Below are 72,089 nucleotides of genomic sequence, written 5' to 3'. Positions count from 1 at the left end.
GATGACACACCTACACTGCTCAGCACCAGGTCCTGCTGGAATTCTCTCCTAATGCCACCTAATGTCCTGTGTATCAGGCTCCACTGCTAGTTTCCAGGACACACTGAACACTATGCCATTCCTAACCTGCAGTGACATGTAGATGCTGTGTATCAGGTTCACTTGAACACCACTCTTCCAGCCCACACGACATGCTAGGTGTTGTACAAGCTTGACAACCACTTGCCCCAATATACACTACTGGCCAACAACACTGCTGTTGGGAGCCATGACTCCAGCGGCCTGCTTTCATATTTAAATCTCGGCAGAGAGATGGCTTTTAGCAGGCCTTTACTAATGGCAGAGAAGAACTTGCAAGTCCATCTCCTTTTGTTTGTGACAGCAGGTGGGATAGCTTGTGAGGGTCACATCTCTTCCTCAGGCTCCTTGTGAAAATTAACCCATTGTTCTGAGATGTTTTACTGGCTAAAAAAAAACTCCTCACAAATAAAGAGGTCAGAGGGCTGGAGGCAGAGGAGGAGGCAGAGACTTGAGACTTGCTGCTCTCTCTGCTTGCTGTGGCAGCCTGCCTTTTGCTGTGGCTGTCGAGTCTGGACCTTTAAAATGTTTCCTGTATGGTGTGTGTTTAAACCGTTCAACTCTGCTGGCTGGCTCCGGCAAACTGCAATATTTAAGGCTCTGCTAGATACCCCTGTCCCTGACACATGCAAGCTCCTAGGTATCAGGCCCTGACTGCCACTCTGTGCACATTGAACTCATGCACACAATACTAGGCTTCAAGCCTTAACACCACCATTTTGCTGCTGTAGAAAGTAACAGGGGGTGTTAGCATGGCTGAAAATTGGCACTCCTTCTGGACAGCAATACAGGTATAGGAAGACAAGCTTGTTAGACAAGGCCTGTTGTCAGTAATTGTGTAAAATTTAGAACTGGGAGTCCTGAAGGAGCTGATACATAGTAGTGCATAAGGGCTCAGGCATTTGTCCAGCAAGGCCTGAAACCAAACAGTGCATTTCAGGCTATGGTGGCAGGGGAAGGAGTGTCCAGGGGACCTCATGATTAGCAGTGCAGGGGACTGTTGGCAGCATGGTGGGGTTAAAGAGAAAGGCCTCTAGGGGGCGCAGCTCCTCACACTGAGATGACTGTGTGGGAGCAGCTAGGAAATGCCCTGGAGTGTCATGAACACAGCAGGTTATGATGGCTGGCTGCAGTCAGGAGCTGCCTAGGTCGAGAAGACACAACACACATGAAGTTTCTGTAGGGTACCAGAGGGGTGTCCAGCAGTGCCTGATATATAGCCACATGTGAAGCAGTGGTGTTGCTGTTTTAAAGAGCACTGTGTGTTTGTGTGTGTGGACATGTGTATGTCTATGTATGTGTGTGTGCACGTGTGTATGTAGTGAAGGCTTAGAGAGTGTGCTTCACTCTTGTTACCTAGCAATGAATGTGAGGAAGAGGTGGTGTGCACTTGGATAGAAATGTAGTTTGAATGCAGCAGTCAATGTGGGGTTGTTGGTTAAGGTGTCTTTAGGGTCTGACATCAGCAGTAAATCTAGGTTTCAGATCCAGGGAAAGGAATGCAGCAAGCCTTTATATAGAGCAGAGTGTTGCTAAAATATGGGCCCACAGGGTATGATACCATGAGGTTCATGAGTGCTGTCTGCTCCTTCAAAAGCCCCACGTAGAACTCTAGGTTTGTCTCAGGTGATTGCAGCCCCTCCCCTGCAATGCCACATACACTAGTAAGTCTCTGCTGTACAGCACCCTGCTACCCACCACACAGTGCTCAGTCCAAGTGCACAATTCCCACCCCTGGCACCAGTGTGAACACACTGCTGGGAATCAGGCCCTGCTGGACACATGGCCTAAACATCACTGCAGCTCTGTTTATATTAAGACTCCGGTGTTTCTCCCATTCAGTGCTGGGTGAAAGAAAGGTGGACACTACTGGTTGGAACACTAGGCCCCTTCCAAGATTTCTTGATGACAGTTCCTGCTAGTGTCCCCTCCCCTATAGCCACAGCCCCACAATCACATATACAGTGAGGTGTCAGGTGCCCCACTACACAGCCAAAGACTCAGCACACAGGTATCAGGTACTGTTAGGTTTCCAGCCCATTTTCAGCCAAAGTTTCAAGTCAGGTCCTCCTAGGTATAACCCCACAGCCAATGCCTCACATACACAGCCAAGTGTCAGGTCCTTCCCCTACCTACAATCAAACACACATACACACATACACACACACACACATACAGTCAGGGCCTGCTAGTTATAACACCCTAGTCAAAGCCCCACATTCAATGCTGTGGTTCATTGAAGGTTACTCCTGCTAAGTAACCTTCTCCACAGACAGCCCCACATAATACATATATCCTAGGTGTCATATCCTGCTAGTCGTTTCCTCTCCCATAGCCAATCCACCATACACATATCTACATAACCACAAGTGCTCCTGCACACTTCCTAACACTATCTAGCAGTTGTCATGCCTGCCAGATAGCTAATTTGCTAGAACAAAAGCCCAACATACCATCGTGTCAGGTTTGCTAGGTAATCCTTAGCCCACATCAAAAGCCCCACATACACAGCATAGATGACTAAGTGTTATATCTTATTTTTTTCTCACAGCCAACGCTCCAAACATGGCTAGGTGTTAGGTCCAGTTGGTGGCTACTATTTAGCCACAACTACCGCAAACTCACACATATACAGTGACAAGCATGCATGCTCACAAACCCAAAGTGACAAGCATGCAAGCTCACACACAGGAGTGGGTGGTATGTCTAGCTAGCTATTGAAGTGGAAATTTCTGTTTTCTTTGAAGACTGAATTTTGTCAGGTGATGTTTTGCCACAAGCTGAGCATGTGATGTTTTGCCCAGGTTGGCTTGTGAGATGGCATGTAATATTTTGCTATGACCCCTCACATGCAAGGGGGTGACTTTAGCCAGCTGAGAACATCCGTGGTTGGACTTTGAGGAGAGGACATATATAGAAGTGGTTCTCGAAATCTTAGGTAGAGCAGTAAGACAACTGCTGAAGGTCAAATTGGAAAGAAAAAGTCAGAGTCATAGTATACATAAGCTACCTCAAAAATCCAACTGGAAACTTCTATAGCTAATAAACACTTGCAGCAGAGCTGCTGAATACAACTTAACTCACAAAGATTGGTAGCTCTCTTCTATAAAATTAAACAAATAGTGAAAAAGAAATCTGGAAAACCATACCATTCACTATAGCCTCAAAAATATCTTGAAGGTAACTCTAAACAAGCAAGTGAAAGACATGTATACTAAAAACTTCAAGACATTGAAGAAAGAAATTGAAGATATCAAAACAAAAAAGATCACCCATGCTCATGTAGATTAATATATAAAAATGGCCATCCTACCTAAAGAAAACAGATTAGGAAATCCCCATTAAAATGCCAATACAATTCTCCACAGACTGTGAAAGGACAATTTTCACCTTCTTATGGACACACACACACAGTATAACTAAAAATAATCCTGAATAATAAAAGAACAGTATGACATGAAATCACTAATCACTAAACCTGATTTCAACTGTACAATGAGATATAGTAATAAAAACAGCAGGGTATGGAAAAAATAGATACATTGATCAATAGGATCTAATTGAAGACTCAGACATGAATAAACACACCTATGCACACCTGATTGTTTTATGTAAAAGTCAGAGGTGCACACTAAAACGACAGCATCTTCAACATATGGTACTGGTCAGTCTGGATGTCTACCACGTAAAAGAATGCAAATAGATCCATACTTAGCTGCCCCGACCCTTGGGACCTAGTTATTCGTGGGGGCGAAGGGGGTCAATCCTGAAAAAGATGGGCGAGAGAGAGAAAGGACACAAGCAGACGGTTGCCGGTCAAGTGTCAGCTTTATTGAGCTTTGGTATTTCTTTTAAAGCACAGCTCTGGCAGGGCGGGGGAGAGGGGCGAGAAAAGGAGAGTAGTAGTGGAAAAATACCAAGGCCCTTGGTGGGGAGGTGGGAAGTTCCCAAGACTAAGAAGGTGGGTTAAAGAGTTACAAGGCCCAAAGATAACATCTGTGGTCACGGATGTGTCCCAAAGCAAACAGTTTTGGGAACAATGGGTCATAAGAAACTATGGCCTGCTGACCTCAGGTGCTTATCTGGCGGGCCAGGCTCTTAGGAAGGGTCCCAGGGCTTAGTTCCCAACACTTAGCACCCTGTACAAAATTCAGCTTTACATGGATCAAAGACCTCAACATAAAACCAAACACACTGAACCTCATAGAAGAGAAAATGGAAAATAACTTAGAAATCATTGGCACAAGAGAAGACTTTCTGAACAGAACTCCATTAGCACAGGCACTACAAAAAAAATTAATATATGGGACCCGCATGAAACTCAGCAGCTAGTGCATGGTAAAGGACACCATCATTCAAAGAGGCAGACTAGGACGAGACTTTTCATTAACTCCATATCCAATAGAGGACTATATATCTATAATATATAAAGAAATCAAAACTAAATATCAACAAAACAAAAGACCCAATTTAAAAATGGGGTGCAGATATAAACAGAGACTTCTCAATAGAAAAATCTCAAATGGCTGAGAAACACTTAAAGCAATGCTCACAATCCTTGGCCATCAAAATGCAGATCAAAACGACTTTGAGATTCCATCTAACACCTGTCAGAATGGCTAAGATCAGTAACACACGTGACAGCTCATGCTGACAAGGAACACTCCCTGCATTGCTGTTAGGAGTGCAAATTTGCACAGCCACTATGAAAATCAATACAGTGGTTCTCCAGAAAATTGGGACTCCATCTACCTCAACATCTAGCTAATCCTCTCTTTGGGCATATAGTGAAAGGATGCTCCATCCTATCACAAATGACACTTGCTAGACTATTTTTGTTTTGGCTTTATTTGTAATAACTAGAAACTGGAAATAACCTAGATGTCCCTCAAATGAAGAATGGATGAGGAAAATGTAGTACATTTACACAATGGAGTATTAGCTCAGCTGTTCAAAAGAAATAACATCATGATATTTGCAGGCAAATTGGTGGAACTAGAAAAAAATTGTCCTGAGTGAGGTAACCAAGCCCCAGAAAGATAACTATGGTATGCAATAATCAAGCTACAATCCACAGACCCAGTGAGTTTAGTTAAGGGGGAGGGCCCTAGGGGGAGTGCATGGCTCTTCCTGGGATGGGAAAATAAAATAGATTTTGTGGTGGACAGAGGGTCACTATCTGATAACTTCCAGTGAGGCACCATTGCTGAGGACAACAACCACACAGCTCATTGTATGTGGAGAGGACTAGCTGGTGACTGCAGCAAGCCTTTGTGCTGATGTTCTGTCCTCTTAGGTGTGAGAAAGTACTCTGAAGGATATGGAAAGAGAAACCTGGACACCAATCCAGCCACAAAACCCTCAATCTACTAACTGTCCTCACTACAAGTGCTTGAGCAGCAGTAGAGCAGAACTTGTGGGTGTGGCCAACCAGTGCCCGGTTCAGCTATAGGCCTAAACCACAAGAGGGCGCCCATGGAACACACTCAGGGAATGGAAGCTTGGGTAACCCAGAGATGTAGGGTAGAACTAAACAATACCCATCGAAAAAAAAAAAAAAGAGGGTTGAGCATTTTACCCAGAGTCCTGCTTCTTGATTAGCTTCTTTTGGTGTACAGATTATAGTATGTTTATCCTATATTATATGTGTAATATCCACTTATAAATAAGTACAAACCTTGTGTGTCTTTCTGCTTCTGGGATACCTCACTCAGAATGATCTTTTCTAGTTCCCACCATTTACCTGCAAATTTCATGATTTCCTTGTTTTTAATTGCTGAGTACTATTACATTGTGTAAATGTACCATAATTTCTGTATCCATTCCTCAATTGAGGGGCATCTGGGTTGTTTCCAGCTTCTGGCTATTACAAATAAAGCTGCTACGAACATGGTTGAGCAAATGTCCTTGTTGTATACTTGAGCATCTTTTGGATATATGCCTAAAGGTGGTATAGCTGGATCTTGAGGTAGCACTATTTTTAATTGTCTGAGAAAGCTCCAGATTGATTTCCAAAGTGGTTATAGAAGTTTGTATTTCCACCAGGAATGGAGGAGAAAACAGGGAACAAGACAGGAGCCTACCAAGAGGGCTTCTGAAAGACTCTACTCTGCAGGGTATCAAAGCAGAGGTAACACTCATAGCAGAGTGTAGGGACTCTTATGAAAGAAGGGGGTGATAGAAAGACCTGGAGGGGAAAAGAGCTCACAAGGAAAAAAAAAATCTGTGCACAAGGATCATTTCTGAGACTGATGCTCCAACCAAGGACTATTCATAGAGATAACCTAGAACCCCTGCTCAGATGTAGCCCATGGCAGCTCATTGTCCAAGTGGGTACCCTAGCAATGGGAACGGAGACTGTCTCTGACATGAACTCAGTGGGCTGCTCTTTGATCACCTCCCCCTGAGGGTGTGCAGCCTTGCCAGGCCACGGAGGAAGACAATGCAGCCACTCCTGATGAGACCTGATAGACTAGGATCAGATGGAAGGGGAGGAGGACTTCACCTATCAGTGGACTCGGGAGGGCCATGGGTGGAGAAGAGGGAGGGGACAAGGCAGGGCACTACAGTTGGATACAAAGTGAATAAATTGTAATTAATAAAAATAAATAAATTTAAAATATAAAAAAAGAAAAAAATCAATGAAGTGATTACTAATGATATAATGATATTCGGCTATGTTTATGGATCAGTGTCTTGTCCACTCATCATCAGGGGCTTCCTCAAGCAGCAGGCATAGGACCCACATCCAAATGTTATGCAGAGAGACAGTCTAAATGCAAGGTCTCCATCAGGTCCTGCCCCTTGGAGCTGGTGAACCCCATAGGATTCAGCGGGGATGGAGGACACCAGGAGAACACGGCCTGCTGAATCAACTAAGCAGGGCTTATATGGGCTCACAAAAATGGAAGCAGCAAGCATGGGCCTGCAAGAGTGTACCCCAGTGCCACAGACCGGCCCAGTCGGGCTCCCGGCGTCCACGGGAGAACAAGGCTTTGGACAGGAAGACACAGTTTTGGCGAAGAATTGACAGACAGAGACACCTTGATGGTTTTGACTCTGCTGCAACTTTACTAAAATCAAGCTAGTATTTTTATACAAAAGGCACCTTAAAATTGGCATACTTCCCAGAACACTCAGACTTTTTACCAAGAATACAAAGTTTACATTTTAACTTAAAATGCAGTCAAACATAAAGCAGTGCCCATAAGTAATCTTTGCCTAAAAACTTTTTGATCAGAGCAAACAAAGAAACCTCAAATATAATTTCATTATTGCTAACCAGTGACGAGGAAAGTCAGGAGTTAAGTCAGATGCCTGCCAATGTCCCTCTCTATATCAAAATCTAATTACACCTTTGTTAACCATCCTCCCATATGTCCTGCTTAAGATTTACGATCTTCCTTAGGAACAAGGTACTGAAGGGAGGAGGAAACTCCCGCCAGCTGCAACTCTCATGCTATTATTTCTTAAGAAGGAGCCTATTATTTTTCACTATTCTTAATGCCTATTAATACTAAATCTAATTCATCACTTTCCTTAAACTTATTATTTTTATTAAAGCCTTTAACAATCTACTAATAATAAATTTCTTTATAAAATTAGTTGTGTTGTTTCAGGAGTCACAGAGAAAGATCAAAGAATTCATTATTCCAGCCCCAGAGCCACAACTGAAAAAGTGTAGAAATCTCAGAACACGTCTCTTTTCCAAGTGGGATGAGTCTACCAGGGACCTTCCAGGGGGCAAATTTCCAGAGAAAGCGTATCCCCCACTCTGTAGCTTATGCTACTATGGCGACACTGGTGTGGGTGTTGGCACCCCAGGTCCCTTACATATACAATATGGCTGTTAGCTTGGCATTTTTATGGGACTCCTAATAATGGGAGCCAGTTTGCCTCTCAATCTTTTCCTGTTCTTGGGGTTTTTTCCTCATATTGGGTTACCTTGTCCAGTCCCAATATGAGGGTTTTTGCCTTCTCTAATTATATCATTTTTGCTATGTTTGGTTGCTGTTTCTTAGAGGCCTTATTTCTTTTTGAAAAGAAACACAGAGGAAATACATATGAGGGAGAGGGGAGATGGGGAAAACAGTGGTCAGGATGTATTATATCATTTTCTTCAACCAAGGACTGTGCATGTATATAACCTAGATCCCCTGCTCAGACGTAGCCCATGGCAGCTCAGCATCCAAGTGTGTTTCCCTAGTAAGGGGAACAGGGACTATCTCTGACATGAACTCAGTGGCTGGCTCTTTGACAACTACTCGCCCCCGCCGACCCAAGGGAGGAGCAGCCTTGCTAGGCCACAGAGGAGGACACTGCAGCCAGTCCTGATAAGACCTGATAAATGAGGGTCAGATGGAAGGGGTGGAGGACCTCCCCTATCAGTGGACTTCCACCAGGAAGACATCACAATCCTGAACATCTATGCCCCAAATACAAGAGCACCCATATTTGTAAAAGAAACATTGATAAAACTTAAGATCCCCACACAATAATAGTGGGAGACTTCCACACCCCACTCTCAATAAAGGACAGGTCAAATAAACAGAAATTAAACAAAGAAACAATGTCTCTGACAAGGTCATGAATCAAATGGACCTAACAGACATTTACAGAAATTTACACCCAAACACAAAAGAATTTACCTTCTTCTCAGCACCTCATGGAACCTTCTCCAAAATAGACCATATAATTGGTCACAAAGCAAGCCTCAACAGATACAAGAAGATTGAAATAATCCCTTGTATCTTATCTGATCACCATGGAATAAAGCTGGACCTCAACAACAACAGAAATAGCAAAGAGCCTACATACACATGGAAACTGAACAACTTGTTACTAAATGACAGCTGGGTCAGGGAAGAAATAATGAAAGAAATTAAAGTCTTCCTAGAATTCAATGAAAACGAAGACACAACATACCCAAACTTGTGGGATAAAATGAAAGCAGTGCTAAGAGGAAAGTTCATAGCACTAAGTGCCTTCAAGAAGAAATTCGAGACAGCTCATTCAAGCAACTTAATGGCTCACTTAAAAACCCTAAAAAAAGAAGAAGCAGACACACCAAAAAGGAGTAGATGGCTGGAAATAATCAAACTCAGGGATGAAATCAATTACAAACAAATAAAACAATTCAAAGAATCAATGAAACCAAGAGCTGGTTCTTTGAGAAAATCAACAAGATCAACAAACCCTTAGCCAAGCCAAATAAAAGGCAGAGAGACACCACCCAAATCAACAAAATCAGAAATGAAAAGGGGGACAAAACTACAGACACTGAGGAAATCCAAACAATCATTAGGACTTACTTCAAAAGTAAAATTTGAAAATCAAAATGAAATGGACAATTTTCTTGATCAATTCCACTTACCAAAGCTGAATCAGGACCAGGTAAATCAATTAAATAGTCCTATATCCCTCAAGGAAATAGAAGCGGTCATCAAAAGTCTCCCATCCAAAAAAAGCCCAGGACCAGATGGTTTCAGTGCAGAATTCTACCAGACCTTCAAAGAAGAGCTAACTCCAATTCTCTTCAAACTGTTCCACAAAATAGAAACAGAAGGAACATTACCAAACAGATTCTATGAAGCCACAGTCACCTTGGTACCCAAACGTCACAAAGACTCAACAAAGAAAGAGAATTTCAGGCCAATCTCCCTTATGAACATTGATGCAAAAATACTCAACAAAATACTTGCAAACTGAATACAAGAACACATCAAAGATATTATCCACTATGACCAAGTAGGCTTCATCCCAGGTATGCAGGGGTGGTTCAATAACAGAAATCCATCAATGTGATCCACCATATTAACAAACTGAAAGAAAAAAAACACATGATAATCTCCCTAGATGCTGAAAAAGCATTTGACAAAATCCAATATCCATTCATGTTTAAAGTATTGGAGAGATCAGGGATACAAGGCACATATCTAAAGACGATATACAGCAAACCTATAGCCAATATCAAACTGAATGGAGAGAAACTTAAAGCAATCCCACTGAAATCAGGGACAAAACAAGGCTGCCCACTGTCTCCATATCTCTTCAACATAGTGCTGGAAGTCCTTGCTAGAGCAATAGGACAGTTGAAGGAAATCAAGGGGATACAGATTGGAAAGGAAGAAGTCAAATTATCACTATTTGCAGATGATATGATAGTATATGTGAGCGACACCAAAAACTCTACCAGGGAACTCCTACAGCTGATAAATACCTTCAGCAAAGTGGCTAGAAACAAAATTAACTCAAAAAAATCAGTAGCACTCCTGTATACAAAAGACAAAAGGGCTAAGAAAGAAATTAAGGAAACAACACCCTTCACAATAGCCACAAATGACATAAGATACCTCGGAGTAACCCTAACCAAGGAAGTCAAAGACTTGTATGAAAAAAATTTCAAGTCTCTGAAGAAAGAATTAGAAGAAGATATGAGAAGATGGAAAGATCTCCCATGTTCATGGCTTGGCAGGATTAACATAGTAAAAATGGCCATCTTACCAAAAGCAATCTACAGATTTAATGCAATTCCTATCAAATTGCCAACACAAATCTTTACAGACCTTGAAAGAAAAATTCTTAACTTCATATGAAATGACAAGAAACCCAAAATTGCTAAAACAATCCTCTACAATAAAAGATCTTCTGGAGGTATCTCCATCCCTGATCTTAACTGCACTATAGAGCAACAGTTATAAAAACTGCATGGTACTGGCATAGAAACAGAATGGTGGATCAATGGAACCGAACAGAAGACCCAGAAATAAACCCACACACTTATGGACACCTGATTTTTTACAAAGATGCCAAAACCATACAATGGAAAAAAGATAGCATCTTCAACAAATGGTGCTGGTCCAACTGGATGTCTTCATGTAGTAAAATGAAAATAGATCCATACTTATCACTCTGCACAAAACTGAAGTCCAAGTGGATCAAAGACCTCAACATAAAACCAGACACATTAAATCGGCTAGAAAAAAAAGTGGGGAATACCCTAGAACTCATTGGCACAGGGGACAACTTCCTGAACAGAACACCAACAGCACAGGCTCTAAGAGCAACAATCAATAAATGGGACCTCATGAAACTGAAAAGCTTCTGTAAAGCAAAGGACACCATCATCAAAACAAAACGACTGCCTACAGATTGGGAAAGAATCTTCACTAACCCTTTATCTGACAGAGGGCTAATATCCAGCATATATAAAGAACTAAAGAAACGGAAAAGCAGCAAACCAAGTAATCCAATTAAAAAATGGGGAACTGAGCTAAACAGAGAATTCTCTGTAGAGGAATATCGAATGGCAGAGAAACACTTGAAGAAAGGCTCAACCTCATTAGCCATTAGGGAAATGCAAATCAAAACAAACCTGAGATTTCACCTAATTGTATCATTTTTGCTATGTTTGGCCATCAGAATGAAGATGAAAAACTCAAGTGACAATACATGTTGGAGAGGTTGTGGAGAAAGGGGAACCCTTCTCCACTGCTGGTGGAAATGTAAACTTGTACAACCACTCTGGAACAATTTGGCGCTTTCTCAGACAACTAGGAATAGCGCTTCCTCAAGATCCAGCCATACCACTCCTAGGCATATATCCAAAAGAGGCTCAAGTACACAATAAGGACATTTTCTCAACCATGTTTGTGTCAGCCTTATTTGTAATAGCCAGAAGCTGGAAACAGCCCAGATGCCCCTCAACCGAAGAGTGGATGCAGAAATTGTGGTACATCTACACAATGGAGTATTACGCTGCAATGAAAAATAAAGAAATCATGAAATTTGCAGGTAAATGGTGGGACCTGGAAAGGATCATCCTGAGTGAGGTATCCCAGAAGCAGAAAGACACACGGTATATACTCACTCATATAGACTTTTATAGGATAAACCTAAAATCTGTCCATCTAAAGAAACCAATCAAGAGAGAGGACCCTGACTAAAACGCTCAATCCCCATCCCAAAAGGCAAAGAGGATGGACATCAGAAGAAGAAGAAAGCAGGACACAACCTAGGAACCTGCCACAGCCTTTCAGGGCCTCTGAAAGGCTCTGCCCTGCAGACTATCAAAGCCAACGCTGAGACTTTATGGCAGAGTGCATGGAATCTTATGTAAGAAGTGGGATATAATAGGTTATGAAGAGGACAGGAACCCCACAAGGGGAGCAACAGAACTACAAGATTTCAACACAGGGGTCTTCCCAGAGATCCATACTCCAATCAAGCACCAGGCATGGGGATAACCTAGAACCCCTGCACAGATGTAGCCCATGGCAGTTCAGTGTCTAAGTGGGTTACATAGTAATGGGAAGAGGGACTGCCTCGGACACAATCTGATAGGCCTGCTCTTTGATCACCTCCCCCTGACGGGGGAGCAGCCTTACCAGGCCACAGAAGATGACAATGCAGCCACTCCGGATGTGATCTGATAGACTAAGATCAGATGGAAGGAGAGGAGGACCTCCTCTACCAGTGGACTTGGGGAGGGACATTCATGAAGAAGGGGGAGGGAAGGTGGGATCAGAAGGGGAGGAGGGAGGGGCTTATGGGGGGATACAAAGTGAATAAAATGTAAAAATAATAATAATAATAATAAAAAGGTCAAAAAAAAAACCTTTTCTCACCGACTTACTTCCCCATCCTCCACTGCTCTCCATGTTTTACCCATTCTGTCCTAGTCTCTCTCTTTTTACGTTTCAGTGTATTTCACTATCTCCTTTCTCTTAATGGGTGTGCTCCCAACAGCATGTTTCTAACTACTTGACTTTCACATGTACTCCAAGTTAAACACATGAAACAAAAGACTCAAAAGTAGGAGACACATAGGAGAGAGAACATATATACACTGTCTTTCTGAACCTTACTGTAATGCAGTTGTTCTCAATCTTCCAAATACTTCCCCTTAGTTCAGTTCCTCATGTTGTAGTGACCCATGGTCATAAAATCCCTTTCGTTGCTACCTCATAACTGTAATTTTGGTACTGTTATGAGTCATTTTGTAAATATCGGATAGGCAGATGATCTTATAAGATCTCTGTTAAAAGGTCAGTTGACCTGGAAAAGAGTCACAACCCACAGATTGAGAACCACAATTCTAGCCTTTTTTTTTTTCAGTTTCATCTACTTATATGCAAATTTCAGGACTTTTTCTTCACAGCTGAGTAACATTCCACTATGTATATGTACCACATTTCCTTATCCAAAAGTTGATGGAAATCTAGGTTAATATTATTTCCTAGCTATTGTGAAAAAAGTAGTAAACAACAAGGATATTCAATTATCTCTGCATAGGAGTAAATCCCTCTAATTATTTCCCCATGAGTGATATTGTTGAGTTACATTCTGGTAGTTCTATTTATAACTTATTGAGAAGCCTCCACACTGATTTCATAATGGTTGTACTAGTTTATGGCCCCCAACAGTGCAGAAGATTGCCCCTTCCTGCCCATCCATAGCAATATGTCACTTGTATTCCTGATCATAGCCTTTCTGCCTGGAGTGAGATAGAACCTTGAAGTAGCTTTAATCTGTTTCCTTAATGCCCAAGGACATTGAAAACTTTTAAAGATGTTTACAAACTAGGCTTATGGGTACAAACCTGTAATCCCAGCACTTAGAAACCAGAGGCAGGTAGATCTCTGTGAGCTCAAGGCCAAACCTGGTCTACATGGTGAGAGCCAAAAGTCTAAGCTACATAGTGAGACCCTGTCTGAGAAAGAAAAGGTTTACTAGCCATTTGTATTTGTTTTGTGATTTATTTTTGAGATTATAATTGTGGGAGCTATGTAAAAAAATCTGAATTATTGTGAACTATGGATGGAGTGCAGAATATTCTTTCCACAAGGTGGCCTTCTAGACAGAATTGTATAAACTCTGACTTGTGAATGCAAGGACATGAAGGGACATGTGAGCATGTGCACATTAACTCTGTAGGAAAGGCAGAGGCCTGGGAGGAATATTTATCGCTCCTCTTACATGACCAAAGGTGATAAGCCATGACACCAGATGTATTCCTCAATGTACTTGTATTTGCTTAAGTTAAATGTAAATGTCACCTCATGTCTTGCTTCCTGTAAGAATAAATATGAGAAGTGCTTTGTTTGCACTACTCATAAGCCTGGAGCCCCGTGGTTATTCCATATACATCTTTTCACATAACCTCCAATGTGCAGAGACTTAGCCTCCCTGGCCAGGGCAGGTCGGCAATTATTACAGCTTTTCTCCCTTCCCTTTCCTCCCTCAAATCCCTTCTAATATAACCTTCTCTGTTCTTCATCAAATTCTTTTTTCATTAATTGTTATTACATGCATACATGAGTATATACATATTCCTAAATATAACCTCTTCAGTCCATGTTACTTGTAAGTATGTTTTCAGGGATATTTGGTATTGGACAGCCGCTGGTGTGCTCTTCCCTGGGAAGAACCACCTCTCCTGTTCCCAGCCCTCCTCAGTTACCTGTAGTTCTTTATGTGGAGTGGAAGCCTCATGGCCTCTTCTCACTTTGGCATGTCCATTTAATGTCATTCTGTTCACGCTTAGGCAGTCATGTTGGTGAGACTTTATGGACATAGAATCTGATGTTACCAGAAGACACAATTTCACAGCAACCTTCCTGATCCTCTGATTCTTACAATCATTTCACCTCCCCTTCCTCAATGTTCCCTGAGCCTTAGGTGTGGGAGTGTTTTGTAGATGTATTCCTTGGGAGTGAGTTCTGCTGATGTTATAGAAGAATGAAAATCCCAACTATTCCATGTTACCAGTAAAAACTAAGGAGCCAGATGCAGGGGTGAAAACCTGCTAACTTGAAGAGGTAGAGAAAGCATGCAGCTGACCTTCCTTCTCAGCTCACACCATGATGAAAAAAGCCCAAAGGCTTACTAGCTCAGCCCAGGAGGAAAAAAAAAAAAAAAAAAAACCAAAAAAACAAAAACCCAAGGCTTGCTAGCTCAAAGCCCCAAAAGCCAGAGAGCTAAACTTAAGAGCTAGAGAGCTAAAACTCCTTCTATTTCTACACACTGTCTTAAATACTCCTCAACTCAAAGTCCTTCCTACTGTTTAATCTCTGTCACCTGGTTTCTTGCTCTGACTCTTGATCTAGGGTTAACTTTATTAAATTATATGTACAGAAAGCTCTAGGATTACAGGTGTGTGATAGGGATGACTGAACTACACCATAATAACCTGTTTACAATAAACAGAAAGTTCTTGGATTAAAGATGTGTGGTAGGGCTCAACCATACCAAATAAGAAAGAGGGTTTACAGTTCACAATTTTGGGCTTACAACGGAATCAAATGCCCTACCACACTACACAACTCTGAATATTGATGAATTATGGTATTCTCAAGTGGTTCCACCTGTTGCAAAGATACGTTTCCTTGATGAGAGGTGAAGACTACACTTATCAGAGGGTACAAGGACAAATGTTTATAGATTGTTGTTGGTGTCATGCTGGTTTAGTAAATTAGTGGTTATACTTTCTCCTCCAATAACCATGACCTCACTAGCACCGAGTACCTAGGTTGGTTTCCAGTACCTGGCATGGCTTGTCTCTTGTTGAGCAGGTCTTAAGTCAAAGTAGTCTAATTAAGTCCAAGGCATATGTGCTACTACTGAAACCCTGATTATTATGCCATTATGGTTGATGTGGTTCATAGGTGTCATAGCTGGGAAGGACTATTGGTTGCCTCCCTACGCTGGAAGCTTGCATGGTATCTTCTGGAAAGAAAGCTAGTCCTCAGGGAGCAGATATTCAGGTCAGTTCTACATCAGGGTACTGTAGCCATTTTTATATCATGGGTTAAACAACAGTGCCACTTTTGGAAATAGCTTACTTTTCAGCTATTTTCAAGAACCCGGTGCTTTTTACCTTGGACTGTTTTGCTGTTCTCCTTTCTCCCTGCTACAGAGTAGGGAGACCAGAGTTGATACAAGACAGGGATTTTGGGAGGACACTTTTAGACCAATAAAATTGGGTGTAAGGAGAAGTCTCACCTCTAGAGTCAGCTTCTCATTTGAGTTTTAAAAGCTCGTGACAATTGACTAACAGGAGGTACTATTAGTCACTGTTCCACTATAAAACTGAAGAAAAAAATTTTCTGAAGAATCAGAGAAGCAAGAAAGAAGGAATCAAGTCACTTGCTGTTCTGTGTAGTGAGGATGAGGATTGAGAGGAGGTAATGATTTTTCTCTCAGGGGAGCAAACTTGATTTTGAATGCTAATTTTCTGATATCTTTGTATTTTGCAAGGTCATGGCCAAATGGTGTCTAGAACCTATGATCAAAACCAACTAAATACTTGCCTCTACCCATGTGTAACCTAAAATACTCTATGGCTATCCTTGGGATGAGCACCCAACTGCTTGAAAGTCTATACCTGCCATTGGTGTGTACCTACACCTGGAAATAAATGTTCCTGATGAATAAATGTTCTCTCACCTACAAAAGAAACAACACTATAACTAATATTCCCCACTAATGGACACTTGCTCCATCATGGTTTACATTTAGGCCAAGCTTAACTATAGAAAAACATCAGGCATTTTAAGGCCTAAGTCAGTCTAGGGGTGTCCTGTAACCATTACCCTTGACTCTGGACCTTGTCCTCTCTCATTAGTGAGCACAGGGAAGGCACCTATCAGACACTAGTCATTCTTACTAATCATTCTCACTACAACCTTGATGAATTCTTAGCAGGTGTTCAATCTGCTTTCTCCTTTGTATTGAGAGACCAAAGAATTAAAAATTATTTTTTTTTTTTTGAGTATTGGTTTGAAGTTTAAAGCACAAGCCTGAACAAAGGCCAGACAGGTGGAGACATGTCCAACCACCTGTAGGGAGGAACCAGCCTTAATGCATTCTTTTCCTGCCCACTAGAAATACAGTTGCTAGGAAACTGACCCCTCTTCCCTAGGACAGCTAAAGAAAGGAAGCCAGACCATAAATAGTTTGGGGGCCTTCCCATAGCCAATTAGTTCAAAATGCAACATCCCCTTTTGTGTTTCAACCAACAGATGCTTGCCAGGCAGGAACTTCCCTGCTTTGGGTGTGCTAGGAGGGACTGGAATCTTTAAATCAACCACCTAACCTGAACACAAGGCTCTTTGCTGTCAACCACTCTGGTGGTGAGGGTATGAGCCCAAGCTAGCTTGTAGTAAAATGATTCTCATGTGTGTTCAACAGACTCAATTCCTGGTGGTCTTTTGGGGTCTTGAGAATCTGGCACAGCAGTATGCAGCCATGGACTCCAATTCATAGGATGCTGCCATCCACATTTACTGTGGCTCTCCCTCTCTCAGTTATGCTAATCTAGACAAATCTCTCACACGCAGGCCTAGAGGCTTGTTTCCTAGATGATTCTAGATCCTTTAGAACTGATACTAACAATCACAAGAAGCAACTCAGCAAATAAATCTGTTTTTAGAAGTACACAGTTAAATTAATGATAAATTAATGGATCTTGGTATTCTCAATTCACAAAGCAATAAATTTTGAACATCTGACAGAATTAAGTCACTTATAAACTATTTTGTTTCACATATGTGTGCTAGTTCGGATACTTTAATTTATAAAACACACCTTAAAAAATTAGGAAACAGCAGGGCGCGGCATGCATTTAATCCCAGCACTCAGGCAGACAGAAGCAGGCAGATCATTACGAGTTCGAGGCCTTACTGCAAGTCCTGGAGAGCCAAGGCTACACAGAGAAACTCTGTCTCAAATACTCACGGGGAAAAAAAAATTAGGAAACAAGGCGATAACCAAACTTGTGGGTTCAGGCCTAACTTTGGGCCCAAGCCTGTGCTTTAAAGTTCTTTGGTCTTTGAGCTCGGGCCAGGGAACCTGCGCACAGGGCGCTTCCTCCCGAATGCCAAGGAGGAAGCGGAAGTGCCGCTCCTCGTAGCCTTGGAGACGCGGGGGAGGCGGAGCCGCCTGTAGCCCGACCTTTGACCCGCGGCGTCAGAGGCGGAGGTGCGGGGACTCCTGGAGAGAGGTTCCTTTGATCGCAGTGGCGATGGAGGTAACGGTGGGCGTCTGGCCGTCCTGCTGGCCTTCGGCGCCGCTCGAGGAGTGGGAGGGCACGGCTAGGAGCCTGTTCCCGCCTCCGCGGCCCGACCCCCGCCGCTGTGCTCAGCGTAGAGCCGGGTGCTGGCGCTTGCCGTGGCGGTAGCCCCCTCTCCCCTACCTCTCTCTCACCTCAAGGCTTTTGGCATTGCTCCTGGAATTGGGATGAGCTCTTGTGACGATTTTGTTTTGCAGGATCCTGTTCAAGGTGGGATGGCTGCAGCACCCTCTGCAACCGGGAAATCCAAGGTAAGGAGAGCACTCTACCGCCAGGGACCCTGTAGCGCGGAAGGGTAGTGAATTGGAAAACTTCCGTGGGGAAGAAAGGGTTTCTTATTTTAAAGAAGTAACCTTTCCTCAGGGAGTTCCATTTTAATTTACAACCACTTATTGATTTCCTGTTCTTTTTTTTTTTAATATCCTGATGTGCAAGCAGTTTACTTCCTGCTCCTGTTAGCACTATGCTGAGATCCTAGCTAGTCTGTTTTATGAAAGTTTACACAGTGATACAGTGAAGAAGGGATAAAGAATCAAGGAGCCATATCCTGTTTGTTCTAGACCACAGTTAAACGTGGAGGGTTGAATAAGGTCTTCCTTACAGCCCTGACAATGTTTAAATATTCAATGATTCGGAAAGGTGGTGGTTTATTATGAAAATGTATTGTTTGCATACTGAGTTCCAGGCATTCGCTTAAGCACCAGATTCCTTCATTTTAACTTAATGAAGCAAGTACCTTCATTATTCTCATTCTGCAGATGAGAGAACTGAGTGCACAAAGATGAAGTACTTCTCAGTAAACCCTAATATTTTAGTTAAAGCCTAAATGTTACCCGATTAACGAATCTGTAGTTATGTTTATATTTAATGTGCATATATATGACTTTTCAGCTTACAACAGAATGAATTTTACAGCACTAAAGTTTTAGTTCCAGCCCTTACTAACTGTACAGTTAGAGAACGTAATGGTATCTGTAAGAGTTTTATGCAAGGGTTTTGGTCCGATTTTTTTATTCATCTAATTACTCACAGTTGTTGAAGTTATACTTGTTAATTTTAAAATTACAATTGGCTTGACTAGGGTCTTTTTGGTTTTATACATGCTTTATGTTTCTTTTGGGGGACATACTAGAAGCAAGGGTTGTAAATAATGTGACTCCATCTTTCAGCTGGAAACTTTGCCCAGAGAAGATCTCATCAAGTTTGCCAAGAAGCAAATGATGCTGCTACAGAAAGCTAAAGCGAGGTGCACAGGTGCTGGTCTTGAAACTATAGGGTTTCTTTTTTATTACACCACTATGCCCAGCCTTGCAATTACCTTTGAATGAATAAAGTAACACACAGTTTTTAATATTTATTTTATTTTTATTTTATGTGCATTGGTGTTTTGCCCACATGTATGTCTGTGTTAGGGTGTTAGATTCCTGGAACTAGAGTTACAGACAGTTGTGAGCTGCTATATGGGTGCTGGGAATTGAACCCAGGTCCTCTGAAAAGAGCAGCCAGTGCTCTTAACTGATGAGCCATGTCTCTACCCTGAGAGGAATATTTTCTTGAGGGTCTGTGATGGCACAGGCCTTTAATCCCAGTACTCAGAAGGCAGAGGCAGGTGGATCTCTTGTGAGTTCAATACTCTCCTGTATACAGAGTTCCAGGACAGCCAGGGCTGCACAGTAAAACCCTATCTTGGAAAAGGAAAAAAAAAAAAAAAATCCTAAAACCAAAGAGGAATATTTTCTTTCTTTCTTCCTTTTTTTTTTTTTTTTTTGGTTTGGTTTTGTTGGTTGGTTGGTTGTTTTTTTGTTTGTTTGGTTTTTGGTTTTTGGTTTTTGGAGCCCTGGCTGTCCTGGACTCACTTTGTAAACCAGGCTACCCTCAAACTCACAGAGATCCACCAGGTTTCTGGGATTAAAGGTTTATGCCACCATGCCTGGCAAGAGAAATTTTTCTCTTTTTTTAGAAATCCCTTTTTACTTCCAATGAATTGTAAATTCTTATAAATTAACTGTGTTTTAAAGAAGTCAATTAAAATGTTAAAGGCACAAAGTGTAACCCCAAAGACATTCTCAGAAATTTGAAGTGTATGCGCTCGCTGAAGTTGGTTGATTCCCTATCTGATGTCTTTTTATTCCAAAAGAAAAAATTACATTAATATGTAATTAGTATGATTGGGCGAACTCTTGAATTCCCATTAACCTAAGATTTTTAACTTCCAAGGTTTATTTTCTAACCAAAACAGATCAAATTTATTTTTAAAACTTGGATCAGTGTTTAATCAAGAAAGTAATTTACTTGGAGAGATGACCTGAACTCTGGAGCTAGATGTATATTGATGAAATATTCAGATTTACATATGTGTTTGATATAAGCTTAGTTGTTGCTTTAAGATTATGCACTAAATATGTACAACAAAAATAATAGAATGTGTGGGATATGCTTCCAAATTATGAAGGTAGTTAATCAGAATGGTACAGATACCTACTCCCTGCTACTATTGAGGCTAAGGCAGAAACATCAGTTGAGCCCAGGATTTCAAGACCAGCTTGGGCAACACAGCAAGCCCTCCACTTATATGTGGATAAGTAAGACAGAAAGGGAAGAAGAAGAAAATACAGTTTCAGATGAAGCAGCATTGTGCATGTGCACTGTAGCAGAGTTATGGATACTTAGACTACTCTCCAAAATGAAAAGTTTTGTATTGAGAGGGGATTAAAAAGGACTACTGTTTTATGGATGGAGTTAACATTTCTCCAAGTACTGACTTTTTAAATATATTATAATTTACAGGCTTGGGATTCTGCTTAGAATGTACTTGTTGGTTTAGTAGTAATTGTTTTCTTAATTTTGAACTAGAATCTTTTTAATTATTTAGAATTAGACAAAGAAATTGAAGGACTCAAATCAAAACCTGTTGATGGAGGAACTGATGATATTATTAAGGTAATAAAACAGTTTCTATATACTTATAGAAAATATATAGTAATGGGTAAAATTTCCTGGAAGACTGTCTGCCTACTAGAGATGATTGGTTTTTGTTCAGTCACTTCATTCCTGGCCTTGGTTTAGCTTTTTAGTTCTTTAACTCACAGGGAAGGGGAGATGGCAAAGAGGGCTGTTGACTTATTTCAGACAAAAAGTCAATAACCTTCCCTCATTATGGTTATTACTTCCGTATCTTTCCTCCTCTGCTCTGAAAACTTGGCCATGTGTAGCACTGGAATGATAATGCAGTTACAGCTATACCACTGGATAATGCCTATTGACCCAGCTTTGATAGCTGCAGTTCTCCTGCCCTTGGGGGGGGGGGAGGGAGATCTTAACGCACTTCCCTTGTAATCTCAACTCAGATACCAGATCCCCATCTCTTGATCACCTGTTTTCTTTTTATTGAACAGCAAAATCTTTCTTTTTTTTTTTTTTCTTTCTTTCCTTTGTTTCCTTTCTTTCCTTCCTTCACGGTTTCTCTGTGTAGCCTTGGCTGTCCTAGAACTCTTTGTAGACCAAGATCTGCCTGCCTATCCTCCTGAGTGCTGGGATTAAGGGTGTGCACCATCACAACAGGCAGCAATTTTTTTCTTAATTTCAGATAACTAGGAAGTCCTAGGTAGTCTTTGGTCTCCCGCTGATAACAAGACAGACTATCTTTTGTTTCTTTGTACTCATTTTGTCAGCCTTGGGAGATCAGGAGATTAATTTTAGCTTTTCAGTATCAATAAGAAGAGGAGGGTAATAAAGACTGGTTGATAATAAAGACTGTGAGAGGCTGTCTACAGAGTATCCCACAGAACATCTTTGTACTCGTCAAGAATTTATTTTGGAACTGGAGATGGCTCAGCACTTAAGAGCACTTGCTGTTCTTTCTTGCAGAGAAACCAGGGTGAGTTCCCAAGGGTCACATGGTGGCTCACAACCCTCTGTAACTCCATTTCCAGGGGACACACATGGTGTACATATACTCAGGCAAACACTCATACACATGAAATAAAAATAAATAATTTTTGTTGCATTTTTAAAAGTATTTTTAAATGCTTCATACAGTAGATTGTGATCATATTCTTTCCTGTATCCCAATTATGAGTCTACCCAGATCTTCTGCTCTTCTTTACTCACCCAATTTTATGGTTTTTTTTTTTCTGTTGAGAAAAAAAAGCGAATACACACATGAAAAAATGATTTTTATGTTGGCCAACTACTGAGCATAATGCCTGCTTTGTGGTTGATATACCCAATGTCACTCCATTGTATAATGCTGATTTCCCCTCTTCCAGCAAGTATCAGTTACAAGTATTTTATGAGAATTTTTGCATCTCTGTTCATAAAGGATATTGGTCTGTTTCCTTTTTTGAAGGTCTGGTAAAATTCTGTGTTGACCCTGTCTAGCCCTGAGCTTTTTTGAGTGAGAGACTTAATTACTGCCTCTATTTTCTTTCACTAGCGTTCATTTAAATTACTCATTTTATCTTAGTTTAACTTTGGTAAGTCAGGTGTTATTCTAATTGGCCTGCCTTTATAAATGACTTGGTCTTTTTCCCTTGGGGGTTTTAATATCCTTTCTTTGTTCTCTGCCATTAGTGCTTTGATTAGTATGTATCATGAGAAATTTTTTTTCTCATCCTGTCTATTTGGTGTTTGTGATAGTCACCACCTTTTTTAGATTAGAGAAATTTTCTTCTATGATTTTGTTAAAAATATTTCTGTACCTTTGACCTGGGTTTCTTCTCCTTCTATCCCTATAATTTGTAGATTTGGTCTTCTCTGGGTGGTTTCGGTTTTTGTTTGTTTGGTTGGTTGGTTGGTTGGTTGGTTGGTTGGTTTTTCCAGATTTCACATTTTCTTTTATTGAGGTATCCATTTCTTCCACTTTTTTCTTCAGTGCTTGAGATTCTCTCTTCTATGTCTTATACTCTTTCTGTGAGGCTTACTTCTTAGGTTTTTGTATGACATCCTAAATTTTTCATTTCCAGTTTTATTTCAAATTGGGTTTTCTTTAGTGATTCTAGTTCTACTTTCGTATTTTGAATTGTTTCATTATTTCATTCAACTGTTTATTTGTGATTTTATGGTCTTCATTAAGAGGTTTATTTATAGGGTAGGAGAGAAGGCTCAGTGGTTAAGAACACTGGCTGTTCTTCTAGAGGTCCTGAGTTCAATTCCCAGTACCTACATGGCAGCTCACTACTGTGTATAACTGTAGTCCCATGGAGTCTGCCCACTTCTGATATGCAAGTGTAGATGCAGAAAAAACACCCATAAACATAAATAGATCTTTAAAAATAAGATGTTTATTCATATCCTCTTTAAAGTTCTTGTATATGTTTGTATTTTCTGTTTTGAAGCCCTTTATTTGTGTTTCAACTGTATTTTTCAGGGCCCACTGTAATAGTGTTACTGGGTTCTGTTTGAAGTATATTGTCTTGTCTGTTTCATGTTTATGATTTTGCACTGGGGTCTAGGCATCTGGAGTTACGATATTTGAGATATTTCTTGGTCTTGTCTTTGGTTGCTGTTGCCCTTTCTGGGTCCTAGGCAAGTGTGGTGGCTGTGGGGTCTGTGGTAGAGAGTGCTTCTGGGTCCCTGGTAGAAAGCATGTTTGGGGATTGGCCACTGACACAAAGGAATGGAGATGAGTTAGAAGGGAAGGCTGAGAGAATCCATGGGAAAAAGATAAGCTGGGTCTGCTGAATTATGTTTTTTAATTGCTTACTCGTAGTATCCAAAACAGAACTGCTTTACATATTAATCTTATATGTAGCTACTTCTGTGATATCTTCAGTAGTTCCTATAGGTCCTGTTTGGTTGGTTGGTTTTTCTGTAAGTACTCATAAACTCTGTAAACAAAGTTTCCTTTTTTAAATATTTTTATGTCTTTCATAAGTTATGGTTCATTTTGTCTAGAATGAACTTTACCTTTTATTTTTCCATTACTGTATGGAAATTTTTGTTTGGCAGTTATAATCCTTTTCTTATTGGTGGGCGCAGTTTGGAATGGGAGCTCACCTTGTTGGCTATGCTAACCTTGAACTCCTGGCTCAAAAAAATATTCCTGTTACAGTGAACAAACTAGATGTAATCCTGATTATAAACATCTAGACTTAATGCAAAACGGACCTCTGATTTGCACTTTCTGTGAATTACTTAAGTTTTTTTTTTTTTAACTATGCTGATTTTACAAAATATCTGCAAATTCATTTTTGCTTTTTTTCTACAAGTTCATATGAGACTAAGATAATTTTCTCTTCCTTGAAATCTTAACTTATGTTCATTCCTTCTATCCTCTTTATCCCATAATTTTCATTAATAAGCAATATAATGCTTCATAATGTTTCTTGAGTAAGTAAAGCTATAGGTTTTTTTAGGAATTTTTATCCGTTTCATTTGAGGTTTCAATATTATTGATAATGTAATATTTCTGACTTTTTAGGCTCTGATTTATATAAACATACTCCTTTTAGTTATGCTGTTTGTGACCACTGTGTTCTTTCCATCTGCCTCATTAGACCTATCTTAACTTTTTTTTTTTTTAATAGAACTCACTTGGCTGGTTGATCTGGTTTTCATATCATTGACTTGCCTTCCCACACATTTTCTAAAGAGTATATATCTGTCTAAAGAGATTTTCAAGACAACGTTTCTCTGTTTAGCCTTGGCTGTCCTGGAATTCACTCTGTACATCAGGCTGGCCTCAAACTCAAGAGATCTACTTGCCTATGCTTAGCACATACTGGTATTAGAGATATCCACTATCATACTTGTGCTGTCAGTCTGTCTTTTAAGAGGAGAAAAAAAAAAGATTATTTTCTGCATGTTCTTTTAAGATTGCCAACCAGGTTTTAAGATGGTCAACAAACTTATTTATTTGTTTGTTTGTTTGTGACAAGGTGTTTCTCTATAACCGGTTCTCAACCTGTGGGTACAACCCCTTGGGGGCTTGAATGACCCTTTGACAGGGGTCAAATATCAGATATATTTACATTGCGATTCATAACAGTAGCAAAATTACAGTAGCAACAAAAATTTTATGATTGGAGCTCAGCACAGCATAAAGAACTGTGCTAAGGGGTCGCAGCATTAGGAAGGTTGAGAATCATTGCTATACAGTACGAACCACGATGTCCAGTCCAGTCCTCAAAGTTTTAAATAAAGATTTTTAAAATTGTGTGTGTGTAAAAAAAAAAAAAAAAATTGTGTGTGTGTGTGAATGTGTGTGAATGCATGTGCTCAGAGATCCTCAGCAGCTACAGTTGTGAGCCTTTCTACATGGGTGCTGGGGAGCCTGACTCAGGTCCTCTGCAAGAGCAGTATATACTCTTAATCCTTGTGTCACCTACATAGCCTTCAATCCTCATCTTTAAGACCCACATATTACACTTCCATTGACAATACCTGATCTTTCTAATTTGTTAGATGTTTGGCTTGTTTGTTTGTTTCCATATCCTGAAAATTAAACCCAGGTCTCATTCATACTAGGCAAGAGGACTCTACTACTGAGCTATGCCCTTAGTCCTGGTTATGGCCAGTTCCTAAGCTCTCAGTTCTCTCAACTCTTTACCAGCTTCTAATGTGTACTTTTCTACAAAGTCCCTTCTTTTAGAGTGTTCTCTTTCTGATTTAGTTTATCTTCTTCCACATTGTTTTCCAAAAGTATGTTGAAATTTTCTGTCTTTAAAATTTTCTTTTTCCATTAGTTTTGTTTTGTTTTACGTTTTTGAGTTTTTTTGTTGTTTTTGTTTGTTTGTTTTTTGAGAAAGGGTTTCTCTGTGTAACAGCCTGGTTGTTATCCTGGAACTTGCTTTGTAGACCAGGCTGGCCTCAAAATCACAGAGATCACCTACCTCTGCCTCCCGAGTGCTGGGATTAAAGGCTTGGGCCACTACCACCCAGCTCTTTCCTTTATTCTTAATGTTTTTACCTTTTTGAATCTTTCATTTTCACTTTACCATAGTTTGGAAAAGATAGGGAGATAATTACACATGTGGTCAAGACACTATTTTGTTGTTGTCAACAAAATAAACCATAGATTTATTCTTCACAGTTGTAGAGATTGAGGCTTGTTTCTTTTGTTGTCATTTTGTTGTTTTGAGTTTTCTTTTATTAAATATAGATTCTTTTCTCATAATATATACTGATTATAGTTTCTCTTCCTCTACTCCTCCCAGTTCCTATCCTCCTCACTTTCCCCCTGGATCCCCTCATTTTCTGTCTCTCATTAGAAAAGAACAGGAGGTAACACCCAAATATGACAGAATAAAATATAATAAGATGAAGCAGTACCTATCATATGAAAGTTGGACACAGCAACCCAACAGGAGGAAAAGAGTCCCAAGAGCTGGTATAAGAGTCAGACCCACTTGTTCTCAGTCAGGAGTCACATAAAAATATTAAGCTAGTACTATAATATATACACAAAGAACCTGGTAAAGACCCATGTAGCCTTTATGCTTGCTACTTCAGTCTCTGTGAGGTCAGATGCACCTTGCTTGGTTGATTGAGAGGGCCATGTGCTCCTAGTGTCCTCCATCTTTTCTGCCTCTTCTGTGAGATTCCCTGAGCTCTGAAGGGAAGAATTTGTAGGAAACCTCTCTACATAATAACTGGCTGTGGGTCTCTGCATCTGTTCTCATCTAGTGCTAGAAGAAGTCTCTTTGATGACTGGATAAGGCTCTGCTCTATGAAGTATAATAGAATATCATTACAAGTTATTTTATTGATTTTTTTTTTTAAATCAGTAGTGTTTGGCTTTACCCTAGCTATTTAGTCTTTGGTTCTTTGATAGCTAAGAAGTGTCGAGTGTGGTTTCCTTTTTGTGGAGTGAGCCTTAAGTCAAATCAGGCATTGGTTGGCTAATCCTACAAGTTCTGTGCCATCATTGCCCTAGGATGACAGATTGTAAGTCAAAGGTTTTGTGGCTGAGTTGGTGTCCATGTTTCTCTTTTAGTAGTTTGCAGAGTATCTTTTTGTACCAAAGAGACTAGAACAAGGGGTAAAGGCTCCATGTAGGCACTAGCTTAATTTTCCCAAGTTCAATGACTTCTGTGAGTGTTTTCCTCAGCAATGGGGCCTCACTATCAGTTTGTTGAGAGTAACCCTTCGCCTTGGCAACAGTCTGGATTGTTTGGGGATTTCCATGGGACCACCTGCCAACAATTTAATTGAATGCAACCCAGTCCCACCGCTGGAAGTCCTTCCTGGCTACCAGAGATGGCTCTTGAGTCTCCATATACCCCAGTACTAGGAATCCTCATTAGAATTACCTTCATAAGTTACAGGAGGTTTCCATTGCAAAAGGTGTCCACACTTGTCCCCAAGTGCCCCAAATTCCAACTGTCTACCTCCACCCCAACTCCCCTTCCCAACCTGTGAGCTCCTATCTCTTTCTGCACCCAGTCTGCCTGTAAAATCTGTTCTATTTCCTTCTATCAGGGAGATCCATGTGTTCTCTCACATCCCTCCTTTTTACCTATCCTCTTTGGAGCTACGAATTATAGCTTGATTATCATTTACTTCATGGTTAATATCTTACTTATAGTGAATACATACCATATTTGTCTTTCTGGGTCTGGGTTACCTCACTCAGAATGATTTTTCCATTTGCCTGTAAATTTCATTATGTCATTTCTTCTTAACAGCTGAGTGACACACCATTGCGGAAATGTATCACATTTTCTTTATCCATTCTTTGGTTGAGAGACATTTAGGTTTCCGGTTTGTAGTTATTATGAATAAAGCCAACATGAAAATAGTCAAGCAAGTGTCCTTGTGGTATGGTGGAACATCCTTTGGGTATATGCCAAAGAGTGGGATAGCTGGGTATTGAGGTAAATCGATTCCCAATTTTCTGAGAAACTGCCATACTGATTTTCAAAGTGGCTGTACAAGTGCGCAATCCCACAAGTACGCAATGGACGAATGTTCTCCGCACTCCACATCCTTACCAGCATGAACTGTCACATGCATTATTGTTCTTAGCCATTCTGACAGGTGTAAGATAGCATCTCAAAGTTGTTTTGATTTGTAGCCTGATGGCTAAGGATGTTAAATATTGTTTCTCAGCCATTTGACTTCTATTGAGAATTCTCTCTGCCACGGACCAGCCCAGTCGGGCTCCTGGCGTCCACGGGAGAACAAGGCTTTGGACAGGAAGACATGGATTCGGCGAAGAATTGACAGACAGAGACCAGTGAGGCTTTGGAATCTGCTGCAATTTTACCGAAGTCGAGCTGATATTTTTATAATGATCTTACAAAAGGCACCTTAAAGTTGGCTTACTTCCCAGAACATTTAGACTTTTACCAAGAATACAAAGTTAACATTTTAACATAGGGGAGTGCCCACAAAAAATCTTAGCCTAAAAACTTTTGATCAAAGCAGACAAAGGGAAAGAAACCTCAAATGCAGTTTCATTTTTGCTAACCAGTGAAGAGGAAAGTCAGATGCCTGCCAAAGTCTAAACACACCTTTGTCAACCATCCTCTCGTATGTCCTGCTAAAAATTTATGATCTTCCCTAGGAACAAAACAATAAGGGGGGCAATCTCGAGCCAGCTGTACTTCTCATGCTACTTTTTCCTAAGAAGGAGCCTACTATCTTTTTACTATTCTTATAATGCCTATTGATACTGAATCTGATTTATTACTTTTCTTAAGCTTATTCTTTTTACATTTTATTTTTATTAAAGCCTTTAATAATTTACTAATGATAAATTTCTTTATAGAGTTAGTTGTACTGTTTCAGGAGTCACAGAGAAAGATCAAAAAACTCATTAATCCAGCCCCACAACCGCAACCGAAAAAGCGTAGAAATCTCAGAACGTGTCTCTTTGCCAGGCGGGGGGGTCTGCCAGGGACCTCCAGAGGGCATAATCCCGAAGGACACATCTCTCTTAGTCTGCGTAGCGCTGTCTATTGATATGCCACACCAGATGCTAGCGTGGGTGTAGCACTCTCTTTATATCTGTACCACATTATTAATTGGATTATTTGTCTTCTTGGTATCTAGGTACTTGAGTTTTTTATGTATTTTGGATATTAGCCCTTTTTTGGATATGGAATTGTTTGAAAAAAATCTTTTCCCATTCTGTAGGCTGCCTTACAGAAGCTTTTCAGTTTCACGAGATCCCATTTATTAGTTTTGATCTTAGTGCCTGAACTGTTGGTGTTCTGTTGGTAAGGTTGTCTCCTGTGCTAATGTGTTCAAGTTTATTCCCCATTTTCTCTTCTGTCAGGTTCAGTGTGTCTGGCTTCATATTGAGGTCTTTGATTCACTTAGACATGAGTTTTATGCAGGGTGATAGATATGGATCTATTTGTGGTCTTTTACATGCAAACATCCAGTTAGACCAGTACTATCTGTTGAAGATTCTTGCTTGCTTGCTTTTCTTTCCCTCCCTCCTTCCCTTCCTTCTTTCCTTCCTTCCTTCTTTCATTCTTTCTTTCTTTCTTTTCCATGTTTATTTCTGGCTTCTTTATAAAAATTCAGGTTCCCATAAGTGTGAGTTTATGTCTGGATCTTCAAATCAATTCCATTGATCAATGTGTCTTTTTTTTTTTTTTTTTTTTTTTTGCCAATACCTCTGGGTAGCCAACCCCAGCGTGCCACGTGGGCAATGCAGATAGGTCCACATACATGGAAGCAAGCCAGATCCTCAGCCTTAGCCAGATGTGGAGTTGTTCGTGACAGAGAGCACTCACCATCGGGAAGGTGGAAGGTGGAAACCAGCTCCATCTTTAAGGCATAGCATTCCGCAGCTCTCTACAGTTCCCCCACAGCTGTTTTTATTACAGTAGCTCTGTTGTACACCATCAGGGATGGTGATACCTTCGGAAGTTCTTTTATTATGCAGGATTGTTTAGCTATCCTGGGTATCTTGTTTCTTTATGTGAAGTTAGAATTGTCCTTTCAAGGTCTGTAAAGAATTGTTTTGTAATTTTTATGGAGATTCCATTAAATCTCTAGTTACTTTTGATAGAATGGCCATTTTTACTGTGTTAACCCTTCTGCTCCATGAGCTGAGGAGATCTTTTCATCTGATATCTTCGATTTCTTTCTCAAAGACTTGAAGTTCTTGTCATACAGGTCTTCGCTTGCTTGGTTAGAGTTACCCCAAGATACTATTATTTGAGGCTATTGTGAAAGGTGTTGTTTCTCTGATTTCTTTCTAAGTCTGCTTGTCATTTGTACATAGGAGAGCTACTGACCTTTTTGAAGTTAATCTTGTATCCAGATACTTTTCTGAAAGTGTTATCATCTGTAGGAGTCCCCTACTAGAATTTTTAGGGTAGGTTATGTATATTATGATACCATCAGCAAAAAAATAAATAAAAAATAAAAATAAATGATACTTTGACCTCTTCTCTAATTTGTGTACCCTTGATCTACTTAAGTTGTCTTATTGTTCTAGCTAAAACATCAAGTACTATATTGAATATACATATGGAGAGAGTGGGCAGTCTTTTCCTGTTCTTGATTTTATTAGAATTCCTTTAACTTACTCTCCATTAAATTTGATGTTGGCTGTAGGCTTGCTGTAAACTGCCTTATTATGTTTATGTCTCTTGTATCCCTAATCTCTCCAGGACTTGTATCATGAAGGGGTGTTGAATTTTGTCAAAGACCTTTACTGTACCTAATGAGATGCTCATGTGGCTTTTTTTTTTCTTTCAGTTTATTTATATGGTGAATTTCATTTACTGATTTTTGTATGTTGAACCATCCCTGTATCTCTGGGATGAAGCCTACTTGATCATAGTGGATGGTCTTTTTGATGTGTTCTTGGATTCAGTTTGCAGATATTTTATTGAGTATTTTTGCATCTGTTCATGAGAGAAGTTGGTCCATGATTTTGTTTATCTTGTTGAATTTCTCAACCAACTCTTTGTTTCAGTGATTCTTTGTATTCTCTTTGTTTCTTTCTCTTTTTTTTCAGCCTTCAGTTTGATTATTTCTTGCAATCTTCTCCTCTTGGGTGTGCTTACTTCTTTCTGTTCATGAGGTTTCAAGTTTAAGTTGCTAATATGACGACATTCCATGTTTTTAAATTTTTTCTTTTTTTTATTAATTACAGTTTATTCACTTTGTATCCCTGCTGTAGCCCCCTCCCTCATTCCCTCCCAATTCCACCTTTCCTCCCTCTTCACCACCAATGCCCCTCCCGCAGGCAACTAATAGAGGAGGTCCTCCTCCCTTTCTATCAGATCATAGTCTATCAGGTCTCAGGAGTGGCTGTATTATCTTCCTCTGTGGCTTGGAAAGGCTGCACCCCCCTTAGGGGGAGGTGATCAAAGAGCAGGCCACTGAGTTCATGTCAGAGACAGTCCCTGTTCCCATTACTAGGGAACTCACTTGGACACTAAGCTGCCATGGGCTACGTCTGTCCAGGGGTTCTAGGTTATCCACATTCATGGTCCTTGTTTGGAGTATCAGTCTCAGATAAGATCCCTGTGCCCAGATTCATTCCAATTTTTTTATGTAAGCACTTAGATCTATGAACTTTTTTCTTAGTTTCTCTTTCATTGTGTTTGGGTGTGTTATATATTTATTTTCATTGAATTCTGGAAACTCTTCAATTTCTTTATTTTTGTCTTGACTGAATATTCATTAGAAAGTTTTCTGTTTCTTTTGTTAGTGATATCCAGCTTTAATCTGTGGTTGTCTGATAGGATGCAGGGAATTATTTCAGTTTTTTTGTATCTGTTAAGAATTGTTTTGTGATGGGGGAGTTAGTAAGACCTGGAGTGGACAGGAGCTCCACAAGGAGAACAACAGAACCAAATATCTGGCCACAGGGATCTTTTCTGAGACGGATACTCCATCCAAGGACCATTCATGGTTATTACCCAGAACCCCTGCTCAGATGTAGCCCATGGCAGCTCAGTATCCAAGTAGGTACCCTAGTAAGGGAAACAGGGACTGTCTCTGACATGAACTCAGTGGCTGGCTCTTAGACAACCCTCCCTCCCCCTGAGGGAGGAGCAGCATTGCTAGGCCACAGAGGAAGACAATGAACCAGTCCTGATCAGACCTGATAAGCTAGGGTCAGATGGAAGGGGATGAGAACTGCCCCTATCAGTGGACTTAGAGTGGGGCATGGGAGGAGATGAGGGAGTGAGGGTGGGACTGGGAAGGAATGAGGGAGAGGCTACAGCTGAGCTACAAAGCCAATAAAATGTAATTAATGTAAAAAAAATAAAAATTTAATTTAAAAAAATTGCTTTGAGTCTGAGTATATGGTCAATTTTGAAGAAAGTTCCATGAGGTGCAGAGAAGAAGGTATATTCTTTTGTGTTTGAGTAAAATGTTCTGTATATATCTGCTAAGTCCATTTGGCTTACAACATCTATTAGCTCCAGCATCTCTCTATTTAGTTTTGTTGAGATGACCTGTCCATTGGTGAGAGTGGAATACTGAAGTCTCGTACTATCAGTGTGTAAGGGTCAGTATGTGATTTAAGCTGTAGTAGTGTTTCTTTTACAAAAGTCGATACCATTATTTTGGGGGTATAGATGTTAAGAATAAGATGTATGACGCTCTGCATGGTGGCACACACCTTTAATCCCAGTACTTAGGAGGCAGAAGCAGGAAGATCTTTGCCTTCGAGGCTAGCCTGGACTTCAGAGGGAATTTCCAGGACAGCCAGGGTTGTACAGAGAAACTCTTGTCTCAAAAAAAGTATTCTTGATGGATTTTTTTCTTTGATGAGTATGTAGTGTGCTTCCCTATTTCTTGTGATTAGTTTTGGTTTGAAATCTATTTTGTTACATATTAAATAAAATGACTACACCAGCTTGCTTCTTAAATCCATTTACTTGGAATATAATTTTCCAACTCTTTACCCTGAGGTAATATCTTGATATTGAGGTGTGTTTCTTTTTCTTGGGTGCAGCAGCAGAATGGATTCTGTGTTCACTTCCATTCTGTTACTCTGCATCTTTTTATTGGGAAATGTTGAACACTATCAATGACCAATGATTGTTGATGCCTGTTATTTTCTTGGTGGTAGTAGTGTTGAGGGTGTGTGTGTGTGTTTTCCTTCTTTTGATTTTGCTGGTTTTAGATTATTCATTTCCTATTTTTTCATGGTCTTAGGTTGACATTTTTCTTCTAGCACCTTCTATAGAACTGGATTTGTAGATACATATTGTTTAAATTTAACTTTATCATGCAATATCTTATTTCTCCATATATGGTGATTGAAAGTTTTGCTGGGTATAGTAGCCTGGGATCACATTTGTGATCTTTTAGAGTCTGGAGCACCTCTGTCCAAGTCCTGGTTTTTAAAGTCTCCATTAAAAAGTCAGGTCTAAGGCGCTGGAGAGATGGCTCAGTGGTTAAAAGCACTGTCTGCTCTTCCAAAGGTCATGAGTTCAATTCCCGGCAACCACATGGTAGCTTTCAACCATCTATAATGTGAACTGATTCCCTCTTGTAGCAGGTGTAAGAGCAGATAGAACACTCATATACATAAAATAAATAAATAAATAAATACATAAATAAATAAAAATAAAGAAAAGTCAGGTCTAATTCTGATAGGTCTGCTTTTATGTGTAACTTGGTCTTTTTCCCTTATGGCTTTTCATTTTTTTTCTTTATTTGATTTGTGTGTTTAGTGTTTTGGTTATTATGTAGCATGGAGACTTTTTTTTTTTTTCTGGTCCAATCTATTTGGTGTTTTTCATGTTTCTTGTACCTTGATAAGCATCTTCTTTAGGTTAAGAAAAAAATTTTTTTCTGTGATTTGTTGAAAACATTCTCTGGTCCTTTGAGCTGAGTTTCTTTTCCTTCCTCTATGCTTGTTTTTTTCTTAGGTTTGGTCTTTTCACAGTGTCACAGATTTTTTGTTTTGTGACAGGAGTCTTCTAGAGTTAACATTTTTTTTTGACTGATATATCCATTTCTTCTGTCATATCTTCAATGCCTGAGTATCTGTCTTCCTTTTTTGTATTCTATTGGTGAAGGTCATCTCTGTAATTCTTGTTCAATTTCCTAAATTTTTTTCTTTCCAGAATTCTGTTAGTTTGGGTTTTCATGTTGATCCTATTTCCAATTTCTGATCTTGAACAGTTTTTTTTTTCATTTCCTCCACTATTTGTTTATGTTTTGCTGGATTTCTTTAAGGGATTTATTTATTTCCCTTTGAAGGACCTCTATTACACTTATTAAGGCTGTTTTAAAGGTTTTGTGTTTGGGTGTGTGTGTGTTTCAGCTATGTTGGAATATTCAGAGCCTGCTGTGGTAGGATAGTGGGGCTCCATGGAGACATATTGGCCTGGTTGTTACTGATTTTGTTCTTATGCTGACATGTAGGCATCTGGGTTTGGGATGATTATAGGTCTAAGTGTTGGTATCTGGATTTGTCTTTGTTGGTTGGGTGTTTTGTTCCTTGGTTTCTATTTGTTTGTTTGTTTGTTTTTATTTTTTTCTGGATTTTCAGAGAATGTGATGGCTGTGTGTTGCCTGTTTTCCTGGCCTACTCAGCTGGTGTGTTCACAGGGAATTCCTGCTGTGTTGGAGGCTGGGATACTGGGATAAGTTGGGGAAGGAAGGTTGAAGGAGGTCTGTGTGATCTGTTTTGGATGGGGTCAGAGAAGAAAGAGAGACGACAACATGCTTCCTGCTTCAGAGCTTGGGGTAAGACTAGGGATTGGATCTTAGGAGCAGTTGGAAAGGTATGGGTCCTCCTTCAGCTTACTTGTTGCCCTGTGAGGAGCAGCCCTTGGGTTAGCAGGAGGTGCCTGCTTGAGTTGGAATCTGGGACAAAGCAACAAGTAGAAGGCAAAGGTTAGAGGGGGGAGATCTTTGGGATTCACAGAGCAGAAGGGGCAGGGAAGGCTGCTATGGGTGTTCTGCTTTAGAGCTAGGGTTGAGACTGGGAGATTAGGTTTGGGGGAACAAGAGCAAGACACTTTTTTTAACCTCAGGCAGACAAATTGTGTCATTCGAAAACAGGTACTAACTGAACGCTTGGATGCCCTTCTTCTGGAAAAAGCAGAGACTGAACAACAGTGTCTATGTCTGAAAAAGGAAAATATTAAAGTGAAGCAAGAGGTTGAGGTAAGAATATTTAATATTCTTTTATTTGGTAACTCACATAGAATGGTAATGAATTTTATAGCTGAATGGGATCTTAAGCATCTAATCCAGCCAAGCATGGAGACACATGCCAGCTCTTAGGAGGCTTGGGTAGGAAGATGTCAAAATCAAGGCCAGCCTGGGATACTTAACAAGGCACTGTCTCTAGTAAAAGGAGCCAGCAAGATGGCCCAGTAGAAAGGGGTGCTTGCCTTCAAACTAGGTGATCTGTCCCCAAAATCTACATGATAGAAGGAGAAAACTGACTCCTAAAGTTGTCTATAACCTCCACACGTGTCTGTGGTATGTGCACACTCACATCATTTACACACACACACTAATTTAGTGTTTTTAAAGGGCATCTGTTCCAATCTTACTATCTTATCACAAATAAAAGACTCAGCTCTGGAATAACGGAGCCATAATCCCAGCTTCCCAGGAGGCTAAAAGATTGAGGTTCACAAGTTCAGGACGAGTCTAGGATACAGAACAAGTTTAAGGCCAGCTTGAGCAGACACTGTCAAAAAGTGAAAAGAAGAATTGGGATATAGCCCAGTAGTAGAGTGTTCGCCTGTAGGTAGAAGCCCTCGATTCAATTCCTACTAAACGCATGTGGTTATGTACAGCTAGACTAACATTTTATTTTTTGCATAATAATCTTTCTTATCACAATGCCATTCTTTAATAAAAGTCTTAAGGTTTTGTATTTTACAACTCTAAATACTATTATCTGTTCAGTTTTAGGACATTATTAGTACATTGTTACTTTCTTGTCTGTAAAGTTTTAGCTTATTTTCTCTAAAATGTCTCTTATTAATCTGTTCAGGAGCTACAAATTGAAGCCTTTTAGGTTACATAACTTAATACTTGTAAAAAGATAGTTAAATACAGAAGTTTCCCAGTTGTTAGTTACTCTAAGTAGTAGAATTTATATTGATGATAATAGTTCTATTTAACTGAGGCAAACCCTAAACAAAATTTTTGAAATCTCAGTATCATATTTCTCTAGGTATACTTTGTTCATCTTTTTTTTTTCCATCTAATTAACCCTTTACTGAAGATAGAGGTTTCTTTCATCTTCAGTGATTTATTTGTGCTTATCTTTATTTTAATAGGATTCTGTAACTAAACTGGAAGATATGAACAAAGAGTTTGAACAATCACATAGAAACTATGTAAAAGAAATTGAAAACTTTAAAAATGAATTGATTGCAGTGCACTCAGAGCATAGTAAAGAAAAAGCCATCTTGCAAAAAGAACTGGAAGATGCAGTAAATAAGCAGTTCGAGCTGTTAGAACAGCTTAAATCTCAGAGTGATGCTGAAGACAGTGTTAAAAAACTACAAGAAGAGATTCAGAACATTACGGCAGTATTTGAGGAACAAATTTTATGTCTAAAAAAGCAGTTAGAAGCTACCAACAATGAAAAAAATCAAGAGATTATTCATCTCCAAAAAGTCATTGAGGACAGCACTGAGCACTACCGAAAAGATATTAATGCTTTTCAAGAAGAGATTTTGCAGCTGAGAGCTACACACAAAGATGAAGTTAATGAGCTGATGTCTCAAATGGAAACATCAGCTAAAGCACATGAGGCAGAAATAAACAAGCTAAAAGAGAATAGGTTGCTACAGTGTGGGGCAAATGAGAACATTCAGGGGAAATACCAATGTGAATCAGAAAACTTAAATGAAGGCATCTCAGATACAAACCAGGAGAGTCTAAATTGCTTTGTGCCCTTACCGGAAGATCCTGTTGCAGAACAAACAGTGTATGATAAAGTCAGACAATTGGAAGATTCCTTAAAAGAACTGGAATCTCAACACAGCATCTTAAAAGATGAGGTGACTTACATGAATAATCTCAAGTTAAAACTTGAGATGGATGCACAACATATAAAGGACGAGTTTTTCCATGAGCGAGAAGACTTGGAGTTTAAAATTAATGAACTGTTGCTAGCTAAAGAAGAACAGGGCTATGTAGTAGAAAAATTAAAATATGAGCGAGAAGATTTAAATAGACAGCTTTGCTGTACTGTGGAACAGCATAACAAAGAAATACAGCATCTTCAGGAACACCATCAGAAAGAAATCTCTGAACTAAGTGAGACATTTATGTCAGGTTCAGAAAAAGAAAAGTTAGCATTAATGTTTGAAATACAGGGTCTTAAAGAACAGTGTGAAAGTCTACAACATGAAAAGCAAGAAGCGGTCCTAAATTATGAGAGTTTACGAGAGATGATGGAAATTTTACAAACAGAACTCGGAGAATCCGCTGGAAAAATAAGTCAAGAGTTTGAAACAATGAAGCAACAACAAGCATCTGACGTTCATGAGCTTCAACAGAAGCTGAGAACTGCTTTTAATGAAAAAGATGCTCTTCTTGAAACTGTGAATCGCCTCCAAGGAGAAAATGAAAAGTTACTGTCTCAACAAGAATTAGTACCAGAACTTGAAAGTACCCTAAAGAACCTTCAGGCAGACAATAGCATGTACTTAGCCAGTCTTGGTCAAAAAGATATCATGTTACAAGAATTAGAAGCAAAGATAAGTTCTCTTGCTGAAGAAAAAGATGATTTTATAAGTAAAATTAAAACTTCCCATGAAGAGATAGATCATCTCCATCAGAAATGGGAAAGGGAACAGAGATTGACTGTAGAACTCAGGGATGCAGCAGAGCAAACTGCCCAGCACAACAGTGAACTGAGAAAAAGAGTAACTGAATTAACAGGGAAACTAGATGAAATATTAAGAGAAAAGAGTCAAAATGATCAAAACATTATGGTTCAAATGAAAACGATGACTGAAGACCAAGAAGAATTGTCATCTAAAATCAAGTCTCTTTATGAGGAAAATAATAGACTACACTCCGAAAAGGTCCAATTGAGTAGGGATTTGGAAGCTCTTCAATCTCAAAAAGATTTTGCCCTAAAAGAACATGTTACTGATTTGGAAAAGAAACTCCAGTTAATAGTTGAAGAGCGAGATGATTTAAATAAACTGCTTGAAAATGAGCAAGTTCAGAAGTCATTTGTCAAAACTCAGTTGTATGAGTATCTTAAACAAGTGAGGCCAAGCATTTTAGAAGAAAATGAAGAAGATATTGTAAAAGTTGTACAAGCTGTAGGTGAATTTTTAGCAAAAATAAAGGAAGAAAAACGAGACTTGGTATTTGAATGTGATGAGAGAGTATTAGAATTAGAAAAAAAGATTAAGTGCCTTCAAAAGGAGATGGTAGTTCAGTGTGAAGAACTCAGGGCTTTACAGAGAAACTCTGAGCAAGAGAAAATTCTCCTAAAGAAAGAATTAGAAGAAGCCATATCAACAAAAGAGGCCCTGAAACTTGATGTTCTAGAAGTGAAGAATGCTAATGAAAAAACAAGCCTTGAAAATCAGACTCTTTCAACTCAGGTTGAAGAAGTATCTCAGACATTACACAGCAAAAATGAAATCCATGATGAAAATGTTATTGTAATGGACCATGACAAATTAAGGCTATTGCTTGAAGAAAGAGAATCTGAACTACAAGATGTGAGAGCAGAACTGATACTGTTAAAGGTACCATTATTTTGAATTTGACTCAAATAAATCCTTAGCTCTGGTCACAGGTTATAGAAAATACATGCATTAACATTTTTACAGTCTGAAATCAGAAGTAAGGTTTTAGCATTTAGGCTCAAGCAACAAATTTCTGGCAAATGAATTAAGCACTTTTCATGTGGTTTGACTAGTCATCAACAAAACTAATCAAGAAAAACTTAAAACTGTCCTCAGTACAAAGACAGTGCTTTAAATTTTAAAAATTTTTAAAGAACACCGTTAATCAAAAAAATGAGCTATAGTGGCATTCTGTTTTAGTTAACATTTTAAAGTTGTCTTAGCAATTGTGTTGTGAAGTTATGATAAGCAATGACCATGTCGTCATCTCTTTATTATGTATATATTTGGAGTATGTTAGATTATTCATCTTGCCCTTCGGTACTATTTTAGTAAAGGCCATATACATAATAAATTTGGTATTGCTTGCTCTAGCAATAGAAAACAAAAATAAGCAAATTACTATTTATGTGGCTTTTCTTGGTAAACATTTTCTCATAATTAAAATGAATGAATTTGAATGAAATGAATTCTGGTTTAGGGATTCTTTTGCTTTTTTCTCTATAAAATCTAGGATTCCTTAGAGAAATCGCCTTCTGTAAAAAATGATCAACTCTCATTGGTAAAAGAGCTGGAAGAAAAAATAGGTAACTATGGTTTTATATGTGTTGTCACCATTAATTAGTCAAATATCTTATTAGTGTTTAAGGTAGATTGAGAAATATAGTCTCAATTAATGAGTTATTAAACACTCAGTACTTGGGTGCCTTTTCCTCATTCCCCAATTATCCTTTTGCCATCTCTTTGCCTTCTTTTTCAAATGCCACTTCTATCATTTAACCCAAACAAAAATGCTGCTGTAACTCTATTCATAATTGATTCTGTGAATTAACTTTGGATTTTTTTATCTACTCAGACATTTTGAGTACTCAGCTGTTCTATATAATGGCAAAAGCAGGCCAAACAATGTATAGACAGTATGCTCATTAACAGAATTAAAGAACTCAATTAACAGGAAGAGGTTAAGTTCAGTAGTTAGGTATGGACAGGAGATGCTCATGTAGAAAGATAGTTGCCTGCTTTAAGAAAAATATCACACAAGAAGAAAAAATATTGTAGCAAGAAGGAACAGCAGGTGGTTGTCTCTTGATTTTTTTTTTTTAATAACATCAAGGAGACCATAAAGTTCCCAAGGAGTAGCTGATTATAAACGCACTAGTGCAATGCACAGAAGAGTTAAACCTTCATATGTATCCATCGGTTCCTTTTACTGACTTTATGGACTAGTTCTTTTTTGTTGGTGGTTTTGTTTTGTTGTTTTTATTTGGCTGTCTTAGACCCCCTTTGTAGACCAGGCTAGCCCTGAACTCAGACAGATCTGCCTACCTCTGCCTCCCTGAGTGCTGGGATTACAGGTGTGCACCACCGTGCCTGGCTTAGGGATGAACCCTTTTGTTCCTGTTGAAATATGAAGAAATAAAGACTTAGCAAGTGTCATATGCTGTGTCCATGATTCCTTAGTTTAGTACCCTGTTAACTTGGGGAAAGGAGAATGGAAAAGAGTTCAGAATGACTCCCAGGTGAAGATGGTTGAAGTGAAATAGTATGCTCAAGTTTAGACTAATATATCTAGCATTGCATAGGATGCTGTATATCTCTGAAACTGAGATAATTAGCATAAATGTAGAAAAATGGATAGTCAAATTATGGGATTAAAAAGCCAAAGTTTTAGGCTGGAGAGATGGCTCAGAGCACTGGCTGTTCTTCCAAAGGTCCTGAGTTCAATTCCCAGCAGCCACATGGTGGCTCACAACCATCTATAATGAGATCTGTTGCCCTCCTCTGGCATGCAGGTGTACATGCAGACAGAACACTGTATACATAATAATTAAATAAATCTTTAAAAAAAAAAGCCAAAGGTTGAGATCTTCAAATCAAAAAAAGAAAAAAGATGAGGACCAAAGACAGTTCTGTCTTTAAATGACAGAAGCAACAAAGGGGATTGAGAAGAAGCAGCTAGTAGGTAGGAAATCATTGAACAAAAGTCCAAAAGTTATGTGCAGGTAACAGACGTGGGAAAACCTTTAACTGATGTTGATGATGATAAATGTGTGCTGAGAGGTATCCATTTTAAGTTAAGCAACACAGAGGACAATTTCCTGCTGTGCTGGGGCCAAGGCTTGGCTGCAGTGGCCTTCTAGAAAAAGATGGGGAAGAGAAATTTGAGATGGTATATGCAGGCAACTCTTTGAAGAGTTTTGCTCTGTAAGAGGAGCACTGTGGGTTTGTTTGTTGTTGTTGTTTTTCTAAATGGGAAAACACGTGTGTTTGTGATATTTCACCTCCTATTATGGTCTCTGCCCTGCCCTTTTTAGATTCTACTATCTTTATTCTTGATATACTGATATATTTCATTTTATTACTACTGTATCTGTATGATGTATATGGCTATACCTGCTATACTATGTATGGAGGTCAGAGGTCAACTTTCAGGAGTCTTTCCTTTCATTGTGACCACCAGGGATCAAACCCAGGTCCTCAGGCTTGCATAGCAAGCATTTTTACCTGTGAAACCATTACATCAACCTCGATAATATATTCTTGCTGCATGTTTATAAACTGTTGAGAAAAACAAATCCACTGGAAAGGGGGAACTACTATTCTTAGGCTTGAACAGAAGCAGAGATGTGTTATGCATATGAAACATGAAAGAGTGACAGTGACCTTTGCTACATAGTTCACCATGCATGTGCGCACCCAGACTAATAGATATGAATAGAACTCTTAACTGTAGTTAAGAAAAGTTAACAAAAGTAAAGTCCTAAACTCAAGTTTAACTAGAAAAGGTGGTCAAATAGGTGAAGAAAGAGATGTTTACACCTGTGGTCTAGAGATATACTGTGCATGGTTACTTATATGGTTACCTATATCTCTCCTACTTGTCTTGATTTACAAACCATCCCTAAAATCTTCTCATATTCAGCATTAAGAGTCTTAAGAACATGGTTGAGCAAATATCCTTGTTATATACTTGAGCATATTTTGGACATATACCTAGGAATGGCATAGCTGAATCTTAAGGTAGCACTCTTCCTAATTTTCTGAGAAGGCACCAGACTGATTTCCACAGAGGTTGTACAAGTTTACATTCCCACAAGCAATGGAGGAGGGTTCCTCTTTCTCCACATCCTCTCCAGCATGTGTTGTCACTTGAGTTTATGATCTTAGCCATTCTGGTGGGTGTAAGGTGTGGTCTAGGGGAAAGTCATAGGAAGAGAAGAGGGAGGGAGGGCAGGATTGGGAGGGGACAAGAGAGGGGCTACAGCTGGGATACAAAGTGAATAAATTGTGAATAAATAAAGAAATAACCTTTTTAAAAAAAGTCTTAAGAACTCCAGTTCATAGGTATTTAAGGAATGATTATGTAAAAATAAACTATTAGCAGAGACTTGAAGTTTTACATAATTTATCCCACTTGGCTAACGAATAATTAAGGTTTCTGTTTACAAAAATCAATAAAGGTCTGACTACTTGACATTAATTTCAAGCTGCAAATTTTGTGTTCAAGAATAAAACTATCTCTGGGGTTAAGACAAGTAATTTCACTATTTTTCCTTTTGACTTTATATATAGTCTTTTCATTTTCTCTTTTAGAAAGTCTGGAAAAAGAATCCAAAGACAAGGATGAGAAAATAAGTAAGATAAAACTAGTTGCTGTGAAAGCAAAGAAAGAACTAGATTCTAATAGGAAAGAGGTAAGCCAACATAAAGGCACAAGATTTTAGAATCCGTATGTTGTAGAAAATCAAGTGTTTCTGTGTATGAAAAACACTTGCTGTGTTTACAACAGGCCCAGACACTAAGGGAAGAACTTGAATCTGTACGATCAGAAAAGGACCGTTTGTCTGCTTCTATGAGGGAGTTCATCCAAGGAGCAGAAAACTATAAGGTAAAACAGTTACTTTAATACCAGGCCTTATTCATAACAGGTATGCCAGAATTATTAAAAAAAAAAAAAAAGCTGGTACATAAAAATACATTGTTTTGGCTAGTGAATTTAAATTGCTCTGTTTTGTTTTTTTATAGTACACATTGAAGGTTAGTTTTGGTTGTATCTGTTTTTGTTTTTTTTGTTTTTTTGTTTTTTTTTCGTTTGTTTTTAGACAGGATTTCACTGTGTAGCCCTGGCTGGCCTAGAAATAGAAAGCCACCTGGCTCCCAAGTGCTGGAATGTAAGGCATGTGCCACCATGCCTGGTAAAGTTAGCCTTTAAATAGTGCTTTTAAATTATTGTTTCTTAAAAGTAAAATCTGTTTGGGGATTTCTTCATATAAAATGTAAGAAAAATATAGCAGGTGTGATTTAGTATTCTACAGCAAAGTAAATATACCTAAGACTTCAGATAGATCTAGAGGGAAAGTAGGAATACAATTACTTGGAGGTAATATACCTGTTTACTTTAATAACACCAGACAATTTTTTTTCAAGTCTGACAAGATCACTAAACGCAAAGTAAATATTACATTTTTCATGTATTTATTCATTCAACAAGATTTATGTAGATGGGCTAAATTCCTGGTTCTGGACAGACTTTCCTAAATTCCTGTCCCCTTAGTCTTAAATTCTAGTAGCAGTAACAAGGAGACAAAAGGACAAGGTGGATGCTGTATAGAACGGTGACTAGGGAAAAGAAGATGAACAGTAGAATTCTAATATCAAACTCAGACAGAGTAACAGAAGACATAGAGGCTCCAACACATATAACAGGCTGTCTTCTAAACCCTTTCCTGTCTTGAATACATAGTTTTCAGAAGAACTAGTAGAACTATCTTGTCATCATCACCAGTTGACAAGTCTCTGAAGCACAGAGAGTCAAGGCCACGGCCTTACATGTCTTACGAGACTAGTAACACTGCAAAATTGGAATCTTACCAATTGTTCCCATTCTGTTTATTTGCCAACTAAGTTATAATATACCACACAAGTTTGCAAACAGAAATAAGGGAAGAAAGAATTAGAAAGATAGTTGAAGAAAATATAATCCACTCTGTTACACTGTATGCACCAAAATAAATTCTGTATGTAAGAAACATTTTTTAATATCTAAAATAAAATTCTCAGCTCTTTACTAATGGTACCAAATACTTTCACTGAACTTTAAAGCAATTTTTGAAAAAAAAATTAAAGATTAAACTTATACCTGGTTTAATTCTGGGGAAAATTAGTAGATTATGGTATTATAAAATGTAAAAAAGCAAAATCCTAATGTAGCTCACCCATGAAAGAGGAATAAGCTCATATTTAAATTTTAAATATGTTTTTAGTGGATTTGTAAGATTGGATAAATTAAGGGTACTAATCTTTTGTCATATTGCCAAATGCTAGTTTTCACTTTTACATTTTCATATTGAGTATTTTAAGAGTCTCAAATGAATTCTTAACGTGTCAAGATGGCTTGATTATATGTTCAGACCTAGTGAATGCCTCATAACTTAAAGTTAAATCTTGTCTTTTATTGAAGAATCTCTTGTTAGAATATGATAAGCAGTCAGAAGAGTTGGATGTGGAAAAAGAACGTGCTAATAATTTTGAACATCATATAGAAGACCTTACCAAACAATTAAGAAATTCAGCTTGCCAGGTAATTTCAAGTTAGATAAATTTAGACAAGCAAATTAGAGTAAATACATCTTAATCTCATTTTCTTTTGCATAAAATGTTAAACTGGTCAGAAGTTATTTTTCATTTTTCTGTATTAGGAGAAGACTTTGACTAAGTAGCTAACAGTATCCTGTTTTACTTTTCTTACTATTGAGTGATGGGGTTTGTTATTGTTAATTTTAGGACCACACCATTACTGTACATGAGCTTGAAGACGTCAGCTAACCTCAGTCCATCAGGACTTTGGTTTGGGTTTTCTATTTTTGCTTTTTATTTTATGGAAGGTTTACAATCTTTCTGGCTTGTAAGGTTTGGCAGGTCAATGTCACAGTGATTGGGGTTTTTTTGTTGTTGTTTTGTTTTCAACTTATTCTTGACTTAATAGTAATTCTGTCTGGTTGATTGTGAAATCACTTTTCATTCTGTGCTAATGTTCTTATTAAGCATTTTACCTTCTGTATATGTTTACTCTATGTTCACAGTAATGAGTTATTTGTTTTCTAGTGTGAGAAACTGAATTCAGACAATGAGGATCTCCTGGCTCGTATTGAGACACTACAGTCTAATGCCAGGTTATTAGAAGCACAGATCTTAGAAGTTCAGAGAGCCAAAGGGGTAGTAGAAAAAGAACTAGAAGCTGAAAAACTTCAGAAAGAGCAGAAAATAAAGGTAAGAACAACCCAGAGACTGGTTCCATACCTACAGTGGTATTTTTAATCACATACTGCTTGAATGAATGATCTTACTGAGTCCATTTATGAGTACGCCTTTGTTAATTCCTTAATGTATGCCAACTCTACACTGGAGAATCTGTTCTAGTTTTATATACTAGGCATATAGTTTTTAAAGTTTTGAAACATAATCAAACATCTTATGATTTGTGTATGGTATGTATTTATACCTAACAAATGTCTTCCCTAATTTTGGCTGTATTGTGGGTTGCTTACTTTTAGGAACATGTCAGTACTGTAAATGAGCTCGAAGAACTCCAGCTCCAGTTTCAAAAGGAAAAGAAGCAACTTCAGAAAACCATGCAAGAATTAGAACTTGTTAAAAAGGTACACAAATACTCTCCAGAGAGAGAACCATTGGCAGAGTGCCTGCTTAGCATGCCTAAAGCCCTGTGTTTGATGCCTAGCACCTTAGAAACAAAGAAGTGTTCATAGAATAACATAGCTCATACTATTGCAATTCATACACATTAAAAATGTTTTAAGTATTACCTATAATATAAAACAATCCATTATAAATTGTTAGCCTCAGCAAATTGAAACTTGAACTTTATTTCTCTAAGTACTTGTCTGTTCAGAAGAACCTAGGTTCATGAGTTTATTTCATTTTCTATGTGTGATTGCTGTATTGTATGACACATGGATATTTACTATCAAAGCCTAAAATTTAATTTCTCTCTACTTTTTCAAAAAGTATTTCGTAGCAGGTGTTGTAATAGTTCATAAATAAGATCCGTAAGACTAGACCTACTACTAATTATGACTAATTAAAGTTAGTCAAGTAAAATGGAGTTCAAAAAGTTGAATTTTAAACTGTTAGAGGACACTTGATGAAAGTACAATTACAAACTGTTAAACTTCTCATTTCCTCATTATATTTATGCTACAGAAAAACATAATAAAAACCTACTTATTCTTGTGGCATGATTATACTAGTTTAACAGATTAACTGTCCTAGTAATATGTAAATCTTTTATAAACTATACAGGATGCCCAGCAGACCACATTGATGAATATGGAAATAGCAGATTATGAACGTTTGATGAAAGAATTAAATCAAAAATTAACAAATAAAAACAGTAAGATAGAGGATTTGGAACAAGAAATAAAAATTCAAAAACAGAAACAAGAAACCCTACAAGAAGAAATGAGTGAGTAAAACAATTCACTTTACTTTATAACTGCCTCATAACATGATAAAGAGAGCAGCTGAGTCATTCACTCATACAATCCCCCCCTTCCTAGCTCCCCTTCTTTCTTTCTTTCTTTTTATAGACAGGAGTCTCCATGTATAGTCCTGGCTGGCCCAGAACTAAATTGCAGAGATCTGCCTGCCTTTGGCTCCTAAGTGTTGGTTAAAGGTGTGTGCTACCATGCCCAGCCATTCATACAAGTCTTTAATCACCAGCAGATGTGTTGAGGACCAAAGGCAGGTCAAACCAGTTGCTATTAAGAGGTTAATGGTCCACAGAGTGTTTGGTGCAAGGTACCTGTCATATTTGTTCACATTTTATTGGTTGTCAGCAGATTAGGAAATTTTAAATAGCAATGAAACATTCCTTTTTATGGTGATTGTATGGATTTTACCCATAAAAATATATTCTAACGTTATCATTAAACACTAAAAGTCCCTTTAAATATCCCAAAATGGCTTATTTTCTTAGTTTGAGTAATTTCTAGAGATTTCTTTAGTGATTTCTTCTTTGACTCCTCGAGTCATGTAAAAATGTGTTATTTACTTTCTAAATATTGAAAGGATTCTTTTCAAATACTTAGTGAGTTCCAACTTAAGTCCTTTGTAATTACAGTACTTTATGGTTTCCAGTCCTTTTCAGCATGTTTTGGGCCTGTGATATCTGAGTGAGTTTTCTTTGTGTGCTTGACAACAGTGTTGTTGTATAATAATAATTGGTGGACATCAGTTAGCAGGTGAGTTCAGGTCATTTGATTTTCAAGTCATAATGGTTTTTCTCTTTTCTGCCATGTACTGAGAAGGCTGTGCTGAAATCTCAAACCATAATTTTGGATCTCTTTTTCTTTTCAGTTCTGCCACTTTTTTGTTTCATTTATTTAGAAAGTCTAGTATTGGGTGCATTTATACTTAGAATTGTTACATATTCCTAATGATTTGATCACTCTTCCCGTGAATGTTCTTTTCTAGCCCTGGTATTTCCTAATACTTATACAACTACAGCCTTTTGATTGTTTACATTTAGCTTTTAACCTGAGTCAATGGTACGTTCTCCTCTGCAGCCCCTGGAGCTGAGAATTGAACCCAGAAATTGAACTAAATACCTAATACTTATGTGTTCTTTTATGTTTTATATATATATCTTATTTTCAGTTGTCTTCTGTCTCTGGGTATAAGCATGTGAGTGAGTGTAGATACCACAGTTGCTGGAGGAGTTGGATCCCCAGGAAGCTGGGCTTACGGGCAGTTGTGAACCAACTTCAGTCCTCTGAAAGAGCAGCACTACCCTTAGCCAGTGAGCAGTGCTCCAGCTTCCACAGCCTTTTAAATAGCACTACAACTGGGTTTTTGCTTTTTCCTCCAAATTAAGTTTCTGCTGTTGAAATATTTGAGCCAGTTTTAAAGTGATTGCCTATGAAATCTGTGCTTTAATGGTGGTACTTTCTTGTTATCTGTTTGCTTTTTCCACTTTTAAAAAAAAATATTTTGCAATCATTATATTCATGGTGCTAATTTGCTATACTTTGATTGTGGTAATTTAAAGTTTTAGTTTAAATTTTGAGTTTATCATTGATTAGTTGCAAGTAGCAAATGTCCCAACATGGAATGGAGTTTCTGGAAGTTCCTATTATTGTGTCTTTTTATTCACTAATCCATAGTATACAATCTGCTTTTTTTGGGAGGGGGGAGGGTGTTTTTGTGTTTTGGTTTGGTTTTTCAAGGCAGGATTTTCTCTGTGTAACCTTGGCAGTCCTAGAACTTACTCTGTAGACCAGGCTGGCCTTGAACTCAGAGTTCTGCCTGCCTCTGCTGGGATTAAAAGGCTTGCGCCACCACCACCTGGAGTATCTAATCATATGTAGTGAAGATTTCACTTTAGATATTGAATGTAATTTTTATCTCTAGATATTGTTTGGTTCATTTTTTAAATTTTTCTATTATATTAATATTTTAAATCTTTGCACATATTTAATACCTGTTTAATGTCTGTGCTTGCTAGTTCATCATTTCTATAAAATATGGTTCTGTTTCTGTTCATACTTTTCTCCCAGTTATGTATCATATTTTCTTTCTGAATCCCTGTGCAAAACACAGGGTTTCTTCACCCTGCCTGGTAGCTAATGGTCATAGATTGCCCTGTGTGAAATCTAAAGTGTTGACACTGCAGCACTACTCATTGTTCTTTTCCTCAGGGTTATTTACATCTCAGCAAGGCTAATGGCTGTTTCCGAGTACCACTCTTACACTGTATTCTATAAGTTGTCCCTTGCACAAGCTAGAACAGGAAGGACACCTCACCCTCTTTGTTTACCATCTTCTAGGAATCACTCTACTATTTATTGATCAAGTGTCAAGGGGAAAGGTATCATTATTCCGTTGCTTAATTGTATGTGATGGGAAAGTTTAAGTCTAGACCCTATTACTCTATGGCCAGAAGCAGAATTTCCATAAAGTTCTATGAAGTGGCTGCTATACAATGACTTCAGATATGTAAGTGAAGAGAAAGGAGTCACTAAGGTAGAGCCACACAGTAAAATCAGATTAAAGGTCAGCACCTGAGGAGCTTCCTGTGTCTCCTTGCTAAGCTCTGTAAGTATGTCAAAAAACTCCACAGAAGACAGACAGAAACATGATCAGAAGCTGGGAAATTTTGCCATAAAAGTACAGATCTTGAGAGGCTGTGCTAAGGACTCCAGGAAAAGAAGAAAACCTCAGAAGTAGGGATAGGAGTGCAACCACATGGGTAGCATTCTCATTACTCTCTCACATGTAAAGGTCTATACATTTTTCTCTGATGTTATTTTACCACAGGTATCTATCTTGTTTCTGTATTTTCCCCATTTCTGTTCACTCTTGAATACCCATGGAATTCTTCTAATCCTAGGTGCTTCTTGTCCTATGAAACTTTCCTCATTGATGTTAAATTTGTATAACCTTTGAACATGTGGCCTTTTTGTGTTTCATTTCTAGCATATAGACATGGCTTTGCATCATCTTGTAAAATGTCATCTCCCAATTTTATTCTCTGTGACCTCAATAACTCCTCATAACTTACATATCATAATTCCTGGAGCATTTTGCAGGGCTCCCTGTGTAATCTGTACTTTATAAAATACTTTCGGATTTGAGCAAATACTTGTCAGGAGGCAGCTGAACAAGGTTTGCTGTAGTAGAAAGCAACTCCCGTGTCTTTTTGCCAACTATCTGTATTTGTTCATGTAGTGCTAATCTAAAAGTGAGAAGGGCCAACTGGTAGGTATGCGTGTCTTGGGTCTGTGTCATCTCTCCGTAGCTTTTTTCCCAGCTGTAGACTGACTTACCCTGCCCATTCTACACAGTAGTAAGTCCATTCCCTACATGATACTTGGGTTGTTCTTAACTTTTGTTAACAAGAATGGTTTTGGCCTTTATTATATTTTAACTTGTTCCATAGTAAGCACCCTTTCTTGAACAGTCTTCCCACAAAGAAGTTATTGCCTCTTCCTTGCTATTACAAAAGCAAATCTCAGTTATATGCCTTCTGTTTTACAACTGTAAATACATAGTGCCCTTTTAAGGTACTTTTTATTTTGTTTTGTTGAGAAAGGGTCTCATATAGACTAGGTTGGTAGGCTGCCCTTAAACTCATGATCTTGCCTATGCCTCCCAAATGCTGGCGTTATAGATATACACTCCCACACCTAACTTTTTGAAGTACTTTTTAAAGGTACTATCTTCACATGTACACTAAATATAAGTATGCCTTTATTTAAGTGATATATGCCTAAATATTTACAAATGAACAAATTTGCTTTAAAATAATCTAGTAGAGTGTTAGAGTGGCTCAGAGGTTTGTACATTTTCTGTAATGAGCCAAGTATTAAATTTTTGGCTTTGTACACTGCACCATCCCTGTGGTGGTTCCTTAAGACACCAATGTGTTCTTTTTTAAACTATATTCAGAAAACTAGCTCTGGGCTGCACTTTGATTAACCTGTCAAGTAGGGTGCAGTAAGGTTGACTAAGGGTTGTTAAGTGTTTGAGGTGGGTGACTGGCACAGGGGAATGCATTATAGCATGTGTTTGAAAAGCCCTACATGAAGAGCTGACATGAGTTTCTGGTGAGTGAATATGAAGAAAAAAAATATCATTTGTGTGTCATGTTGACGAATAAAGATCTCGCATCTCTTTCTTTGTGGGCCAGCTTCACTGCAGTCTTCACTTCAGCACAATGAAGAAAAAAACACCAAAATCAAACAGCTGCTTGTGAAAACCAAAAAGGAACTGGCAGATGCAAAGCAAGCAGTATGTTCATTTCTCAATACCATGTTTTTGTGTTTACTCATTTATCAGTCTCTTTATTGTTTACTTTAACTATGGTTCTCATTCTCTAGGAAACGGACCACCTACTACTACAGGCATCTTTAAAGGGTGAGCTGGAAGCAAGCCAGCAGCAAGTAGAAGTCTATAAAGTAAGATTTTAAATCTTTTGTAAAGCTTTTTTCATGTAGAAATAAGTTACTATTTAGGTGGGCTAGAGAGCTGTCTCAGCAAGAAGAGCACTGGCTAATCTTGTAGGGGACCCAGGTTCAATTCCCAGCACCCACGTGGTGGCTCATGACCATCTGTAAACCACTCCACCACCACTGTACACCCCCATTACCCCAGGTTCAGGAAATCTGATACCTTGTGTGGTACATAGACATACACATGTGGTACATAGACACACAGCATCCATACACCTAAAAACTAATAGTAGTTTTTTTTATTTTGTTTTTGTGTTTGTCTTTTTAAAGAAAGAAAAATTACCTTTTAGAAGTGTTTCTATCAAGTAAGGAGTTACCCTTTTAGGGGTACGTAGGAAGATTGCTTAGCACTTTGCAGAAACAGAAGCAGTGAAGTCTAGTAATGCTAATGACCACCACGCATTTGTAGGTCTGATAGTCTAGAATAGTGCAGATAAAATAAACACGGCCCAAAACTTCATCTTTCTCCTCTGACTGAAAATGCAGTTGCAAGAAGCAATATATGAGCTGGTTTTATATTTGCTGTATTTTTTATGTATAATGTCCAAGGAGATTTAATTAAACATTAAATATTTAGTCTTATATTGTGCAAATACTGGCATAAGAAAAAATCAGCCTAATAGTAAGAAAATGTTCTACTCATACCGGAGAGTAATCCACTATAAGTTATGCCATTTAATTTGTCCCTCCCCAGATTCAGCTGGCTGAGATAACTTCTGAGAAACACAAAATCCATGAGCATCTGAAGACGTCTGCAGAACAGCACCAGCGCACACTGAGTGCGTATCAGCAAAGGGTGGCTGCACTGCAGGAAGAGAGCCGCACTGCCAAGGTCTGTCCTCAGGACTGAAACCCCTGGGGTTTTATTACTCCAGGTCCATGTTCCCCTTAGCTGGTTGGCAGTTAAGAGCACTTAGCAGATGCACACCCAGTTGAGTTCATCTGTTCAAACCCAACTGCATGGCCACTCTAACATCATTCGGATAGTATTCTTTATATGTTTGTTTATTTATGTCTGTGTGAGTTGTGTGGAGGTCAGAGGCCAGTTTTCAGGAGCTGGTTTCTGCTGCTGCACTGTGTGCTCTGGCCAGCTGGCCCCATGCAGTTTTCCTGTCTCTGCTTCCTGACTGGCCCCGGGAGCATAGGGATGGTAAATGCATACTTTCTGATCTGGCTTGTGTTTTTTTAAAGATGAGGTTTCAGGGCTCAAACCCAGGTTTCTCAGGCTTGCACAGCTAGTACTTCTAGCCATTGAGCCATCTCACCGACTCTCGACAGCATTTTTCTATAAAAGGAAAAACGTGAGCATAATGTCTAGCAATTTGTGTTTGTAAAAATGTCACATTTATTAAAAAAAAAATTTTGGGGGTGGAAATCACTGCAGTTTTTCTGAGGTTTAAATAATTGTGACATTCTTTTTGGTTTGGTTTGGTTTGGTTTGGTGTTTTTTCCCAGAAAGGGTTTCTCTGTGTAGCCTTAGCTGTTTGGGACTTACTTTGTAGACCAGGCTGGCCTCAAACTCAAATCCTTTATCCACCTGTCTCTGCCTCTAATCCCCTTGAGCGCTGGGATTAAAGGTATGTGCCACCATGCCTGGCTTAGTAGTGACATCCTAATAGAATGCCCATTGGACCTGCTTCCCTGGCTTCAACATACAAAGCATTTAGTTACTTTAACAGCTTTGTTAGAAGTATCTCTCTTATCCAGGTATTTGTGACAGGAGTGGGGGAGTCTACAGATCACTTCAGAAATACACAATTTAGCTTTTATCAGTGTGTATTGAAAATGAAGTTTAAGTGAATTATGTCTTTGAGAATCAGTGTTCTTTGATTATAAGAAAAGAAAATATAATAGGTTAAAATAATCTGTAAGGCTGGAGTCATGGCTCAGAGATTAAGAGCACTGGCTGCTCTTCCAGAGGTCCTGAGTTCAATTCCCAGCAATGGCTCACAGCCATTTACACAGGGGTCTGATGCCCTCTTCTGGCATATAGGTGTACATATTGCATTCGTCTACATAAAATAAAGAAATAAATATTTAAAAAATAAATAAATAAAATAATCTGTAAAATAATAGAAGCAAACAGTGTCATTATAAAGGTTATAAGTAGTGAGTCTACTGTGGTGGAAAGTCAAGAACCCATGAAGTCAAGGGTTTTAAAAGAGGTCAGGCCAACAGGACTGGGTTTCCATTTCTGTTCAGTCTGCTGTTTTGGGGTTTGGCTTGTTGTTAGTTTTATGAGACAGGGACTCACTCTGTATCCCATACTGACCTGATCTGTAACTCATAGTATAGCCCAGGATGGCCTCAAACTCTTAGCAATCTTCCCATATCTGCCTCTTGCCTGCTGAGATTGCAGGGAAGAGCTGCCATACCCAACTCCAGGATTCACTTTTTAGGAGCATAAATAATGAGCTAGTATCTTCATTTTTCAGATTTTTTTTTCTTTAATTCAATAGCTTCTGAAAGGACATAGGAGATTCATGTCACAGTGACAATTTTCTCTCTCTTTTAAATGTTATAGGCAGAGCAAGCTGCTGTCACCTCTGAATTTGAGAGCTACAAAGTCCGAGTTCATAATGTTCTAAAACAACAGAAAAATAAATCTGTGTCTCAGGCTGAAAATGAGGGAGCTAAACAAGAAAGGTAAAGTCTAAGATTTTACCCATACAAATACAAATTGTTCTAAAAGTTGGTTAAAAGTCCCATTTTGATTGCCATTGATTAAATTTTAGGTACAATTACAGTGAGGTAAGAATTTATTGGTGTCACAATATTTCTAGATATTTATGGAAGTACACACCAAGGGTGCTATTGCAAATGTTAAGGCCAGAGTGTGGTCTCTAAGCTATAATAGAGACTTAGTGAGATCTAGACCTGGTAGAAATTTAGGCATTAAAATTAAATTTACATTATAGTATTTATAACTGCCTCCATTTGATTTGAATAGTATATTAATGCTAATTTAAAATTTCCATCTAGATCCATTTTGTAAATTGCTAAATGTGGTGGCACACTCCATTTAATTCCAGTACACAGGAGGCAGAGGCAGGTGGATCTTGGAGAGTTTAAGGCCAGCCTGATCTACAGAGCAAGTTCCAGGATAGCCAGAGCTACACAGAAAGACTCTGTCTCAGAAAGTGATAGGAGAAGGGGAGGGGATTCAGAAATCTTGTGGCATGTACATTTTGATTGTGTGGTAGAAGTCAGTTGTTTAGTTTTATACCTGTTTTTAGAGTTCTGAACAGGACTAATGGTGCTATGATGTTGGCATGCTTATGTTTCTGCTTCTGTTATTCTTTGTTTAGGAACCTCTTAAGGATGGGACTATCATCTTTTGTGTGATATTTTCTCTATCTATAGCAGTCATAAAGTATTGACCACTTAGTAAATATCTTAGTAATAGTCATCATTTATTAAGAACCATTCTGAGCATACCTGAATCTTGAGTTCAAACTACTTGAACATAATGTTTAAGTTCCTTCCAGTGTTTTATACTTTTTAAACCTATTTCTGTGATTTTTTTAGTAGAGCTTCTTATGAGTGGGAATTGTCACCTTAGAGAAGGTGTCCATTTCTTATACATCTTCTAAGGAACTAATAATGTGTACATTATGGAAGAATTGTGGGTTTTAATTATTTCAACCAAGATTTTATTGTAATTCTAAACAGATTCTTCACTTTTCTTCAGGTATTGCCTTTCACTGAATTTTAACCTCGCACACCATTCTTATAACAGCTACCTTAGAATTGAGTTGTTTCTAACTAATAATAATCCTGTAACTTATAACATAACCTCGTCTTGATACCACATAATGTCCTATTCCATTTTAGTATGAAATTTTAAACTCAGACAAACCCAAAATCCATTGTTTTTTAACAATTTTAACAGTGCTCAGGAATCCAAGACAGGATTTAAAGCCAGTTTGTGGTCTGTAGCAAGTATAGGCCAACCAGGCCTACATAGCAAGACTCTCAAAAAACTAATTAATTAATTAAATGACTAAACTCTAGACATTTTTATAAACCTGTAGTGCCTTATACTTACAATTTCACTATAACTTCTTGTTTAAATTATTTTAATTCTTGTGACTCTATTTCCTTTAGAACCGTCCACAGTAACAAAGAGTATGACACTGAAAAAACAAACATTTGATGCCACAAAATGGGTTTACCCCCTTCATAAATGTTGTTAAACTATTTCTGTTTTAGGGAACACCTGGAAATGCTGATTGACCAACTGAAAATCAAGTTACAGGACAGCCAAAATAGCTTACAAATCAGTGTGTCAGAGTTCCAGGCACTACAGTCTGAACATGATACTCTACTGGAGAGGCACAACCGGATGCTGCAGGAAACTGTGACCAAAGAAGCAGAACTTCGGGAAAAGTAAGGCTGCCAGCAGCAGCAAATGCCATTGGTACCAGGCAAGCAGCCTGCCTTTACTTTGTGCTTCTCCCTGGAATTGCAATGAGGAGTAGGACCTTACAGAGGCTTGGTAGCTTTCCCTTACCTACCACCCTGTTACCTTTAAGACAGTCTTTATCTTTACCATTTTTAGAACAACTGACATTTATGTACTGCTGATAACCTGCCTCCTTTATAGCATTTATAATCAGGAAAGCATTAGAGTAACTATTTACTAATTAGGCCAACCAATTAATGTCTGTGTAACTTACACAGCCCAACTTATATGAACCCCCAAGTCACAACTGGAACAGAACAGTAAGCATCTATCAGGACAGGTATTCCAATTCCATGTGAGGAGCTTGCAAGCAGCTAGCTTACTGGCAAATCCAGAAGTGTTATTGGTAACACCTGAAGGCTACTTATGTACAAAGTACTCTTTGTGTTTGTATGATGCTGGAGATTGAACTGTTAATTGAAAGAAGGAAAACCCCAATCATTCTGTTTTACCAGTAAAGACTCAGGAGCCAGATGTTGGGGTGAAAACCTGCTAGCTCAGAGAGGCAAAGAAAGTAACCAGCTAACCTTCCTTCTCAGCTCAGGTCTGGATGGAAAAAAATCGAAAAGGCTCACTAGCTCAGATGACAGCCCAGGAGCAAAAAGCCAAAACAACCCAAGGCCAAAGGCTTGCTAGCTTAAAGCCCAAAGAGCCAGGGAGTTGAGGAGCTGAAGCCTCAGCTAAAGCAAGAGCTTGATCTAAAAGCCCTTTTCTTCTTCTCCCTGTTGTCTTAAATACCCCTGAACTCAAAGTCTCTCCTACTCTTCAATCCCTGTCATCTGGTTTCTTGCTCTTGACCCAGGGTTAACTGTATTAAACACTGTGTACAGAAAGCTCTTGGATTAAAGGTGTGTGATAGGGCTCAGCCATCTCAAACAAGAATCAGAGAATCCAGAATTTTGGGATTCACAGTGGGATCAAATATACTGCAACATTGAACACAGGCAAGTGCTACACTGCTTGTATCCCCAGTGCTCAGAAAATTGTTATAACAGCAAATGGTTCCTCCTTTACATAATTGTAACTATTACAAACAAAATGCTTGACAAACAGTATGTACAGTGCCTGATTAGTCAACTTGATAACTAAGTATGTTTCTCTAAAGCCAAGCAGGATGGCTTACACTTGTAATCTCAGCACTCAAGTTCAAGACCGTGGCTGCATAACAAGGTTAAGTCTGTCATGAGGTGTAGGAAGACCCTGTCTTACAAACAAAAACAGTGATTTCTTTTTGTATCACCGTTTCTTCTTTAGCCACTAAATCTGTTTTAACATAATATGGTGTATATATTTATGACAGATAGAAGAAAATATCTTACTAATTACTCTCAGGTGAGACTGGCAGGCATGAGAGTCAGGAGAGGGCAGCTTTCACTGTGTTTTTTTAATTGCTTCCTAATTTTCATGAGCAAATATTTCTGGAAATTTTATTAATGTTTTCTGGTTGAAGTTTGCTAAAAACCAAAGATGACATGACAAAATACAAATAAACTGTTAAAAAGAAATTGTTGCTCAGGCTGCTGAGATGGCTCAACAGTTAGACAAGCCTGGTGACATGAATTCGGTGCCTTGAACCCATGTAAATGTGGAAGGAGAGAATGGACTACAGAATTGTTTTGTTACTACTGCTATATGTGTGCCCATAATATACCCATCATTTACTAATACACAATAATAATACAAAGAATAAATTTAAATTAATAAAAGTAGTTGCTCCCAAATTGTAGGTCTGCTAACTAATGTCAGCCTGACTGTGTCAAACTCAAGTGGAGAACTGCTGAGTGGCTAATTCCCAGGACTACTGCTAACAAGTCAAGAAACTGTAGTAGGAAAGCTAGGTGTTAGTGTTTTACAAGGTAATCCAGCAAATCTGATGTAAGACTTACAAGCAGCTATAATATACCCGGTCTTTGTGCTTAAGTGTTTCATGCTAACTCACTCAAAAATTGATATTTTTCTTAAGACTTTCTTTATGAAAAGTATTCTTTTTCACATGTTCAAGGTAATATGAAACAGGTAGATTAATCTTATGTGAGCTGCCCACATAAAATGACAAGAAAAAGTAGAATAATTGTGTGTATGTTTAAGTGTTTAACAGGCTTCTCCTTTATCCCAGGCTATTCTTATCTATTCATTATGTAAATGAGGGTAACCTTGAATTTCTGATCCTTTTGCCTCCACCTTCCTTGTGCTGAGATTACAAGCTTATACCAATGTACCCAGTTTATATGGTGCTGGGGAATGAACCCAGAGAATCCAGATAGCAAGGCTGCTTCAGTATGTGCCGTTCAAGGCTCTCATATGAACTAAGCTCCTTTTCACCTTCAGGTTGTGTTCAGTTCAATCTGAGAACACCTTGATGAAGTCTGAACATGCCCAGACAGTGTGTCAGCTAACATCCCAGAATGAAGTACTCCGGAACAGCTTCCGAGACCAGGTTCGACATTTGCAGGATGAGCACAGAAAGACAGTGGAGACTCTGCAGCACCAGCTCTCTAAGGTGGAAGCTCAGCTCTTCCAGCTCAAGAGTGAGCCATCCACAAGAAGTATGTGTATCTTTATGAGAAGATTGGCTTTTCCTGTTCTGGCATATTTGTATCACTTAAGAACATCACAAATTCATGAGAAAGTAAAACGTTGGGTGGATTAGTGGTTAACAGCACTGGCTGCTCTTCCAGACAACTTGGGTTTGATCACATGGTGATTCGTGTCCATCTCTAATTCCAATCCCAAGGAAATCCAGTGCCCTCTCCTGGCCTCTCACAGCACTGCCTGCACACTGTACACAAATACATGTGCAAAACACCCAGAGACCCAAGATAAAAATAATAATTAAAGATATGTAAAAGTTAAAAGAAAAATTTACTGAGTAACAACCTGTGTCAATTCTGTGATTAATGAATTATAGATTTGCTTATTGGAAATAAATCTGAATTGTATGACTCCCTCTTGGTTATACTTACAGCTGTCTATGCAAGTTCTTAAACTACTAATCTTCATAACTGTGTAACCCTCTGTATAATGTATATTTATTTTTGTTTGGCTTACACATATTTCTAACAATCTCATGGCATGAGTTCTAATTCTAGCATCTATCACTTGGTACTGAGTGTTTGCCCTCAAATGCACATGTTCTTGGTTGCAAGCTTTAGGACAGAGCAAGGGACTTATAAACGGTACTTGTTGAATCTTGCACCAGTGTGGCTTCTTCTTCAGATTTTAGTGAGGTGGAATTGTCTGTCATTCAGATTCAGATTCAGTCTTTTATTCTGTTTCCAGAAAGAGACAAGAGAACGTCAGTTATGACAATGATATTCCAGTCCTATGTTTGTGGTGATTTGTTATGGAAAATGTTGTCATTGCAGCATGGCAGGTGTGGATCAAGGTCAAAAGCTAACTTTAGGAGAATTTAACTTATACTAGCCATGGACAGTGGCACATGCCTTTAATCCCAACATTGAGGGAGGCAGAGGCAGGCAGATCACTGAGAGTGATCTTGTCTACAAAGCAAGTCCGGGACACAGAGAAATCCTGTCTCAAAACAAACAAACAAACAAAAAGGATCAGTCAAAGAAAAAACGGGTTGCACAAAGAGGCTGTAATGTAGGAATCAAGCAGAGTAAGAAGCAGTTGGTAAAAATATCAGAAACCCAGGGAAATGCTCCAGAAGGGCAGCCAAGGGCTAACAGCTTTAAAAAGACTGGGGAAAGAGTTCATAGTATTGAAAAACAAATGAACTCTAATACTTAAAAAAATTTGGGTTAAGCTATGAGAGCTTGCATAGAGTTAATTCCTCATCAGTCAAGTAATTCGTTTGGTCTTACGAGCTTTGTGAATCTATGTAAGTGTTCATTAAAAGCAAGCAAGAAATCCTTTTTTTTTTTTTTGAGACAAAAATCATGCTGTATAGCCTTGGCTGGCCTGGAACTAGTTTTCTAAACCAAATGTTAGGATTAAAGGTATGTGCCCAAGAATTCTGTAAGCTGTAATTGATTGGTTCCGTACTCTGGACTCTGGGCTCTGTAATCTGAACACTGGAGAGGTAAGCAGGCAATACTAAGTACCAACAAAGATGACAATGTAAGGGCAGCCATGAAGACCAACACATTGCAGCATGTGAAAAGTAGGGAGTGTTATGTAAAACAAGCATTATCCAGCTGTTCAGCGGGCAGCAATTTATATAGTTTCTGTTAGATGATTAGCATTGCTCAGTGGAGAGTGACTAAATAACTGCTTTGCATCCTTTCTTTAGACATTTATTTACCTGCTGTTTAATTTCCTTATCATTTAACACTCTCAACACTGTCTTTAATTTCATTGACTATCTTCCTTAGCTTCAAATCCGTTGCTTTTTTTTTTAACAATTTCACTTATCCTTTAAAATATTTAATAGGCCCTGCTGCTTCCCACCAACCTTTGAAAAACCCCCGAGAAAGAAGACACACAGACCTCCCCCTTCTGGACATGCACTCGGTGGCCCGAGAGGAGGGAGAAGGGATGGAGACAACTGACAGCGAGTCTGTGTCTTCGCCTGGCACACACATTCAGTCTTTAGAGCAGCTCCTTAGTTCTTCTGACGCCAAGCCTGGTAGGTTGCTTTGAACAAATTGTTTTGGTTTTGTTTTGTTTTTACTTAATATGGCTATCTTGTTCAGTAAACACTACTCTGATTTTTATGTTTTTTCAGCTGTTTCAGTAAAAGGTCTTATAGTATGAAACAGATCTCTTTAAAAAACTAAAATCATAGCCAGGCAGTGGTAGCACATGCCTTTAATCCCACCACCTGGAAGGCAGAGGCAGGTGGATCTCAGTGAGTTCAAGACCAGCCTGGTCTACAAAGTGAGTTCTAGGACAGCCAAGGCTACACAGAGAAACCCTGTCTCGAAAATTTTAAAAACCTAATAAATGTTAACACAAGCATGGCCTGAGCCAGAAGTGGGTGAAGAAAGTCCTTTAATGTTATTAGAAAATAAATAAACTGTTCCCTTCCCCTCCAAGAAACTAACAGTTTCAGTTTTTCTTACAATAAAGTATTGGCAAATTAGCTGTGATAACAATGGTATAGTTTTTGGTATGCTTTTTGCTCTTACCTGTAATGAATATGACTGTTCATAATTCAAGAGGATTTTTGTCTTTCTAGCCCTGGGACCACAATTATATTAACCATCGTGTTATCATGTAGATACTGTGGCAAAACCCTTGAGAAAGGTAACTTAAGAAGAAAGATTAAGCCGGGCCTGGTGGCACATGCCTATAATCCCAGAACTCTGGGAGGCAGAGGCAGGCGTATGTCTGTGAATTAGAGGTTAGCCTAGTCTACAAAGCAAGTCCAGAACAGCCAAGGCTACATAGAGAAACCCTGTATCAAAAACAACAGAAAAAAAAAAAAGGAAGAAGAAAGATTAGTCTTAGCTTACTGTTTGAGCCCGTGGTCACTTGGCCCTAGCATTTGGCAGTGGCAAGACAAAATATCATGGTGAGCACCTTATGGCAGCCAAGACGTGGACAGGAATGAGCCAGGGTTCCAGCATCCCCTCAAAGTACACCTCCCGTGACCTGTTTTCATTCTTCTAGACTCTACCTCCCAGTACTACTTCACATTGGGAACCCAGTGCTCCCTAGCATAAACTGTAAAGGGATTATAGAGCCTGTACTCAAACTAGTTGTACTACAATAGAAATTCAGTCTTACCTGTGCTGCTTTCAACTAGAAAGTTTTGAGCTGAGGTATATCCTATAGTTGTAACAAAGGGTGGACTTAACCTGTTACAAAGTAAGACATTTGATTTTCTTATTTAAAGTCTGTGATCTCTGATTTTGAAAATTAATTTTTAGAACAGCATCTTACAGAACCCACTTTATGGCATACTGAATTTACCAAAGAAGAATTGGCTGAGAAGCTCAGTTCCACCACTAAGAGTGCAGATCACTTAAATGGCCTGCTTCGGGAGACAGAGGCTACCAATGCCATTCTCATGGAGCAAATTAAGGTGTGGATGGAACCTGGCTCCCCTGAAATGCTCTGTCACAGTTGCTTTTCTAACCCTTTGTGTACATAAGCCCCATTTTTTAAAATTTTATTTTCTTAATTACACTTTATTTACTTTGTATCCCCCATAAACCCCTCCCTCCTCCCCTCCCGCTCCCATCATCCCCTCCCCCTTCTTCACGCATGCCCCTCCCCTAGTCCACTGATAAGGGAGGTCCTCTCTTTCCTTCTGCTCTTAGTCTATCAGATCACATCAGGAGTGGCTGCATTGTCATCTTCTGTGGCCTGGTAAGGCTGCTCCCCCCTCAGGGGGAAGTGATCAAAGAGCAGGCCAATCAGATTTTGTCAGAGCATAAGCCCCATTTTACAAGTTCACTTAAACTGAGTGTATGACCTTGAATATTAAGGACAGTGGAGCACCAGTAATTCAAGGTATTCCCTCTCCTTCTCTCTCCCTTTCTTCTTCCAGCTTTTCTCTTGTTCTCCTTCCCCTTCCTTCTTTGTCTGTCTCCCCTTTTCTCTCCCTCTTCAGTTCTCTCTCTCTCTCTCTACCTGTTTTTCTTCCTCTCCTGTTTCTTGGGACAACCCTGGGCAGGCCTTCAACTTGTTATGTAGCCGAGGATTTCCATTAATATCTGATCATCTTGCCTCTACCTCCTAAATGCTAGAACTAGGACTACAGCTAGCTAAGAGTGCTCAAATGAGATGTTTTCTCCCTCTAAGGATAATGATTCAGCACTCAGGAGGCAGATCTCTGTGACTTCAAAGCCCTCCTGCTCTACAGAGCTAGTTTCAGGACAGCCAGGACTTCACAGGGAAACACTATCTCAACCCTCCTTTCCCAAAAAAAAAAAAAAAAAACCTAAAACCAAGCCAGACATAGAGGTACACACATACATCCCACCACTTGGGGTGTTAGAGCAGGCAGATAGCTGATTTTTAAGGCCACCCTGGTCTACATAACAAATTCCAGAGTTCCAGATTAGCTGCAGTTATGTAATGAGACCCAGTCCCAAAAGATAAATAAATGAATGAATAAGTATGGGGGAGTTACCAGAGGCAGGCAGGAGGTAGCAGCCTATAAAAATGATACAGCTAAATTGAAACTTGTAGCTACCTGGCAGCAAGTACATGCTTCTGCTTCCACTTCTGTTTTATATGTGCTGCCTCTATGTAGAACTGTCATTGTCAGATTGGTTTATACTGAATTGTATTTATGATGCCATTTAAATACTTTAACATACATCTCTGTAAGTTTTCAAAGCACTGTCAACGTCTAACAACACTGACTAGTACAATAAACCAAGAAGCATATTCAAATACTACTTCTACAGATCATATATGCATGTGTTGCACTTATGTGATTTCTTAGACTTGTGTCACTTTATTAAGTGATCCTGGATCTTAGGGAATAAGCCAACTTTTCTATACCACAGAAGTAATAGGTGTACTTAAAACTTGAATTATCCTCGGAAATCTTAAGTGTAGGGGCTGGAAAGATGGCCCAGTGGTTAAGAGTGTGGGCTAATCTTGCAGTGGCAGTTCCCAGCACCCGTTAGCTCCTATTCCAGGGCATCTGATACTTCCAACCTAAGTGAGTACTCAGGAACCCTAATATCCCCTACACACACAAATAGGAAAATTGGGGTGGATGTTTATTTGTTTTGTTTTTCTGTTTGTGTGTGTGTGTTTGTTTTTTGTTTTTAACTTTGTACTACTTTTCAAATTACCTTCCTCCATTTTCTGGTGGTGTTGTATAATGTCTAGTGTTCCTTGATGCTCCTGAACTGAGCTTGTTTTGGTAAAGTACTGTTCACTCTGGACATCCTGATAGCCTGGGTCTACAGACAGGGCAGAGGAAGGGGTCAGGGGAGGCTGCAGATGTTTACCTCCCCACCTGCTCCCAGACCACCCCTGCTCACCCATGTCTCCAGAATAGAAGGAGGAGGTGTATTTGTGGCACCAGCGCATGGTTCTAGTTGATCCCCAGTTCTCAGCATTTCTATGATGCCTGTGCTTCTTGGGCAGGAACAACTCTATTCCCATTGCATGCATCTGCTCTTCTCCATTGTAGTATTTGGAAAACTGTCAGATTAAAGCAGTTCAAGGTTCTTCTGTTTGCTCTCTTCTTGGAGTTAGTTGATAGGTCTCTTTTCTCTCCTCTCAGCTCCACTTTTATGGGGTAGGGAATTGCTCAGGGAGATGAAAATGTGTGTGTTCAGTTTACTGTGTTCAGCAGACAGCCCCATACCCTCTAATAACTAACCTCTAATGGCAGCTTCTCAAAAGTGAGATAAGAAGACTGGAAAGAAACCAAGAGCGTGAGAAGTCTGTGGCCAACCTGGAGTACTTAAAGAATGTCTTGCTGCGGTTCATTTTCCTGAAGCCTGGTAGCGAAAGAGAAAGGCTTCTTCCTGTGATTGACACAATGCTGCAGCTCAGCCCTGAAGAGAAGGGAAAGCTTGCCACAGTTGCTCAAGGTATGTAGTGGGAAACCCTGCTATCTGGTTTGGGCTGACTGGTGGTGGTGGGTAAGGATTGGTGTGTATAACCATTTTCTGGTTGAAGTCTGTTCCTGGACTGCACATAACTAGCTTCCTTTTTAACATTTGGAGCAGGTGTACTACATCAGTGAGTTCAAGACTCAGCAAAATACAGTATAATGCTCAGTTTGACCTTTGGTCTCTGAAAATTGAATCTGTATGCTGGTATTAAGTTGGATATGTTTTGTTTAGTATGTGTTCACATGTTTTCTTCCTCCCTCACTTCCCCTTACTCTACTCCCACTCTCTGACAGAAGTCCCTGACAGTGGCCATGTGATCCACTTCTTGATCTCTGCCTACCTACCAGTCCACTTTTCAGGTGCATGCAACACAGTTAACACTGTTTCCATTGACTCCTTTGAAATGCTTGTGCTTCATAGACCTGACTTCTTTTAATTGGTCTAGAATGTTTTCATTTTCAAGCAGAGAAAATGTAGTAATGTCCCTGTAGCTATAGTCAGTCTCTTGAATTTTGAACTTATGGCCAGTTTTTCTGGCAGAAGTAGGAGAGATTTGTAAACTCTACCTACCACATGCTGACTCCTTCGAGCCCTCTATCCTCAGCTCTCGTTTACTGCCACTGTGTCATCACAAATCAGTCTCCACTGTATTTTGTTAATGTTCTCCTTCAAGCTTGGTTTTGTTGCAGTTTTTCAGGCTTAGTTGAAAGAAGGGTTGTGAGGGTTTAGATGTTTGGATTTGTTTGTGTGTTTTGATCCCTTCCTAGTTACAATAAGTCATGTTTTTTAGCTTAATACCATTTATGAATTGAAGAAGCTTATCATTTGTGGCATAGCAGTCCAGAATTTTGAATTTGGTGTTTATAGGAGCATTGTACTTATTCAAATACTGCACATACAGAGGAAGTCAGTTTTCTGATTACATCCAGGTGCATCTGATCAACGTGAGCACCAACAATACCTCACAAGCATACTGTGTACTTACTATAGCAGTGCAATACTACTATGCCCAGAATATATAGCTACCAGCTTGTGACTGATGTTCTCATCTTGATGCTCATTAATATGTCCTTCTATCCCCATTCATCCTAAATAAACTAAGAAATTAAGGCTGGCCCTTGAAATTCAGTCACTTGATATGCTTAGTAACACTTACCTGCTGGACCTCACCCAAGATATTATATTTTTAGCAAGCTGATGCTTGTGGTTTGGGGCTGTGCCTCAAGATCTTGCTTTAGAGGACTGATTAGATTCAGGGTTAATGTTTGGCAGGATTACTTACTTCATAATGAATATTGGTAGTTCCTTTGGATCTGTTTTCATGGAACCTGTCTTCCTAGTGAAAAATGTTTACTCTTATTTCTGTTTGCTGTAGTGCAGATTCCCATAGCAACTGTTAACGATAGCCAAATGAACCCAGCCATCCTAGTTTAGACCTATTCAAAAGGCCGAGGTAGGAGGATACCAAAAGCTCCAGTTTACTCTGGGCTGCAATGTTGGCTTACTTTTTAAAAACTCTTTTATTTACATTTTTTTCACATCTCTTTACTCCACTCCAATCTCTTCCAACACCCCAACAACCAGGTAGGAGAGAGAAAGGGTTAGTGGAAGAGGAGACACAGTTCTCTTAGCTGCTTCCTGCTGGTTAGGGTTGTTGGGTTTCTTGGAGGCAGTCCAATCCTCGTTTCAGAAGATGTCCAACTTCTTGTATCCATGCACCGACAACAACAGGAGCCAAAAGGGAGAAGCAGCAGCAGCAACTTTTTTCTTTCTTGGAGGTCTGCACTCTCTGGGCCCTGGTATTTACTCTCTCTCCAGAGTCCTCTGATTTAAACTATCTACAGCTGGCAAAGAGCTCCTCTAAGAGCCGCATGAAGCAAAGAAATAGTCTGCTGCTGTAAACTATCTGAATCAGTCCCACATCCTACACCTGAGATTAAAACAAAAGTATGTTTATATCCATAACACAGCAGAGTGAATACCAGACCACAAGGGCTATAGCCAGATCCTATCTCAAGCATTAACAAAAAAACTCAATATAAGAACGTACCATTTGTTTATGTATATAAATATGTGTTTGTTTGTTGTGTGTATCTGTACTATATGTTCTGTACATACTTGTCATGGCACACATGCAGAGGACAGTTTATGAAAGTTGGTTCTGTATTTCCATTATGTGGATTCCTGGTATCCAACTCAGATCATAGGCTTGACAGCAGGTACCTTTATTTACTGAGCCATATTGCTAGCTGTATATATAGTAGTTTTGGCTGTCCTGGACTTGCTGTGTAGACCAGGCTGGCCCCAAACTCACAGCAATCCACCTTCCTCTGCATCCCAAGTACTGGGATTATAGGCATGTGCTACCACTTCTGGCTCATATCATATAAATTTTTAATAAATGATTACCTTTAATTACTTTTATGTGCTATTTTAATTTATTCTCTCAAACTAAACCTACTTTATAAAATCTTGGGGAGGGGGTTGTTGTTGTTGTTTTGTTTTGAGGCAGAGTTTGTCTGTAACCCTGACTGTCCTGGAACTCATTCTTTAGACCAGGCTGGCCTCAAACTCAGAGATTTGCCTGCCTGTCTCCCAGGTTCTGGGATTAAAGTCATGAACCATATTGCTATAAAATTTATCAATATTTCAGGAATGTGGTTTTTTTTTCTACTCAAATGAAGCTTTTAATAAAATAATAATATATTCTCAATTATCCAGTATGCTTAATATAAAATATTAGCTCAGTATCTAACTTTCAAGTGTAGAATCCCTTGATTTGTAGGGATCCCTGTAAGCCGCACTGCTGGCAGAGAAAGGAACCATGAGAGGCAAGAAAGAAACTCAGTTCAGTTTGACTTAGCTGGTGTTGGTTCAGACTGCTGGAGTCTGACACCAGGCATTTTATTTTAGATGTATAGTACAATTTTGGAAAAAAATTCCTGGTAAAAATTACCTTAATCTCATATGTACAATAAAACTCACAGTGTGACTATATCAATATGGTTTTGCAAAGTACAACACTCTTTTGCCCTCTACATTGATTAACAAATTTAAAAGACACTAACCTTAGAAGTTTTAGAGTTTTTGATAATTTCACAAGAATATAAATGGGAGTTCCCAGAACCTAGAATTCTAAGTCCTGTGAATGAACAGGAAAATACCACTTCTTAAAGTTTCTGTTATAATTTCATATTTTAATTATTGTATTAGTACTTTCTATACTAATTGCGTCAGTTGCTACGATAAAATACATACCATAACCAAAAGCAAAAAGAAAAGGTCTCTTTTGGGGAACTGTCAATCACAGCATGGAAGACTAGCAACAGGAGCACGAGGCTAGCCTGGCAGTTGGGAAGCAGAAGGACAGAGCAAGAAGTGGGCCGGGCTGTAAAATTTTGAAGCCTGCTGCCAGCAATGTGCTTCCTCCAGCAAGACTTCTTAAAGGTTCCATACCCTCCTCATAGAGAGCCACTACCTGGAAACCAAGTGCCCAAACAGATATTTACAGGCCACACAAAGCATGGAAAATGCAAAGGACAACTCTTTTTTTTTTTTTTTTTTTCCTTCTGAGACAGGGTTTCTCTGTGTAGGTTTGGCTGTTTGGACTTGCTTTGTAGACCAGTCTGACCTCAAACTCACAGAGATCTGCCTGCTTCTACCTCCCTGAGTGCCAGGATTACAGGCATGAGCATTGTACACTGCTCAAATGACAACTTTTGGGCATCAGTTCTCTTTCTCTATATCAGCTAGGAATTGAACTCAGGTTTTCAGACTTGTAGATTAAGCTCTTTAACCCACTGAATTATCTCACCAGCCTTAAATGTAAATCTTAAAGTTTAATTCATTTTAAAGAGTTTTCTGAGTATCTTAAAATTATTTGCTGCTTCTTCAACTGACAAAGGAAATGAGAACCTACAAAATTAAAAACTGTGATGGGTTGATGACAGACACGATTGACAGAATGAGTCAACCAGAACACAACAAGTAAGAAGGAATCATTAGAATTGAGCATCAAGAAAGATTAGGCCAGGCGTGTCGGTGCACACCTTTAATCCTAGCACTTGGGAGGCAGAGACAGGCCGATCTCTGTGAGTTTGAGGTCAGCCAGATATACAAAGTGAGTCTACAACAGCCAGGACTTTGTTACACAGAGAAATCCTGTCAGGAAAAAACAAACAAACAAAAATAGATGAAAGACCCAGAAAAGTGGGAGGAAGAAAACATTGGACAGAAGTTTAGTTGAGGTCCTGTCCTTTTATGTGAGTGTCCTTTCCCTTCATTTTGACTTAGAGTCTTAAGACAAGGGGCTGGAGATGTGGCTCAGTAGAGTGTTTGCTTGGCATGCAAGAGGCCCTAAGTTCCATCCCCATCACTGCCTAAAATATGTGGTACATACCTCTAATCCCAGCACTTGGGAGGTAGTAAAAGAGGTACAGGAATTCAAGGTCACCCTCAGCTGGCCAGGATAGCCAGGGCTATACCAAGAAAACCTGTCTCAAAAAATGAAGAAGAACAGAAAGAGAAGAAAAATGAGGAAGAGAAGAAAGAGAAATCCAGAATAATTAATGTATCTTTTATAGTGCCTGTAATCAATGAAATAGATGTTATTTGCTTATATTGTATACTAATTCCATATTTACATTTCACATTGATAAGATTGAAGTTTTTTTTTTTTCCAAAGGTGAAGAAGAAGGTGCTTCCCGTTCCTCTGGATGGGCATCCTATCTGCATAGTTGGTCTGGACTTCGATAGATTGATGGAAAGAACAGAATTGACTCAACAGAATTCATTTGGGGAAAAAAATGGTTATTATTATTTGATCAGGAAGTGTGCATATCTGTTCACATCCTCTGGTGACTGTATATATGGTAGCAGATGTGTTTAGAATCTCAACTTGTAGTAAAAGGGCAACAGCTTGAAGCAATGGTACCAATCGTCCACAGCCCTCTAACTCAGCACCACAGTCTCTGTGCTCTCCAGCACAGAGGAAACAGTTCATTCCCGCACTCTACAACCCCAGTAGTCACTCATTTCTGAGTAGTACTATGAATTTTGAAACTGAACTAAGTTTTGGTACCATACCAACTGGGGAATTTAAGCTTTTAAAATAATGTTTCAAGATTAAGGAAATGCTTTATTGGTAAGGTTTACATGTTTATTAAGGGATTATGAAGTAAATATGCTATATGGTTAATTATATGGTTAATTATGAGACTAAGTTAAATTGCAATTTAGTTAGTTGCTTTAAAATGCCCCCCCCCCCGTTTGTTATTTTCAAAATTCACTCTGGTACTGGTGATGTGACGCTGACTGAATATGTGTCCCCCCCCTCAGCTGTGTTTCCATGTGTCTCCAGGCTCATAGTGTATGCCACTGCTCATAAGCCATGAATCTATTTTGAGAATTCCCTGAATCTCAGAACAGTGACTGTCTTACCTAACATTAAGTCTACACGTGAACCTACTGCTTCCAGTATTGTTCAGGTAGTCTTGTTCCTAAGCATGACCCCCAGAGGGCTCTGGCTCACTCTTGGTGAATAAGCCTGGCTGGGGCTGGGGGAGAGGGATTACTTGCCTTTATATCTCTGGAAATACTCTTTTGGCTAGATTAAAATTGTGCTCTTAAGTCAAATTTGGGAATTATATGTTAATATGTAATTTGTTAATAAATAACCACATAGTGATGTCTGGAATTGTTAAGCTTATGGTTTATTCTCCAGTTTTCAGTCTCAGCTGGAAACCTGACTCTCTATTTCAGTCACTATGAATATTGGCTTCCAACCTGGTTTGACTGACATTTGCTGCTGACACATTGAGTTTGTTCTCTTAAAGCTCTCCATCTCACAGTGCTCGCTCCGCCTGTTAGAACAGACCTAACTGAGTGTGCTGATTAAAGTGCATTGATTCCAGAGCTGACTCTAGAAATTGAGTGTTTGACTTCATAAGCTGTGAATGAGTATGCCCAGTGGCATCCAGTGTAATTTTAGTAATATTTAAATAAACTCCATGATTTCTTTGCACCTACTATGCCTTTTGAAATCTGTATAAACCTGTTTTGAAATCTAGTTGTTCATATGATTATATAAAAATACCTTTGCATGGTAAAAATTACTTTGATTACAAAAGACATATATGCTTTTTGTGACCAGCAATAAGGAACTGTAACAAATGATATTTCTATTAAATGCATTTAACTGTATATTATATTTTTATGACTGTTGTTTTTCTGTTAAACATTCTCTTTGGGATTTCAAATTACATGGTGAGATGTGTGCTGTCCCTCCATGGCTGGGACCTGTTGGTACTGAAAATGTGTTACAGACTGAGCTATTCAGGAGGCCAGGGCAAAAAAATTGCCTTCAGCTCAAGAATTTGAGGCCAACCTAGTGAGACCACCAACCCCAAGCCTCTTAAGAGAATACAGATAGCAAGGCATGGGAGCATAAACCTTTTATCCTAGGAGGCTGAAGTAGGTGGATCTCTATAAATTGGAAGCCAGACTGGTCTGCATTAGGGAATTCCAGTCCAACCAAGGGCTACATGGTGAGACACTGTTGAAAGAAAAAAAACAAAAGACACATACACACACCACCCGGATCTGAAGACAACACGGGTGCCTTTCTTTGGGCAATGTAGACGTGGATATAGCCTCAAGGAGACCTTGGAGGAAAGGCTTTGCTCACTTCATGCAAATCCCTTTGGACTGGGCTATAGGGAGAAGCAGAGTACAAAGAAACACAAGGATCAGCTGAACCCAGGCAGGGAGTTAGTGTGGCCTTTAGGCCAGTAGTTAATGGGTATAAGGCATTCAGCCAGTTCAGTTCAATGCTCACCTGCATTGTGCCCATAACAACTTGTTTGAGAATACAATGTACCCAGAACTGGTGCTGATTTGAGACTAGGCACATGCTATGACAGATTCTGGACTTGATCCAGCTAGTATTGAAATATCTTTCATTGTGACCATGCATGCATATACCATGCATGCATATATTTCCTTTTGTCTTTTGTTCTTACCCTGGTCCTCTGCTGTTCTCCCCATCCCATCATCTCTCTTACTGATCTCACAGACCATCATGTCTTCTGTCATGTCCCACAGTTTTTTGTTATTCTTCTTGTTTTGTTTGGTTGGTTGATTTTGATTTTTCAAGACAAGGTTTCTCTGTCTGTCCTGGAACTCAGTTTGTAGACCAGGCTGGCCTGGAACTCCTCCCTCTGAGAGATACACTTCTCTCTGCCTTCGGAATGTGAGGATTAAAGTCAAACGCCTGGTTTCGAAGCAGTTTCTAAATTTGCATCCCTCTACTGGCCAAGGACATTGAAATTTTTTTTAAATATTTATTGGCCATTTGTACTACTTTATTTGAAAATAGATTTTCTTTCATACAGTATCTCTTCTAAGTCCTCAGCTCCTCCCAATTTCCCAATCCACCCAAGTCCACACCCATTCTATTTCTCATTAGAAAACAAAAGACATATAACAACAACAACAACTAGAATAGGGCAAAGCCAACTGCTTTTGAGGACTCAAGTTTTTTCACTGGCCCATTTAATGATTAGATGATTTTTTTCCTGATGTTGAATTTTGGCAGTTCTTTATGCATTTTAAATATTAACGTTTCTGATGGATGAAGATTCTTTTTCCCATTCTGTATCTGTTACTTCATTGTGATTATGTTTTTGGCCTTGCAGACGTTTTTTTTTTTTTTAAATTTCATACAGCCTGTATATTAATTTTTATGATTATTTCCTGTGAGGTTCTGTTCAGAAAATCCTTGCCCTTGGCTGTATTTTGAAGTATATGGCAGCTATTTTTTTTCTAGCAACTTCAAAGCTGACTTATTGCAAACTTTTTTATTTTATGCAGTTTTCTTACACACTCTGTAATGCACCTCTTTATTTTTTATTTCTTTTTCCAGGTCAAGATTCTAAGCTATATTTCCAATCTTTTTTTTTTTTTTTTAATGCCTCTTTGTGACTAGTTTCACTTAGCATGTTTTCAGGGTTCATTCAGTTTGTAGCAGCTGTCAGTACTTCATTCTTTTTCATTTTTCAGTGAATCCCATTGTATGAGTCACTACTTTTATCCATTAGCTTACAGACATTTCAATGTGCCTAACTTTTGTCTGTTATGAAATTTGGTGCTACACAATTTTCCATAAAAGTTTTTTTATCTTTTCATCCCTCATGGAGAAACATATAGGAGTCAATTTCTAGTTCCTTTAGTAACTGG

At 39.0% G+C, this 72,089-nt stretch overlaps 1 protein-coding gene across 1 annotated transcript; it reads left to right on the top strand.

Annotated features, from left to right (window-relative positions):
• The first annotated feature begins 17,997 nt into the window (after positions 1 to 17,997).
• Positions 17,998 to 70,060, top strand: Gcc2 (GRIP and coiled-coil domain containing 2). The gene is made up of 23 exons (XM_021656714.2): positions 17,998 to 18,106; positions 18,346 to 18,399; positions 19,318 to 19,402; positions 21,021 to 21,088; positions 35,090 to 35,194; positions 36,328 to 38,769; positions 39,383 to 39,455; positions 42,463 to 42,563; positions 42,659 to 42,757; positions 44,330 to 44,449; positions 44,974 to 45,138; positions 45,423 to 45,527; positions 46,189 to 46,351; positions 50,576 to 50,676; positions 50,766 to 50,843; positions 51,592 to 51,729; positions 53,422 to 53,543; positions 55,110 to 55,286; positions 57,691 to 57,908; positions 59,756 to 59,950; positions 61,197 to 61,351; positions 63,629 to 63,830; positions 68,539 to 70,060. Exons 1-23 carry the CDS (start codon positions 18,101 to 18,103, stop codon positions 68,607 to 68,609), a joined length of 5,043 nt encoding a protein of 1,680 aa, XP_021512389.1. The 5' UTR covers positions 17,998 to 18,100; the 3' UTR covers positions 68,610 to 70,060.
• The last annotated feature ends 2,029 nt before the right edge of the window (positions 70,061 to 72,089 follow it).

Source organism: Meriones unguiculatus, assembly GCF_030254825.1.
Source record: "Meriones unguiculatus strain TT.TT164.6M chromosome 16 unlocalized genomic scaffold, Bangor_MerUng_6.1 Chr16_unordered_Scaffold_43, whole genome shotgun sequence".
NCBI classification, from domain to species: Eukaryota; Metazoa; Chordata; class Mammalia; order Rodentia; family Muridae; genus Meriones; species Meriones unguiculatus.
The sequence above is the reverse complement of the archived record's forward strand: the minus strand, read 5'-3'. Positions and strand labels throughout refer to the sequence as shown.

Excerpts from the sequence above, each read along its gene's own strand:
- Gcc2 (XM_021656714.2), top strand. Across the intron at positions 57,909-59,755 it reads GAGTGAGCCATCCACAAGAA|GCCCTGCTGCTTCCCACCAA; the intron begins GTATGTGTATCT and ends AATATTTAATAG. Across the intron at positions 63,831-68,538 it reads GCTTGCCACAGTTGCTCAAG|GTGAAGAAGAAGGTGCTTCC; the intron begins GTATGTAGTGGG and ends TTTTTTCCAAAG.